At 41.8% G+C, this 63,713-nt stretch overlaps 2 protein-coding genes and 1 long non-coding RNA gene across 3 annotated transcripts in view; 1 reads left to right on the forward strand and 2 right to left on the reverse strand.

Moving 5' to 3' along the window:
• Nucleotides 1–18,672: 18,672 nt before the first annotated feature.
• On the reverse strand, nucleotides 18,673–31,317 carry LOC109870090 (uncharacterized). The gene is made up of 3 exons (XR_002252097.2): nucleotides 31,012–31,317; nucleotides 30,572–30,641; nucleotides 18,673–21,368 (listed from the first exon to the last, which is right to left on the reverse strand). It is a non-coding gene; the product is annotated as an uncharacterized LOC109870090 (long non-coding RNA).
• A 7,755-nt stretch (nucleotides 31,318–39,072) lies between these two features.
• On the forward strand, nucleotides 39,073–52,137 carry gsg1l2b (gsg1-like 2b). The gene is made up of 5 exons (XM_020460319.2): nucleotides 39,073–39,604; nucleotides 40,871–40,918; nucleotides 44,443–44,595; nucleotides 48,394–48,505; nucleotides 48,870–52,137. Exons 1-5 carry the CDS (start codon nucleotides 39,301–39,303, stop codon nucleotides 49,210–49,212), a joined length of 960 nt encoding a protein of 319 aa, XP_020315908.2. The 5' UTR covers nucleotides 39,073–39,300; the 3' UTR covers nucleotides 49,213–52,137.
• Nucleotides 52,138–61,354: 9,217 nt separating this feature from the next.
• Nucleotides 61,355–63,713, reverse strand: part of hs3st3l (heparan sulfate (glucosamine) 3-O-sulfotransferase 3-like) — a 10,349-nt gene continuing 7,990 nt past the window's right edge. The window contains exons 2-3 of the mRNA XM_020460320.2: nucleotides 62,355–62,584; nucleotides 61,355–62,150 (exon numbers count right to left, since the gene is read on the reverse strand). Coding sequence (XP_020315909.1) covers nucleotides 61,762–62,150; nucleotides 62,355–62,584 — 619 coding nt within the window. The 3' untranslated portion in view covers nucleotides 61,355–61,761. The remainder of the gene's footprint in view (nucleotides 62,151–62,354; nucleotides 62,585–63,713) is intronic.

Genomic DNA, 63,713 nt, shown 5'->3' on the forward strand with positions numbered 1-63,713 from the left:
TTTGTTTCCTTATCTCATAAGCAGTCTGGACTCCTCAATCTCTTGTGGACAGATTCTGTGTGTCTGGTATTGATAGAATGAAATGCGTAGGATAACAAGCAGCGGTCTCTCCAGAGATGTTTGATAGGGTTCAAGTCTGGGCTCTGGCTGGGCCACTCAAGGACATTCAGAGACTTGACCTGAAGCCACTCCTACATTGTTTTGGTTGTGTGTTTAGGGTCATTGTCCCATCCTGATCGATCTGGTTCGTCAAGGATCTCTATACTTTGCTCCATTCATCTTTCCCTCTATCCCGACTAGTCTCCCAGTCCCTAAAAAACATCCCCACAGCATGATGCTGCCACCACCATGCTTCACCTTAGGGATGGTGCCAGGTTTCCTCCAGACGTGACGCTTGGCATTGAGGCCAAAAAGTTCAACCTTGGTTTCATCAGACCAGAGAATCTTGTTTCTCATGGTCTGAGTCCTTTAAGTGCCTTTTTGGCTAACTCCAAGTGGGCAGTCATGTGCCTTTTAATAAAGAGTGGCTTCCGTATGGCCACGCTACCATAAAGGCCTGATTGGTGGAGTGCTGTAGAGATGGTTGTCCTTCTGCAAGGTTCTCCCATCTCTACAGAGGAATTCTGGAGCTCTGTCAGAGTGACCATTGGGTTCTTGGTCACCTCCCTGACCAAGACCCTTCTCACAAGATTGCTCAGTTAGCTCTAGGAAGAGTCTTGGTGGTTCCAAACTTCTTCCATTTAAGAATGGAGGCTACTGTGTTCTTGGGGACCTTCGCTGTTGCAGACATTTGTTGGTACCCTTCCCCAGATCTGTGACTCGACACAATCGGGTCTCAGAGCTCTACGGACAATTCCCCAAACTTTATATAGACAGATCATGACCTTTCCAAATCATGTCCAATCAATTTAATTTACCACAGGTGGACTCCAATCAAGTTGTAGAAACATCTCAATGGACACAGGATGCACCTGAGCTCAATTTTGAGTCTCATAGCAGGGTCTGAATAATTATGTAAATAAGGTATTTCTGTTCTATATTTATAACACATTTGCAAAGAAAAACGTAAAAACAGACATTCTACTGCACTGTTGAGATAGTAGAGATAGGAGATAGTAACACAAGCATTTCACTGCACCTGCAATTCTGTGTAAGCAACCAATAAACTTAGATTTGATTTGCTGGAATGTCTACCAATGGCATGTCTATTTTTTGTGAGAAGACATGTATAAAGTATTTATTAAGTTTAAAATAAAAAAGAAGTAACTAATGATTAGCAAATGGTTTATAACCGGGGTCTCCAACCTTTTCTAGCATGAAAAGTACTCAAAAGAAAATGTTACATGTTGCGAGCTTTACAATATTTTTCCCTAGCTTCTCTCCTCTACACTGCAACTCTTCCCCGGGTCCCTGGTGTGCAATATGTTTTTTTTCTGTCAATATACCTGGTAAAAAAGTGGTTAACCAACCGTGCTATTTTGTTAGTTTTTTCACGTTGTTTGAAACTTACTTTGTACATAATGTTGCTGCTACCGTCTCTTATGACCGAAAAGAGCTTCTGGACAGCGATTACTCACCTCGAATTTGATGAACTATTTATTTTTCATTGGCCCTCATCACTGGGTGGGTAGCCTAGTGGTTAGAGCGTTGGACTAGTAACCGGAAGGTTGCAAGTTCAAACCCCCGAGCTGACAGGGTACAAATCTGTCGTTCTGCCCCTGAACAGGCAGTTAACCCACTGTTCCTAGGCCGTCATTGAAAATAAGAATTTGTTCTTAACTGACTTGCCTGGTTAAATAAAGGTAAAATGTAATTAAAATCATGTAATTCGCTGGAGAAAGAAACTGAGACTTTGCAGGAAGAGATTGGGTTGCCTTGTGAGGATCAGGCGATAATCTGGCTTTGCCATCCGTACAGGTAGCCAAAGTTTAACTGCTGTAAAATAAATGGGACAAACTGAAAGCACGTATATCCTGCCAAAGGGACATTAAAAACTGTAATAGTTTGTTTCACCGAGTTGTGGCTGGACGACATCATGAATAACATACAGCTGGCGGGTTATACACTATCGGCAGGATAGAACAGCAGCCTCTGGTAAGACACGGGCAGGGGCCTATGTGTATTTGTAAGCAACAGCTGGTGCACGATATCTAAGGAAGTGTCAAGGTTTTGCTCACCTGAGGTAGATTATGTCATGATAAGCTGTAGACCACACTATCTACCTAGAGATTTTTCATCTGTATTTTTCATAGCTGGCTACATACCACCACAGACCCGATGCTGGCACTAAAACTGCACTCAATGAGCTGCAAACCGCCATAAGCAAACAGGAAAATGCTCATCCAGAAGCAGCGCTCCTAGTGGCCGGGGACATTAATGCAGGGAAACTTAAATCAGTTTACCCCATTTCTATCAGCATGTTAAATGTGCTACCAGAGGTGAAAAAAAAGCTCTCTTGTACAAAGCTCTCCCTCGCCCTCCATTTGGCAAATCTGACCATAATTCTATCCTCCTGATTCCTGCTTACAAGCATAAATGAAAGCAGGAAGCACCAGTGACTCGGCCCATAAAAAAAGTGGTCAGATGACACAGATGCTAGACTACAGGACTGTTTTGCAAGCACAGACTGGAATATGTTCCGGGATTCTTATGATGGCATTGAGAAGTACACCACATCAGTCACTGGCTTCATCAATAAGTGCATTGATGACGTCGTCCCCACAGTGACTGTATGTACATACCCCAACCAAAAGTAATGGATTATATGGTAGAGCTGCCGCTTTCAAGGAGCGGGACTCTAACCTGGAAGATATCCAGCTATACCCTCTGACGAACCATCAAACAAGCAAAGCTTCAATACAGGACTAAGATCGAATCGTACTACACCGGCTCTGACACTTGTCGGATGTGGCAAACTATTACAGACTACAAAGAGATGCACAGCCGAGAGCTGCCCAGTGACACAAGCCTACCAGACGAGCTAAATCACTTCTATGCTCGATACGAGGCAAGAAACTTGCATGAGAGCATCAGCTGTTCCGGACAACTGTGTGATCACGCTCTCCGCAGCCGATGTGAGTAAGACCAGGTCAAAACAGGTCAACATTCACAAGGTCGCAGGGCCAGACGGATTACCAGGACGTGTACTCTGTGCATGCACTGACCAACTGGCAAGTGTCTTCACTGACATTTTCAACATCTCCCTGTCTGAGTCTGTAATACCAACATGTTTCAAGCATGTAGCATTCACGTCTGTAGCCATGAAATGCTTTGAAAGGCTGGTAATGGCTCATATCAACACCATTATCCCAGAAACTCTAGACCCATTCCAAATTGCATACCGCCCGAACAGATCCACAGATGATGCGATCTCTTTTGCACTCCACACTGCCCTTTCCCACCTGGACAAAAGGAATACCTATGTGAAATGCTATTCATTGACTACAGCTCAGCGTTCAACACCATAGTGACGTCAAAGCTCATCATTAAGCTAAGAAACTTGGTACTAAACACCTCCGTCTGCAACTGGATCCTGGATTCCTGACAGGCTGCCCACAGGTGGTAAGGGTAGGTAACAACACATCCGCCACGCTCATCCTCATCACGGGGGCCCCTCAGGGGTGCATGCTCAGTCCCCTCCTGCACTCCCTGTTCACTCATGACCGCACAGTCAGGCACGACTCCAACACCATCATTAAGTTCGATGACACAACAGTGGTAGGCCTGATCACCAACAACGATGAGACAGTCTATAGGGAGGAGGGCAGAGACCGGAGCATGTGGTGCAAGGATAACAACCTCTCCCTCAATGTGATCAAGACAAAGGAGATGATTGCGGACTACAGGAAAAGGAAGATTGAGAATGGGGGCGTGTCCATCGACAGGGGTGTAATGGAGCAGATTGAGAGCTTCAAGTTCCTTGGCGTCCACATCACCAACAAACTAACATGGTCCAAGCACACCAAGACAATTGTGAACAGTGCACGAGAAAACATATTCCCCCTCAGGAGACTGAAAAGATTTGGCATGACTCAGATCCTCAAAAGGTTTTACAGCTGAACCATCGACAGCATCCTGACGGGTTGCATCACTGCCTGGTATGGCAAGTTTAAATGCACTTAGGTTGGAGTCATTAAAACTCGTTTTTCAGCCACTCAACAAACTTTAGTTTTGGCATCAAGAAATTTGTGAAGTCGGTTATGGCATCTACTTTGTGCATGACACAAGTAATTTTTCCAACAATTGTTTACAGACAGATTATTTCACAAATAATTCACTGTATCACAATTCCAGTGGGTCAGACGTTTACATACACTAAGTTGACTGTGCCTTTAAACAGCTTGGAAAACTTCAGAAAGAGATGTCATGGCTTTGGAAGCTTCTGATAGGCTAATTGACATAATTTGAGTCAATTGGAGGTGTACCTGTGAATGTATTTCAAGGCCTACCGTCAAACTCTGTGCCTCTTTGCGTGACATCATGGGAAAATCAAAAGAAATCAGCCAAGTCCTCAGAAAAAAATTGTAGACCTCCACAAGTCTGGTTCATCCTTGGGAGCAATTTCCAAACGCCTGAATGTACCACGTTCATCTGTACAAACAATAGTATGCAAGTATAAACACCATGGGGTCACGCATCAGTCATACCGCTCAGGAAGGAGACACGTTCCGTCTCCTAAAGAAGAACGCACTTTGGTGCGAAAAGTGCAAATCAATCCCAGAACAACAGCAAAGGACTTGTAAAGATGCTGAAGGAAACAGGTACAAAAGTATCTATATCCACAGTCCTATATCGACACAACCTGAAAGGCCGCTCAGCAAGGAAGAAGCCACTGCTCCAAAACCGCCATAAAAATGCCAGACTACAGTTTGCATTTGCACATGGGGACAAAGATTGTACTTTTAGGAGAAATGTCCTCTGGTCAGATGAAACCAATATATAACAACTGTTTGGCCATAATGACCATCGTTATGTTTTGAGGAAAAAAGGGGAGGCTTGCAAGCCAAAGAACACCATCCCAACCGTGAAGCACAGGGGTGGCAGCATCATGTTATGGGGGTGCTTTGCTGCAGGAGGGACTGGTGCACTTCACAAAGTAGATGGCATCATGAGGCAGGAAAATTATGTGGATATATTGAAGCAACATCTCAAAATATCAGTCAGGAAATTAAAGCATGGTCACAAATGGGTCTTCCAAATGGACAATGACCCCAAGCATACTTACAAAGTTGTGGAAAATGGCTTAAGGACAACAATACACGGTATTGGAGTGGTCATCACAAAGCCCTGACCTCAATCCCATAGAAAATGTGTGGGCAGAACTGAAAAAGCATGTGTGAGCAAGGAGGCCTACAAACCTGATTCAGTTACACCAGGTCTGTCAGGAGGTATGGGCCAAAATTCACCCAATTTATTGTGGGAAGCTTGTGGAAGGCTACACGAAAAGTTCGACCCAAGTTAAACAATTTAAAGGCAATGCTACCAAATACGAATTGAGTGTATGTAAACTTCTAACCCACTGGGAATGTGATGAAAGAAGTAAAAGCTGAAATAAATAATTCTCTCAACTATTATTCTGACATTTCACATTCTTAAAATACAGTGATGATCCTAACTGACCTAAAACAGGGAATTTGTACAAGGATTAAAAGTCAGGAATTGTGAAAAACTGAGTTTAAATGTATATGGCTGAGGTGTATGTAAACTTCCGACTTCAACTGTATTACCTCAATTACCTCGACACCGGTACCCCTTGTATATTGTTATTTTACTGCTGCTCTTTAATTATTTGTCATGATTAATTAAAAAATAATTACATTTTTTGTTGTTTAATTATCTCTTACTTTTTTAAAGGTATTTTCATAAAACTGCATTGTTGGTTTAGGGCTTGAAAGTAAGCATTTCACTGTAAGGTTGTAAAGACTTAAAGACCTGTTGTAAAGACTTTCTGTCTACCCACAAGACGGTTATTATTGGCATCGCTAGCTGTTTGCATGCAGAGTGATAGACAAATGTGTGCACCAAACAGACCGACAGGTGAAATATTGCTGGAAATTAATTGGCAGATATTGATGTTACGTTTGGCTTTTTAAGCCAATAGTGGCTAACCAGGGGTAGGATAATGTCTATGTGGCATTGATTGAATAGTAGTCGGGAGCTTTATGACCGTTTGTGATGGAATACATGAAAAAAATGCATTTACTTTCAGAATTGATTGGTGAGATACTCATAGGTGCGCTGCAAGTAACTGGTAGCTCACAATCTACAGATCCTTTTGGAGACGCCTTGTTTATAAAGGTCCTATATTAAACATCTTATGATTGATGTTATGAATCATAATTAAATATTTTTTTTGTTCATAAATGTGTAAATAACTACATTAATAACATTTACAAATGCTGGAGTAATGATTAATAAATAAATAAATAATTTAATAATCCATTATGTTACCTGCTACCTGCGTTCAACAGAAGTCTCTGGTTTGTCCACCAGAGGTCACAATGTCCTTTGTAGTTGTAGTAATAGGCTGCTTTGCCTCCGAGTGTTCGTTAGACCGGGTCCTTCAGAGATACCATACGGGGTGGTCTTTGGTTGAGTTTACTAGACTACAGTACTTAAACAGCTGCAAATTGAATGTTCCGCTGTAGTCTAGAGATTTTCTTCTTCACTCATGTTGAGAGTTTCTATTTCGTAACATTCAGCTCACGCTGTCGGTCACACTGGTCTATATTTAAATTGCAACTATTTCAATGTATTCAGCTCGCGCTGGACATATGCTGGTCTTGTAGTTTTAAAGCATTTCAACGTGTAGCCACCTCTCCACGCTTTCTGGTCTAATGTAAATTTCGTTAGCAACATAATGTCTGTGCTCATGTGGGCGTGGTTACTGACTGGGTAAAACTTTATACGACAACAATTATCTAATTTAGAAGGCTAAAATCACCTTTATCTTTTCACAAATAGTTTCAAATGTAATCATATAAGTTTACAACATTTAGATGTAAATATGATAACTGGGACGTATACATTTGTAGAGTTACAGTTATTTAGTCATACCATCCTTAATAATATCACAAAACACTTTTCACAGGATTTATTGTTTGGATCCCCACCAACCATTCCAGACGTTTGCATTTGAATACGAATGTATCAATGTCCAATCTGTCGATTTTTGACGTTTTGGCAAGAGATTCTCTCTCTACACACATCAGATTCCTTTGTTCAATACTGCAGGTCCAGAGAGAGCGTTTACGACCGGTCATTAAAGTCATAAGACCGGCACAAAAAAAAACTTCCTCTCTGGTGTGGTGGGAGAGAGCTCTGCATTCCTAGTGCACACATGAATCAGCTTAGAGCCATTGCAAAAATGAGGTCCACAAAATTATATTCAAGTAGAAATATGCATGCTATATGTGCATAAAAAGTAGAAGAATATTTGTAGAGTCTGTGTATAACCAACACAAATACAGAATATGCTTTCAGTGCACTAGGAAATCAAATCAACTGTTCGAACTAATATGTGTCCATGCTGTTTTCTGTGCTCCATACAGACTGGTATCTTAGACATGATGTGTGTGTGTGCGCGCATTTTACTGGCAGAGTAATTATGTAAATAAATCCATGTGAAAAAAAAGAGTAGGATTAGTGGGCTTCCAGCATCTGGAAGGAGGGGTTAGGTTAAAAGCGAAGTCACATTTCAGTTGGACCTAATATTACTTTTTTGTAATTCACCAATAAAGTAATATTAATCCTATTTTATCTTAAAAACAAAAAGAGAGACAGAGAAAAAAATTGGAGGAGAGGGAGGGAGAGAAAGACATATATACAGTATATATCTTTTTTTTTACCGGAGACATATAGGTCTCAATCCTTCTCATCTCTTCTCATCGTTTTTCAAAGATTAAGTAAAATTAAGATTAATATTGGTCAATTATACAAAAGGTCCAACTGAAATTTGACTTCCACTTTTAACCCAACCCAATGCGAGGTACAGTATCAGTTAAGTTTGGACAGACATACTCATCCCAGGGTTTTTCTTGATTTGTATTATTTTGTACATTGTAGAGTAATAGTGAAAACATCAAAACTATGAAATAACACATATGGAATCATATACTAACCAAAAAAAGTAGCCTCAATGTCACACCCTGACCATAGTTTGCTTTGTATGTTTCTATGTTTTGGTTGGTCAGGGTGTGCATTCTATGTTGGATGTCTTGTTTGTCTATTTCTATGTCTGGCCTGATATGGTTCTCAATCAGAGGCAGGTGTTAGCCATTGTCTCTGATTGGGAACCATATTTAGGTAGCCTGGGTTTCACTGTGTGTTTGTGGGTGATTGTTCCTGTCTCTGTGTTTTGCACCAGATAGGACTGTTTTAGGTTTTCGCACGTTTGCTGTTTTGTTAGTTCATTCGTGTACCGTTTCTTTATTAAAGTACAATGAATAACAACCACGCTGCATTTTGGTCCGCCTCTACTTCACCTAAAGAAAACCGTTACACTCAAAGTAGCCACCCTTTGCCTTGATGACAGCTTTGCACACTCTTGGCATTCTCTCAACCAGCTCCATGAGGTAGTCAAGTTCATTTGTGAAATGTATTTCCTTCTTAATGCGTTTGAGCCAAATCAGTAGTGTTGTGACAAGGTCGGGCTGGTATACGGAAGATAGCCCTACTTGGTAAAAAAACAAGTCCATATTATGGCAAGAACAGCTCAAATAATCAAAGAGAAACAACAGTCCATCATTACTTTAAGACATGAAGGTCAGTCAATCCAGAACATTTCAAGAAACTTGAAAGTTTCTTCAAGTGCAGGTGCAAAACCCATCAAGCGCTATGATGAAACTGACTCTCATGAGTCAACACACATACAATGCTGTGTATGGGCTATTTGACCAATAAGGAGAGTGATGGAGGGCTGCATCAGATGACCTGGCCTCCACAATCACCAGACCTCAACCCATTTGAGATGGTTTGGGATGAGTTGGACTGCAGAGTGAAGGAAAAGTAGCCAACAAGTGCTCAGCATATGTGGGAACTCCTTCAAGACTATTGGAAAAGCATTCCAGGTGACTACCTCATGAAGCTGGCTGAGAGAATGCCAAGAGTGTGTGAAGCTGTCATCAAGGAAAAGGGTGGCTACTTTGAAGAATCTAATGTTGTAAATGTATTTTGATTTGTTTAACACTTTTATGGTTACCACATAATTCCATGTGTTATTTCATAGTTTTGATGTCTTCATTATTATTCTACAATGTAAAAAAAATAGTAAAAATAAAGAAAAACCCTTGAAATGAGTAGGTTTGTCTAAACTTTTGAATGGTACTCCTATATATACAGTGGGGCAAAAAAGTATTTAGTCAGCCAGCAATTGTGCAAGTTCTCCCACTTAAAAAGATTAGAGGCCTGTAATTTATCATATGAACACTTCAACTATGACAGAAAATGAGAAAAAACAGAAAATCACATTGTAGGAATTTTAATGAATTTATTTGAAAATTATGGTGGAAAATAACTATTTGGTCACCTACAAACAAGCAAGATTTCTGGCTCTCACAGACCTGTAACTTCTTTAAGAGGCTCCTCTGTCCTCCACTTGTTACCTGTATTAATGGCACCTGTTTGAACTTGTTATCAGTATAAAAGACACATGTCCACAACCTCAAACAGTCACACTCCAAGCTCCACTATGGCCAAGACCAAGGAGCTGTCAAAGGACACCAGAAACAAAATTGTAGACCTGCACCAGGCTGGGAAGACTGAATCTGCAATAGGTAAGCAGCTTGGTTTTAAGAAATCAACTGTGGGAGCAATTATTAGGAAATGGAAGACATACAAGACCACTGATAATCTCCCTAGATCTGGGGCTCCACGCAAGATTTCACCCCGTGGGGTAAAAAGGATCACAAGAACGGTGAGCAAAAATCCCAGAACCACACGGGGGGACCTTGTGAATGACCTGCAGAGAGCTGGGACCAAAGTAACAAAGCCTACCATCAGTAACACACTACGCCGCCAGGGACTCAAATCCTGCAGTGCCAGACGTGTCCCCCTGCTTAAGCCAGTACATGTCCAGGCCCGTCTGAAGTTTGCTAGAGAGCATTTGGATGATCCAGAAGAAGATTGGGATTATGTCATATGGTCAGATGAAACCAAAATATAACTTTTTGGTAAAAACTCAACTCGTAGTGTTGAGGCCAAAGAATGCTGAGTTACATCCAAAGAACACCATACCTACTGTGAAGCACGGGCGTGGAAACATCATGCTTTGGGGCTGTTTTTCTGAAAAGGGACCAGGACGACTGATCCGTGTAAAGGAAAGAATGAATGTGGCCATGTATCGTGAGATTGAGTGAAAACCTCCTTCCATCAGCAAGGGCATTGAAGATGAAACGAGGCTGTGTCTTTCAGCATGACAATGATCCCAAACACACTGCTCGGGCAACGAAGGAGTGGCTTCGTAAGAAGCATTTCAAGGTCCTGGAGTGGCCTAGCCAGTCTCCAGATCTCAACCCCATAGAAAATATTGAGGGAGTTGAAAGTCCGTGTTGCCCAGCAGCAGCCCCAAAACATCACTGCTCTAGAGGAGATCTGCATGGAGGAATGGGCCAAAATACCAGCAACAGTGTGTGAAAACCTTGTGAAGACTTACAGAAAACGTTTGACCTCTGTCATTGTTATATACCCTTTGTTGGATATCCCTCTAGTGGTGTGGGGGCTGTGCTTTGGCAAAGTGGGTGGGGTTATATCCGTCTCCTGACCCCTCCTGTCTCAGCCTCCAGTATTTATGCTGCAGTAGTTTATGTGTCGGGGGGCTGGGGTCAGTTTGTTATATCTGGAGTACTTCTCCTGTCCTATTCGGTGTCCTGTGTGAATCTAAGTGTGCGTTCTCTAATTCTCTCCTTCTTTCTCTCTCTCGGAGGACCTGAGCCCTAGGACCATGCCCCAGGACTACCTGACATGATGACTCCTTGCTGTCCCCAGTCCACCTGGCCATGCTGCTGTTCCAGTTTCAACTGACCTGAGCCCTAGGACCATGCCCCAGGACTACCTGACATGATGACTCCTTGCTGTCCCCAGTCCACCTGGCCATGCTGTTGCTCCAGTTTCAACTTCCACCTGACTGTGCTGCTGCTCCAGTTTCAACTGTTCTGCCTTATTATTATTCGACCATGCTGGTCATTTATGAACATTTGAACATCTTGGCCATGTTCTGTTATAATCTCCACCCGGCACAGCCAGAAGAGCAGAAGAGGACTGGCCACCCCACATAGCCTGGTTCCTCTCTAGGTTTCTTCCTAGGTTTTGGCCTTTCTAGGGAGTTTTTCCTAGCCACCGTGCTTCTACACCTGCATTGCTTGCTGTTTGGGGTTTTAGGCTGGGTTTCTGTACAGCACTTTGAGATATCAGCTGATGTACGAAGGGCTATATAAATACATTTGATTTGATTTGATTGGATTTGTTGGCAAAGTATTGAGAAACCTTTGTTATTGACCAAATACTTATTTTCCACCATAATTTGCAAATAAATTCATAAAAAAATCCTACAATGTGATTTAGTTTTTTTTCTTCTCATTTTGTCTGTCATGGTTGAAGTGTTCCTATGATGAAAATTACAGGCCTCTCATCTTTTTAAGTCGGAGAACTTGCACAATTGGTGCCTGACTAAATACTTTTTTGCCCCACTGTATATCAGTGGAGGCTGCTGAGGGGAGGACAACACATAATGGCTGGAACAGGGTAAATGGAATGGAATCAAACCATGTGTTTGATGTACAGTCCATTCGGAAAGTATTCAGACCCCTTGACTTTTTCCACATTGTGTTACGTTACAGCCTTATTCTAAATGGATTAAGGATCGGTGTCCCAACTGGAGGGCGCGCAATTCAAATAAATAATCATAAATATTATGGATATTAAACATTTAAGTACATATAAGTGTCTTATATCGGTTGAAAGCTTAAATTCTTGTTAATCTAACTGCACTGTACAATTTACAGTAGCTATTACAGCGAAAACATGCCATGCGTTTGTTTGAGGACGGCGCCCCACATCAAAATATTTTTCCACCGGCACAGGTTTCATTCATTCACATATAACGAATAAATATTCACGTACTTTTTCAGAATCTTCTTCTGATTTGTCATCCAAAGGGTCCCATCTATAACATGTGTCGTTTTGTTAGATAAAATCCTACTTTATATCCCAAAAAGTCAGTTTAGTTGGCGCCATCGATTTGAGTAATCCACTCGTTCAACTTGCAGAGAAAGGAATCTGAAAGTCTAACCCTAACCTGTGTTTCAACTAGTCAAAATACGTTTCTATTAACTCCTCAGATACCCTAAATTTTAATCAAACTATAATATTTATTTCGGAAAGAAGTATGTTCAATAGGAAACGAATTTTAGCAGGTGCGTAATGTCTTCATGGCGCTCGCAAATATGAATTTCCAAGACTGTGTCCTTCTACTAAAACTGTTATTTCTTATTCGTTTTTGAAGTTATAGGCCTGAGACCTTGAACACAGGCTGCTGGCACCCTGTGGAAGCCATATGAATTGCATCCAGGGAGCTAATTTTCAATATGACCTTTCTCTTGCATTTCTAAGAGGATGGTCTCCCCCCAAAAAAGAAAAAAATCCAGGTGGTTTTTCTTTGGATTTTCTCCTACTATATCTATAGTGTTATACTCTCCTACATTATTCTAAAATTTCTACAAACTTCAACTTGTTTTCTTTCCAATGGTACCAATTATATGCATATCCTGGCTTCAGGGACTGAGCTACAGGCAGTTTACTTTGGGCATGTCATTCAGGCAGGAAGTGGAGAAAAAAAAGGTCCTAGCCCTAAAATATGTTCCTCGTCAATCTACACACAATACCCCATAAGCACGAAGCAAAAACAGGTTTTTAGACATTTTTGCAAATGTAATAATAATAATAAAAAACATAAATAAAAGTATTCAGACCCTGCATCCTGTTTCCATTAATCATCCTTGAGATGTTTCTACAATGTTATTGGAGTACACCTGTAGTATATTCAATTGATTGGACATGATTTGGAAAGGCACACACCTGTTTAAATAAGGTCCCACAGTTGACAGTGCATGTCAGAGCAAAAAGCAAGCCATGAGGTCGAAGGAATTGTCCGTAGAGCTCCGAGACAGGATTGTGACGAGGCACAGATCTGGGGAGGGGTACCAAAAAAATGTCTGCAACATTGAAGGTCCCCAAGAACAAAGTTGCCACCATCATTCTTAAATGGAAGAAGTTTGGAACCACCAAGACTCTACCTAGAGCTGGACGCCCGGCCAAACTGAGCAAAAAGGCCATGGTCAGGGAGGTGACCAAGAACCAGATGGTCACTCTAACAGAGCCCCAGAGTTCCTTTGTGGAGATGGGAGAATCTTCCACAAGGACAACCATCTCTGCAGCACTACCAATCAGGCCTTTATGGTAGAGTGGCCAGACGGAAGCCATTCCTCAGTAAAAGGCATGACAGCCTGCTTAGAGTTTGCCAAAAGGCACCTAAAGACTCTCAGACCATGAGAAACAAGAGTGAACTCTTTGGCCTGAATGCCAAGCATCACGTCTGGAAGAAACCTGGTGGTGGCACCATCATGCTGTGATGATGTTTTTCGGCAGCAGGGACTGGGAAACTAGTCAGGATCGAGGGAAAGATGAAAATAGTAGATCCTGGATGAAAACCTGCGCCAGAGTGCTCAGGACCTCAGGCTGGGGAAAAAGATTCACCTACCAACAGGACAATGACCCTAAGCACACAGCCTAGACAATGCAGAAGTGGCGTCGGGACAAGTTTCTGAATGTCCTTGAGTGGCTTAGAACCCAGACTTGAACGCAATCGAACATCTATGGAGAGACGAGAAAATAGCTGTGCAGCGATGCTCACCATCCAACCTGACAGAGCTTGAGAGGATCTGCAGAGAAGAATGGGAGAACCTCCCTAAATACAGGTTTGCCAAGCTTGTAGTGTCATACCCAAGAAGACTCGAGGCTGTAATCGCTGCCAAAAGGTGCTTCAACAAAGTACAGAGTAAAGGGTCTGAATACTTATGTAAATGTGAAATTTCATTTTATTTATTTTACAAACATTTCAAAAATCTGTTTTTGCTTTGTCATTATGGGGTATTGTGTGTAGATTGATGAGGGGAAAAAACTGTTTCATCAATTTTAGAATAAGGCTGTAACCTAACATGTGTGGAATATGTGGAAAATATGTGGAAAAACATATGTGGAAAAAGAATACTTTCTGAATGCACTGTATTTGATACCACTCCACTAATTCCGCTCCAGCCATTACCACGAGCCCGTCCTCCACAATTAATGTGCCACCAACCTCCTGTGATACAGTATATATACACACACATATGAAAGAGAGGACAAAAGAGAGCGAGAGAAGTGGGTGAAAAGGCTAGAATAAGTAAATCACTCGTTGACAGAATTTCCATATTTGCGTTGCAACCACATATACATTCAGAAAATAAAATCTGCAAAAAAACATCTTGACAGATTTGTTTCTGTATTTATGGGGAAATCAGTCCCCCTTCTCAGAGAAGTGAATGATGTGAGTAATAAGCAATTAACTTGATGACCATGTTGATGTTTTATTACCCAAACATATGAAAATATGCCGTGCAATGCATTTATTTTAATCAATCTGAGCAAATCAAAGTTGACTACAGGCTCCATTCAATCTGTATCATGGAAGTTCAGCATTACAGCATAATTGCATTTTAAAGGCAAAGTTCTCGCGTTAGTGGAGACCTCATTCACGGTAAACACTGCGTATGTCGGCTCAATCAGAAATTAACTTGACATTTCTAACACACAACCTGTAACGGTTCAGTGATACAGATTGAATAGAGCCCTGGATAATCAGGGATGGGCTAAAACCACATTTCATTGCACCTGGGTCTATATATTTTCAAGGTACACCTTATTTAATATGGAAGCATGTGGAGATACTCAATATCACCATTACTGCTATTTAGCATATTGGTAGCAAATAACCGGTCCGCACTAAGGTGTCAAATGTGTTTAACACTGCGAAAGGCACTGGATTATAAGAGGTGACTAGAAGTCATTAATCGAACATGACATCGAAAGGCCCACACAGAATTTTCCTTTAGACCCATTTTAGTTCCAACAGAGTTAACACTATCTCTCCCTAAGGATGACCGTCCATTAGCATGTCACCACTGTAGACGAGCTGACATAATTATTGTAAATATAGAACTGATTTATATAGGATCTTTGTGGATGAGCTCACATCATACATTCATGCATACATAAATCCAGCCCATACACAAGGGAACCTTGCTCTTCAAATCAACCTTCTGCAAGGCCATTGGGTGGTGTGCTGCTTTGCTTAAAAATAAAAAAAAACCAGGCAAGTCAGTTAAGAACAAATTCTTATTTTCAATGACGGCCTAGGAACAGTGGGTTACTGAGCAGAGTTTAAGGAAAACGTGACATTTGACTGTCAACATTTTTATTTAGCAGACATTTGAGAAATCTGTCGAACCCATATGATTAGGGCGTCCACCCACGGTGCTCAGAATGACACAAATCACATTTAGATGACGGTAATTTCTATTAAAAGGGGAAGTTCACACCAAAACAATTCTGGGCCGTATATACAGCACATTCAGAAAGAGTTTAGACCCCTTGACGTTTTCCACATTCAAGTTATGTGAAAGGCTTATTCTAAAATGCATCAAATAGTTGTTTTCCATCATTAATCTACACAAAATAAAGCATAATGACAAATTAAAAACGGGTTTTTAGAAATTTTTGCAAATGTACACAAAAAATGAAATATCACATTTACATAAGTATTCAGATCCGTTACTCAGTACTTTGTTGAAGCACCTTTGGCAGCGATAACAGCCTTGAGTCTTCTTAGGTATGACACTACAAGCTTGGCACACCTGTATTTGGGGAGTTCCTCCCATTCTTCTCAGCAGATCCTCTCAAGCTCTGTCAGGTTGGATGGGGAGCGTCGCTGCACAGCTATTTTCAGGTCTCTCCATAGATGGTCGATCGGGTTCAAGTCCGGGCTCTGGCTGGACCACTCAAGGACATTCAGAGACTGGCCCCGAAGCCACTCCTGCGTTGTCTTAGCTGTGTGCTTAGGATCGTTGTCCTGGTGGAAGGTGAACCTTTGCCACAGTCTGAGGTCCTGAGCGCTCTGTAGCAGGTTTTCATTAAGGATCTCTGTACTTTGCTCCGTTCATCTTTCCCTCGATCCTGACTAGTCTTTTGGCCACTCTAAAGGCCTGATTGGTCCTGTGCCTTTTACTGAGGAGTGGCTTCCGTCTGGCCACTTATCATAAAGGCATGATTGGGAGAGTGCTGCAGAGATGGTTGTCCTTCTGGAAGATTCTCCCATCTCTACATAGGAACTCTGGAGCTCTGTCAGAGTGACCATTGGGTTCTTGGTCACCTCCCTGAACAAGGCCCTTCTCCCCCGATTGCGCAGTTTGGTCAGGCGTAAGTGTTTTGGGGCTAATATTACTTACAGGATATTTATATTACTCTGTAAAAATGAAAATAAATAGCCTACCTAATGACACCCTTCTAACTGTATATCAGAGTATCCTGCCTACACCCCATAATGTACCTACAAGTTTGCCTGATAGTGGTGACATGCTGGTGTTGTGGCATTTTATTGCACAGGGACACTTGAAGTCAATCTTAAATGAATCATTGTTGGTCAGCACACTGGAGAGGTTCAAACCAACTCAATGCACCATAGTACACATGTCAATCTGGAGCACTCCCAGTCCCAGCAGTTGTCACGGCTATACACAGACAAGTTATATTTGCACGATATAGCATAATTAATTCATCATTAGCATTTTGTTTCATTCATGTGGCCGAGCAATACTGTTTCATAACATGTGACAGACCAACACCTCACGAGGCTTCTCCTCTCTAAGCAGAGACCTTGAAACTGAGATCTCGTTAGTTTGTCCTCAAAACCCGGTCGTTCATTCTCAAAACACAGTCTGGGCATACTGCCAAATTTCAACTACTGATAGGTGATTTGTACAGTCAGCCACTTGCATGAACACAGAAATTGGTTTATAAATATACTCCAGTGTTAGGGTGTAACTTAAAACTAAGCAAAAAAAGAAACGGCCCTGTCTTTCAAAGATAATTCATAAAAACCCAAAATACCTTCACAGATCTTCATTGTAAAGGGTTTAAACACTGTTTCCCATGCTTGTTCAATGTACCATAAACAATTAATTAAACAACTTACAGACGGTAGGCAATTAAGGTCACAGTTATGAAAACTTAGGACACTAAAGAGGCCTTTCTACTGGCTCTGAAAAACAGCAAAAGAAAGATGCCCAGGGTCCCTGCTCATCTGCGTGAACGTGCCTTAGGCATGCTGCAAAGAGGCATGAGGACTGCAGATGTGGTCAGGGCAATAAATTGCCATGACCGTACTGTGAGACGCCTAAGACAACGCTACAGGGAGACAGGGACGGACAGCTGATCGTCCTCGCAGTGGCAGACCACGTGTAACATCACCTGCACAGGATCGTTACATCCGAATATAACACCTGCGGGACAGGTACAGGATGGCAACAACTGCCCGAGTTACACCAGGAACGCACAATTCCTCCATCAGTGCTCAGACTGTCCTCAATAGGCTGAGAGGGACTGAGTGCATGTAGACCTGTTGTAAGGCAGGTCCTCACCAGACATCACCGGCAACAACATCGCCTATGGGCACAAACCCACCGTCACAGGACCAGACAAGAATGGCAAAAAGTGCTCTTCACTGACGAGCCGCTGTTTTGTCTCACCAGGAGTGATGGTCGAATTCATGTTTATTGTCGAAGGAATGACCATTACACCGAGGCCTGTAGTCTGGAGCGGAATCGATTTGGAGGTGGAGGGTACGTCATGGTCTGGGGAGGTGTGTCACAGCATCATCGGACTGAGCTTGTTGTCATTGCAGGCAATCTCAACGCTGTGCGTTACAGGGAAAACATCCTTCTCCCTCATGTGGTACCCTTCCTGCAGGCTCAACCTGACATGACTCTCCAGTATGACAATGCCACCAGCCATACTACTCGCTCTGTGCGTGATTTCCTGCAAGGCAGGAATGTCAGTGTTCTGCCATGGCCAGTGAAAAGCCTGCATCTCAATCCCATTGAGCACATCTGGGACCTGTTGGATCAGAGGATGGGGGCTAGGGCCATTCCTCCCAGAAATCTCCGGGAACTTGCAGGTGCCATTGTGGAAGTGTGGGGTAACATCTCACAGAAACAACTGGCAAATCTGGTGCAGTCCATGAGGAGATGCACTGCAGTACTTAATGCAGCTGGTGGCCACACCCGATACTGGCTGTTACTTTTGATTTTGACCCCCCCTTTGTTCAGGGACACATTATTCCGTTTCTGTTAGTCACATGTCTGTGGAGCTTATTCAGTTTATGTCTCAGTTGTTAAATCTTGTTATGTTCATACAAATATTTACACAAGTTTGCTGAAAATAAACCCAGTTGACAGTGAGAGGACGTTTCTTTTTTTGCTGAGTTTAGAACAGCACCTGAATAGAACACATACATTTGTTATAAGACAGGCACAATCATTAAAAATCCCATTACACTGGCTAGGTAAACAGTGGCTAGAACGAGTGGATGAGCAATAGAAATAGAATGTATGGGAAGCACACTTCTCAATCTGGGTCTACATCAACAAGAATTTATATTACCAAACCATGTAAGAAGTATAAAGTCAATAGTGGTAGTAGAGAATAACATGTTACTTGAAATTGCCAGTTTAGCTTTTATACCAATAATATCCTAATTAGCCAGTAAACCCACACACAAGAGGAAGAAAAACAGCCTCACACTTGACCACTAACACTATACAGTCTTCACGTATACAATACCAAGAGAGCTGTCAATAGTACTGCAGCAGGTAGCCATTCGGCTAGTGTTTTTGGGCCAGTTACAGCAAGGTTGCTGGTCAAATCCCCGAGCCAATAAAGGTGAAAAAAAATCTGTTTATACCATAACCCCACAGCCACCAGGAGGCACTTTGTTCACAACGTTGACATCAGCAAACTGCTCGCCTATATGACACCATACACGTGGTCTATAGTTGGACATACTGCTAAATTCTCAAACATTATGTTGGAGGTGGCTTATGGTTGAGAAATTAACATTCAATTATCTGGAAACAGCTCGGTGGACATTCCTGCAGTCAGCATGCCAATTGCACACTCCCTCAAAACTTGAGACATCTGTGGCATTGTGTTGTGTGACAAAACTGCAGATTTTAGAGGGGCCAGCATTTTATTGTCCCCAGCACAAGGTGCACCTGTGTAATGATCGTGCTGTTTAATCAGCGTCTTGATATGCCACACCTGTCAGGTGGATGGATTATCTTGGCGAGAAATGCTCACCAACAGGGATGTAAACAAATTTGTGCACACAATTTGAGAGAAAGAAGCTTTTTGTGCGTATGGAACATTTCTGGGATCTTTTATTTCAACTCATAAAACATGGGACCAAATAGACTGGTTTCTTATCGGATCACCCTGGAGTGGATGCTGAGGGGAGAACATCTAGGTCGAGGCCAACGACAGGTACTCCCAGCCTCTGTGGTGGCAGCAATTACATCCAACTACCCTGACCCCAACAGCAGCTACATTGGATTCCAGGAAGTTGAGCAGGCTCATAGAGTCTTATACAAATAACATTTAAGAAACACATTTTGTAGTTAAAAGAGTTAAATAATTGTATGTTATTATTTTAAACAACAATTACACAGTTTCTATGCCATTCACAGTCACTCAGCATTAGTTAGACCAGGTTTTTACAAACATGTTCCCGGAGAGCAACCAACCATCTTGTAGGTTTATACTCCAACAGCTGAGCTTGAGAAGGGTCGGATTAAAAACCTATAGGACCGTGGGGTTATGTAAAACACGGGGAAGATCCCAATTGCATACTCTTCGTGTCCTCTCTCTTTCACAAAACACATTGGATGAGAAGCTGACTCATTACTCCATGTGCTGGCTCACGCCTGGGAGGCAACACAGTTCCAAAACTTCACCAGGGGTAAAACATACCTTCCCGGGTGCCCGGGCCAAATTCATTGAATCCCCTCATTGAATAGAACGGGTGTTCCCATTCAAGACAATGATGGTATAATTGGTGGACTGCAGGCCATTGCAAAAGTACCCATATGAGCAAAGTCGGAAGTAAAAGCGTAAAGTAAAATCAGGAAGTGTACCCATCAATCTGTACTGTGATTTGTTGAATCAACCCAACTGACATTACAAAAAGTACATTCCATTGCATGAGTCACATCAGGTAGCATCATTTGAATGAACATTCTACAATACCATGGAAATTATTGCATCACGCACAGCAAGCGGTACCGATGAGCCAAGTCTGGAACCAACAGGACCCTGAACAGCTTCAACCCCCAAGCCAGAAGACTGCTAACTAGTTAACAAAAATAGCTACCCAGAATATTTGCATTGCTCTTTTTGCACCAACTTTTTTGACCCATCACATACGCTGCTATTACCGTTTATTTTCTGTCACTTTATTCTTAGTTATATGTACATATCTACCTCAATTACTTCATACCCCTGCACATCAACTCAGTACTGGTACCCCATGTATATAGCCAAGTTAGTATTACTTATTGTGTATTTATTATTACTTGTATTAAAACGTGTTATTACTTTTCTATTATTTCTCTATTTTCTCACTCAGCATTGTTGGGACTGGCCCGTAAGTAAGCATTTCACTGTAGGTCTCCACCTGTTGATTACAAAGCAAGTGACAAATACAATTGTATTTGATGACACCACCAGGCAGCCAATGCAAGAGGACCAATGAGCTGACCAGTCAAATTGCCATGGTTAGCAGTTCTAAACCTGTTCTAAATCGTTCTGATTCTTATGCCCATGAGTTTACCTGAATGAATACACCCCCTGAGGTGGAGAATGGTGCTGTTCCAGGTGGTCTATATAGGAGTCACAATGCACAAAGCTACCAATGATTGCATAACATGTTATTGATGGCATTCCACCACATCAGACTGCCATCAATAGGCTAACTAAAGTTAGTTGCAAAGTTAGGCTGAAAAGTTTTCCCATCATTGCTCCAGTTGAAAAACCAACCAAGGAGGAGCTAGTGGCAAGGTAGGTCTGGTGTGTCAACGTTGAAGTCTGGGTCTTTGTTTATCTTCCCGCCGCTTGACAGCCTGCTGGATCAATCGGGATCTAAAGTTGAATGTCTCCTCTTCAGACACTCTTCTGTACCCAGTCCTTTGCCTGTTTGGAATGCTCCACACGGCTTCTCGGATCTCCTGAAAGATGTGTAACAGAATAACAAAACAAAAATGTGTCCTAATTAGTCTTTCCTTGCATCCTCCTGAAAATGTTTTGTAGGAGGTATGAGTAGAGGAAAATTGGTTCCCCTCTTTGAAAAGGATACAAAGCTAGAAGATGTGAGAAATTGAAGAAAGATCAAATCCAAGACAGTATGGTTCATTGTCCTATCCTCATGTATTTTCCACCACCCCTCTCCTTCTTCCATTCCATCCCAGGCAGGTAGAAACAGAAAAAGGGATTGGTGATGTTAACTGGTATAAAACAGTCAGTCGTGTCAATGAGCTGAGCTGATATTACAAATGTTTTAATTTAAATCATGGTTGGGCTAGTTTATTGTCATTACAACTCATGCACAAGATAGGGCCAGAGCCATATATTTATCTATATACAGTGCATTCAGAAAGTATTCAGAGCCCTAGACTTTTTCACATTTTGTTACGTTACAGCCTTATTTTAAAATGGATGAAATAAACACACAATAACCCATAATGACAAAGTGAAAAATAAATTGCACATACATAAAACCTAAAAAAACATATTTACATAAGTATTCAGACCCTTTACGATGAGACTCGAAATTGAGCTCCGGTGCATCCGGTTTCCATTGATCATCCTTGAGATGTTTCTACAACTTGACTGGAGTCCACCTGTGGTAAATTCAATTGATTGGACATGATTTGGAAAGGCACACACCTGTCTATATAAGGTCCCACAGTTGGCAGTGCATGTCAGAGCAAAAACCAAGCCATGAGGTCGAAGGAATTGTCTGTCGAGCTCCGAGACAGGATTGTATCGAGGCACAGATCTGGGGAAGGGTACGAAACATTTTCTGCAGCATTGAAGGTCCCCCAAAACACAGTTGCCTCCATCATTCTTAAATAGAAGAAGTTTGAAACCACCAAGACATCCTAGAGCTGGCCGCCCGGACAGACTGAGCAATCGTCGGAGAAGTGCCTTGGTCGGGGAGGTGACCAAGAACTCGATGGTCACTCTGACACAGCTCCAGAGATCCTCTGAAGGAGAACTTTCCAGAAGGACAACCATCTCTGCAGCCCTACACCAATCAGGCCTTTATGGTAGAGTGGCCAGACGGAAGCGTCACATCTGGAGGAAACCAGGCACCATCCCTATGGTGAAGCATGGAGGTGGCAGCATCATGCTGTGGGGATGTTTTTCAGCGGCAGGGACTGGGAGACAATTCAGGATCGAGGGAAAGATGAAAAGTACAGAGAGATACTTGATGAAAACCAGCTCCAGAGTGCTCAGGACCTCAGACTGGGATGAAGGTTCACCTTCCAAACAGGACAACGACCGAAAGAACACATCCAAGAAAATGCAGGAGTGGCTACGGGACCAGTCTCTGAATGTCCTTGAGTGGCTCAGCCAGAACGATCGGGTGGAGAGACCTGAACATAGTTGTTCAGCGACACTCAACATCCAACCTGACAGAGCTTGAGAGGATCTGTAGAGAAGAATGTGAGAAACTCCCCAAATACAGTTGTGCCACTCAATACTATGAAATAACACATTTGGAATCATGCAGTAACTAAAACAGTGTTAAACAAATCAAAATATATTTTAGATTCTTCAAAGTAGCCACTCTTTGCCTTGATGACAGCTTTGCACTCTTGGCATTCTCTAAACCAGCTTCATGAGGAATGCTTTTCCAACGGTCTTGAAGGAGTTCCCACATATGCTGAGTGCTGCTTTTCCACTCTGCGATCCAACTCAATCCAAACCATCACTATTGGGTTGAGGTCGGGTGATTGTGGAGGCCAGGTCATCTGATGCAGCACTCCATCACCCTCCATCTTAGTCAAATAGCCTTTGGAGGTGTGTTTTGGGTCATTGTCCTGTTGAAAAACAAATGATAAGCGCAAACAAGATGGGATGGCGTATCGCTGCATAATGCTGTGTTAGCCATGATGGTTAAGTGTGCCTTCAATTCTAAATAAGTCACAGACAGTGTCACCAGAAAAGCACCCCCAAACCTCCTCCTCCATGCTTCACAGGGGGAACCACACATGCAGAGACCATCCGTTCACCTACTCTGCATCTCACAAAGACACGGCGGTTGGAACCAAAAATCTCAAATTTGGACTCATCAAACCAAAGGACAGATTTCCACCAGTCTAATGTCCATTGCTTGCGTTTCTTGACCCAAGCAAGTCTCTTCTTATTATTGGTGTCATTTTTGTAGTGGTTTCTTTGCAGAAATTCTGCCATGAAGGCCTGATTCACACCTCTGAACAGTTGATGTTGAGATGTGTCTGTTACATGTGAAGCATTTATTTGGGCTGCAATCTGAGGTGCAGTTAACTCTAATGAACTTATCCTCTGCAGCAGAGGTAACTCTGGGTCTTCATTTCCTGTGACGGTCCTCATGAGAGCCAGTTTCCTCATACAGCTTGATGGTTTTTGCGACTGCCCTTGAAGAAACTTTCAAAGTTCTTGAAATTTTCCAGAATGACTGACCTTCATGTCTTAAAGTATTGATGGACTGTCATTTCTCTCTGCTTATTTGAGTTGTTCTTGCCATAATATGGACTTGGTCTTTTACCAAATAGGGCTTCCTTCTGTATACCACCCCTACCTTGTCATAACACAACTTTGTCTCAAACGCATTAAGAAGGAAAGAATTTCCACAAATTGACTTTTAACAAGGCACACCTGTTAATTTAAATGCATTCCAGGTGAAGCTAGTTGAGAGAATGCCAAGCTTGTGCAAAGCTGTCATCAAGGTAAAGGGTGGCTACCTTGAAAAATCTCAAATAAAAAAATATAATTTGATTTGTTTAACTCTTTTTTGGTTACTACATGATTTCATGTGTTATTTCATAGTTTTGATGTAGAAAATACAATGTAGAAAATAGTAAAAATAAAGAAACCCTGGAATGAGTACGTGTGTCCAAACTTTGGACTGGTACTATATAGATATATATATATATATATATATATATATATATAAAATAAGTATTTGGTCACCTACAAACAAGCAAGATTTCTGGCTCTCACAGACCTGTAACTTCTTCTTTAAGAGACTCCTCTGTCCTCCACTCATTACCTGTATTAATGGCATCTGTTTGAACTTGTTATCAGTATAACAGACACCTGTCTACAACCCCACAGTCACACTCCAAACTCCACTATGGCCAAGACCAAAGAGCTGTCAAAGGACACCAGAAACAAAATTGTAGACCTGCACCAGGCTGCGAAGACTGAATCTGCAATAGGTAAGCAGCTTGGTTTTAAGAAATCATCTGTGGGAGCAATTATTAGGAAATGGAAGACATACAAGACCACTGATAATCTCCCTAGATCTGGGGCTCCACGCAAGATTTCACCCCGTGGGGTAAAAAGGATCACAAGAACGGTGAGCAAAAATCCCAGAACCACACGGGGGGACCTTGTGAATGACCTGCAGAGAGCTGGGACCAAAGTAACAAAGCCTACCATCAGTAACACACTACGCCGCCAGGGACTCAAATCCTGCAGTGCCAGATGTGTCCCCCTGCTTAAGCCAGTACATGTCCAGGCCAGTCTGAAGTTTGCTAGAGAGCATTTGGATGATCCAGAAGAAGATTGGGAGAATGTCATATGGTCAGATGAAACCAAAATATAACTTTTTGGTAAAAACTCAACTCGTCGTGTTTGGAGGACAAAGAATGCTGAGTTGCATCCAAAGAACTCCATACCTACTGTGAAGCAGGGGGTGAAAACATCATGCTTTGGGGCTGTTTTTCTGCAAAGGGACCAAATCAAATCAAATTGTATTTGTCACATACACATGGTTAGCAGATGTTAATGCGAGTGTAGCGAAATGCTTGTGCTTCTAGTTCCGACAATGCAGTAATAACCAACAAGTAATCTAACTAACAATTCCAAAACTACTGTCTTATACACAGTGTAAGGGGATAAAGAATATGTACATAAGGATATATGAATGAGTGATGGTACAGAGCAGCATAGGCAAGATACAGTAGATGATATCGAGTACAGTATATACATATGAGATGAGTATGTAAACAAAGTATAGTATAGTATAGTATAGTTAAAGTGGCTAGTGATACATGTATTACATAAGGATGCAGTCGATGATATAGAGTACAGTATATACGTATGCATATGAGATGAATAATGTAGGGTAAGTAACATTATATAAGGTAGCATTGTTTAAAGTGGCTAGTGATATATTTACATAATTTCCCATCAATTCCCATTATTAAAGTGGCTGGAGTTGAGTCAGTGTCAGTGTCAGTGTGTTGGCAGCAGCCACTCAATGTTAGTGGTGGCTGTTTAACAGTCTGATGGCCTTGAGATAGAAGCTGTTTTTCGGTCTCTCGGTCCCAGCTTTGATGCACCTGTACTGACCTCGCCTTCTGGATGATAGCGGGGTGAACAGGCAGTGGCTCTGGTGGTTGATGTCCTTGATGATCTTTATGGCCTTCCTGTAACATCGGTGGTGTAGGTGTCCTGGAGGGCAGGTAGATTGCCCCCGGTGATGCGTTGTGCAGACCTCACTACCCTCTGGAGAGCCTTACGGTTGAGGGCGGAGCAGTTGCCGTACCAGGCGGTGATACAGCCCGCCAGGATGCTCTCGATTGTGCATCTGTAGAAGTTTGTGAGTGCTTTTGGTGACAAGCCGAATTTCTTCAGCCTCCTGAGGTTGAAGAGGCGCTGCTGCGCCTTCTTCACGATGCTGTCTGTGTGAGTGGACCAATTCAGTTTGTCTGTGATGTGTATGCCGAGGAACTTAAAACTTGCTACCCTCTCCGCTACCCTCTCCACTACTGTTCCATCGATGTGGATAGGGGGGTGTTCCCTCTGCTGTTTCCTGAAGTCCACAATCATCTCCTTAGTTTTGTTGACGTTGAGTGTGAGGTTATTTTCCTGACACCACACTCCCGAGGGCCCTCACCTCCTCCCTGTAGGCCGTCTCGTCGTTGTTGGTAATCAAGCCTACCACTGTTGTGTCGTCCGCAAACGTGATGATTGAGTTGGAGGCGTGCGTGGCCACGCAGTCGTGGGTGAACAGGGAGTACAGGAGAGGGCTCAGAACGCACCCTTGTGGGGCCCCAGTGTTGAGGATCAGCGGGGAGGAGATGTTGCCTACCCTCACCACCTGGGGGCGGCCCGTCAGGAAGTCCAGTACCCAGTTGCACAGGGCGGGGTCGAGACCCAGGGTCTCGAGCTGGATGACGAGCTTGGAGGGTACTATGGTGTTGAATGCCGAGCTGTAGTCGATGAACAGCATTCTCACATAGGTATTCCTCTTGTCCAGATGGGTTAGGGCAGTGTGCAGTGTGGTTGAGATTGCATCGTCTGTGGACCTATTTGGGCGGTAAGCAAATTGGAGTGGGTCTAGGGTGTCAGGTAGGGTGGAGGTGATATGGTCCTTGACTAGTCTCTCAAAGCACTTCATGATGACGGATGTGAGTGCTACGGGGCGGTAGTCGTTTAGCTCAGTTACCTTAGCTTTCTTGGGAACAGGAACAATGGTGGCCCTCTTGAAGCATGTGGGAACAGCAGACTGGTATAGGGATTGATTGAATATGTCCGTAAACACACCGGCCAGCTGGCGCGGCTGGGGATGCCGTCTGGGCCTGCAGCCTTGCGAGGGTTAACACGTTTAATTGTCTTACTCACCTCGGCTGCAGTGAAGGAGAGACCGCATGTTTTCGTTGCAGGCCGTGTCAGTGGCACCGTATTGTCCTCAAAGCGGGCAAAAAAGTTATTTAGTCTGCCTGGGAGCAAGACATCCTGGTCCGTGACTGGGCTGGATTTCTTCCTGTAGTCCGTGATTGCCGAGCTGTAGTCGATGAACAGCAAGACTGATCCATGTAAAGGAAAGAATGAATGGGGCCATGTATCGTGAGATTTTGAGTGAAAACCTACTTTCATCAGCAAGGGCATTGAAGATGAAACGTGGCTGGGTCTTTCAGCATGACAATGATCCCAAACACACCACCCGGGCAACGAAGGAGTGGCTTTGTAAGAAGCATTTCAAGGTCCTGGAGTGGCCTAGCCAGTCTCCAGATCTCAACCCCATAGAAAATCTTTGGAGGGAGTTGAAAGTCCATGTTGCCCAGCAACAGCCCCAAAACATAACTGCTCTAGAGGAGATCTGCATGGAGGAATGGGCAAAATACCAGCAACAAGTGTGTGAAAACCTTGTGAAGACTTACAGAAAACCTTTGACCTCTGTCATTGCCAACAAAGGGTATATAACAAGTATTGAGAAAAAAGTATTGAGATAAAAGTTTATTGACCAAATACTTATTTTCCACCATAATTTGCAAATAAATTCATTAAAAATCCTACAATGTGATTTTCTGGATTTTTTTCCTCATTTTGTCTGTCATAGTTGAAGTGTACCTATGATGGAAATTACAGGCCTCTCTTCTTTTTAAGTTTGAGAACTTGCACAATTGGCTGACAAAATAATTTTGTCCCACTGTATATATTAATATACATGAATAAATATATATTATAACGTTATGGTTTCAACCAATTAAGTATGTTTTCAAGATGCATATCATACTGCCCACAGCTCATTGCAAAGTGGCATGTGATGTGCTGATGAAGCCTGCCTTCTGTTGTCTTTTGAGATGCTGCAGCAGTAACAGCTCTCATGGTGTCTGACTGATTTTCTGCTCAAAGGCTCTGTATGTATATACTGTATGGGTGTGATACACAATGAATATACTGTAGCCTACACACGAGTCAATTTAATTCCAGTAAATTATGTAAATATAACCTATAGACCGATAAGCATGACCAGTCAAATATATTTATATCGACTGGTATTACCATCAATGAATAAACTAAAAAGCATTGTTTAGCAATTTTCTTCTTCTCCTGGACAATTGGCAGGTGCCAAGTCTAAAGTTACCGGAAAACCCTGGTACAGAGTGACCTTGGATGGGGTTTCTCTTTAGATAGACAGTGATTCAAACAGCCATCCAGCTCTATTTTATTTTTTTTATTTTTTTATTTTACCTTTATTTAACTAGGCAAGTCAGTTAAGAACAAATTCTTATTTTCAATGACGGCCTAGGAACAGTGGGTTAACTGCCTGTTCAAGGGCAGAACGACTGATTTTGTACCTTGTCAGCTCGGGGATTTGAACTTGCAACCTTTCGGTTACTAGTCCAATGCTCTAACCACTAGGCTACACTGCCATCCCATTGCTGCATATTGAGAATGCCAGTCAAACAGAGCCGAGCGATGTGCTCTCTGTGTGTTCGGGTCAGATACAGGGCTGTTACGGTGACCATATTAACGCCACACCGGAGGTCATGAGTCATGACTGCAGTCAAATTCCACGTACCATTTAGTCACGGTAGTCAGGGTGCCGGAGGGTGCCAAGCTCTGATAATGCTGATGGTCATTAGTAGCCTACCAAACTCCCGCTAATTACTCTGACAACAGTGCAAATGTAATCGAAAATATAAACACTTCATGAGAGCCCATGAGCTGATGTTGCGCATCCTTTCTATAGACTATGCATTTGCGTGACAAAACTGAGTGATGGCCTCTATTAACAAGAGGAGGATCCCATCAACTTTCTATTGGTTAGGCCTACTGTCACACCCTGATCTGTTTCACCGGTCCTTGCGATTGTCTCCACACCCCTCCAGGTGTCGCCCATCTTCCTCATTATCCCCTGTGTATTTATACCGGTGTTCTCTGTTTGTTGCCAGTTGGTCTTGTCTACTAGCATTTTTCTCAGCTCCTGCTTTTCCCCAGTCTCTTTTTCTCACCCTCCTGGTTTTGACGCTTGCCTGTCTGGACTCTGAGCCCACCTGCCTGACCCTGCCTGTCGTCCTCTACCTTTGCCCCTACTCGGGATTACCGACCTCTGCCTGACCTGACCCTGCCTGCCGTCCTGTAGCTTTGCCCCACCACTCTGGATTATCGACCCGGCCTGCCTTGACCTGTCGTTTGCCTGCCCCTGTTGCTGTAATCAACATTGTTATTTCAACACAGTTTGCATTTGGGTCTTACCTGAAACATTATACCTCCTATATTTATTTCTCAACTTTCCTAATATTAAGCACATTGCTTCTCTTAAAAAACAGGAGTATAGCCTACCTGGCTGGCATGAAAATGAACTACAGAAAAGTGTCCTCCATTTGAATTTAACTGCATAGATGACATGTATTTTTTCCGCTGCCCATTTCCAAACAGGTGCATGATAATTGTCCATTCAAATCAAAACAAATTTCACACATATATTATTTAGTATATGTAAAGACAGGATTAAATCAAGAATAGTGTGATGTGTAATTATATCAGCCTATCACTTGTAAATGATGTAATTTGCAAATGATGCCCAGCTTAAGGCAAACAGCGCAGTGCTCATGCCTTTCATGCCACTTTCATCATTAGTCACATCATGCAGCCTTAGAATGTATTCAAAATGAAACCATATAGCCCAACATTTGATCACAACATAGTTACATAAATAACTCTAAATTAAGCATGTGGGAGTACCTGTTTATTTGTTAACTGCTTAACACAGAATAACTGCATGTGCACACTCCCTCAAATCATCTGGAGAAAATATGCTTTCTATTTTATTCTGCTATGTTCAATTGTATTCTTCATACTAGAAAATAATATAAGATAATGCCATGGCATTCTAAGCAAATCTGGTCTGCTAAATGAACTAGTGTAGCCCACAGCCATATGGTATAGCCAGATCAGGGCCTAACATAAGGACAACTCAGTATGCTATTCTGTTCTTCTGAAATAACTAAATTTTCTTCATATCATGTTTCTGTAGACCTGTCTAAAATAAATAACGGATTTATTGTGATAGTGTTGGCTAGATTACATGGATTTATTAGACTTGTATATGTTGTGTATGTTCCAAAGGTCTGCATCAGTGGCTTGTAGGCTATGCGTAAAAGCCAGGAGATGCCAAATGTGTTTATGTTAATTAACCAGTCCCTCCAGGATTTCTCGAAAAAAAATTGTGATTTCTGCGGACAAAAATGCTTGATTTTGCGGCAGCTTTTCTGAAATTCTGCGATACACTTTGCAATGTTATTTTCACGTTAATTTCATATAAAGTAATAAAAAGTCATCTGTGCTCAGTTTAAGGACGATTTTAAGCAGAATACATAATACAAAAACAATTAGAAACATCTAATGTGCTATATAATCGACTCACATCTCTCCATCAGGCTTGGGGCTTGCTATCAACACGAGATGCAACTTCCATTCCCACTCACACGGTCTCTCTAAAAAAAACAAATATATTCAAAGCTGATCAATCGCTTTCCATTTGAGGATCGATAATTATTTTGAATAAGTTGTCTTCAAAATACTTCATTGTCATTTTTTTCTGAAAGGGTCGTAAGGGAGATTTTTTTTTAACTTTAAAATAGTGTATTGTGGTTGATATGTACTTTTAAAACAGTATTAGCATTTTTAAAAATCTAGAAAGATTGTTCTTTCGTGAGCCGCCGTATTAAGTTTTACAGAGTTTGAAACAGCAAAGCTGACAAATTGCACTCTGTGCTTTTGAGACAGACTTGGGAGAGCAGAGTGCCGACCACCCTACTAAAGCCAAGGTTAGCGGAGTAAAAGTTTGAATAAAACGCCCCTCACCTTCATTCTTTCAGAGCTTGCCACAGTCTTCGCTGCTACCACTTCAGTCATGGTGATCTGCCGCTGCTGTGGGAACTGTTCTGACATTCTCATATGCTTTGCTGATTCGAAGTGACTTATCGACTTTCTCTCGTTTCCCAAAAAAATAAACAATTGTTTCGCACATTATTTTTGTTGGCAAATTAGATTTATTTCTATTCATTGTACTGCCTGTCAGCTATCAACAATCACCCATCATCTTTGCACGTGAAACCGCTGACAGGCCAGGGGGAGGTGTGGTTGGATTGGGCCATTTTCCACCGTAACCGTGCAGTAATTGGTCAAAATTAGAAACCCGCATTCGATTGGACTCTTTTATTCGCTAAAAGTGCGAAGATTGATCAACATTGTGAGCGCTCGCATAATATGAACTGATTGGTTGATTTTGCATTGAATTATGCGATCGCAGAATCGCAGAATCCTGGAGGAACTGATTAACGATCAATTACCGTGACAACGGCAGCAATTTTCTTGAGAATCACTGGCTGACAAAATCTCATGACCGCCACAGCCCTAGGACTCATGACCAAATTATTGGCACGATTGATAAAGATGAGCAAAAAAGACTATATCAAATAAATAATACAAATACTGAGCAACGAAAAAAATTGGGAACTTAAATAATGTTATACTAATACAATGGCTCAGAGAAAATATTTTGTTTGTACCCTCCCCTTGCAAGGATAATGGCACTGAGCCTTTATCTAAAATGTTTTATGAGATTGGAGAACACATTGGGAGGGATCTTAGAACATTCCTCCACACAAAATCTTTCCAGATCCTCAAAATCCTTGGTCTGAGCTTATGGACTGCGTTTTCCAATTTATACCATAGGTTTTCAATGGGGTTCACGTCCGGGGACTGAGATGGCCATTGCAAAATGTTGATTTTGAGGTCAATTCACTATTTCTTTGTCGATTTTAGATGTGTGCTTGTGATTATTGTCTTGGAAGAGACAAGTATGTTTTTGGCTAAAATGTAATGGTACTGGGTATAGTTCATGATGCCGTTGACCTTAATTAACAAGAGCCCAGGAACAATGGAAGCAAAATAGCCCCATAACATCAAAGGTGTGGGGTTCTTTTCTACATATGCATCCTTCTTTCAACGCCAAACCCACCACTGGTGGCCAAAGAGCTTTATTTTCATGTCCTCTTACCATAGCACTGATTCCAATCCAAGTGTCAATGCTGTTTAGCAACCTCCAGGGGTTAACATTTGTTGGATGACATGAAAATAGAGCTCACTACGCACCCCATTGAATTGAAGAGGGCAGTTCATAAGAGAGATGCAGACGAAGGATATCAAGGATCTGGAAACATTCTGCATGAAGGACTGGTCTTAAATCCCTCCAAATGTGTTCTCCAATCTCATAAAACATTTTAGAAATAAGCTCATGTAACCGGCGTGAAATGGCTAGCTAGTTAGCAGGGTGCGCGCTAATAGCATTTCAATCGGTGACGTCACTCAATCTGAGAAGTAGTTGTCCCCCTTCTTCTGCAAGGGCCACGGCTTTTGTGGAGCGATAGGTAATTGTGCTTCGTGGGGGTCAGTTGTTGTGTGCAGAGGGTCCCTGGTTCGAGCACCGGTTGGGGCGAGGAGAGGGACGGAAGCTATACTGTTACACTCAGTGCCGTTGTCCTCGCAAGGGGAGGGTGCCGGAGTATTGAACACCGGGGTGCCAATCTTTTTGAAAAGATGACTTGTTAAACAAAATCTCTTTCTCTGAGCAATTGTATTCGTATACATTTTTGGAGCACACAATATAGCTCAGTGTTTGTATTATTTATTTAATAACGTTTTTTTTTGCTCATCTTTAGCAAGGGTGCCAATAATTTGGGATGAGACTGGAGATCAAACTGAAGACAGAACCTGAAGACATTCACAGGTTTCTTTATCTACATAGCCCAACCACAGACTCATGTTCACATATTTAATCGTTTCTACTTAGCCGTACATACTCTACGAATCCAATGGAGTGTTTTGACCCACATGCCCGAGTTTTGACCCACATGCCCCATCTAACCACCTGACCTCTGTATTTATTGAAGTATCAAATGGAATAGTAGTAGCTTTTTAAAATCACATATCAAATGTGCAGACATTCCTCAATCCCTTACATTGGTTTTTCTGTCCAGCGCCTGAACAAGTTGGATGTTGGATGTAGAGGTCGACCGATTATGATTTTTTTGACGCTGATACCGATTATTGGAGGACCCCAAAAAAAGCCAATGCCGATTAATCAGCCGATTTTTGTTTGTTTATTTGTAATATTGACAAATACAACAACACTGAATGAACACTTATTTTAACTGAATATAATACATAATTAAAAATCTATTTAGCCTCAAATAAATAATGAAACATATTCAATTTGGTTTAAATAATGCAAAAACAAAGTGTTGGAGAAGTAAAAGTGCAATATGTGCCATGTAAAAAAGCTAACGTTTGAGCTTCTTGCTCAGAACATGAGAACATACGAAAGTTGGTGATTCCTTTTAACACGAGACTTCAATATGCCAAGGTAAGAGGTTTCAGGTTGTAGTTAATATAGTATTTATAGGACTATTTCTCTCTATACCATTTGTATTTAGCTGCTGGCAAAACGCACGAAAGTGCTGTTTCATTGAATGCTTATGAGCCTGCTGCTGCCTACCATCGCTCAGTCAGACTGCTCTATCAAATCATAGACTTAATTATAACATAGCACACAGAAATACAAGCCTTTGGTCATTAATATGGTCGAATCCAGAAACTATCATTTCGAAAACAAAACGTTTATTATTTCAGTGAAATACGGAACCGTTCGGTATTTTATCTAACGGGTGGCATCCCTAATCCCTAAGTTACATTGCACAACCTTCAATGTTATGTCATAATTACGTAAAATTCTGGCAAATTAGTTCACAATGAGCCAGGCTGCCCAAACTGTTGCATATACCCTGACTCTGCATGCAAGAGAAGTGACACAATGTCACCTGGTTAATATTGCCTGCTAACCTGGATTTATTTTGGCTAAATATGCAGGTTTAAAAATATATACTTTTGTGTATTGATTTGAATAAAGGCATTGGTGTTTATGGTTAGGTACAGTCGTCCTACGATTGTGCATTTTTGCAAATGCGCTTTTGTTAAATCATCCCCCAGCATTGCATCGATTATATACAACGCAGGACACGCTAGATAAACTAGTAATATCATCAACCATGTGTAGTTATAACTAGTGATTATGATTGATTGATTGTTTTTGATAAGATAAGTTTAATGCTAGCTAGCAACTTACCTTGGCTTACTGCATTCGCGTAACAGGCAGTCTCCTCGTGGAGTGCAACGAGAGACAGGTGGTTATAGCGTTGGACCAGTTAACTGTAAGGTTGCAAAATTGGATCCCCCGATCTGACAAGGTGAAAATCTGTCGTTCTGCCCCTGAACAAGGCAGTTAACCCACCGTTCCTAGGCCGTCATTGAAAATAAGAATGTGTTCTTAACTGACTTGCCTAGTTAAATAAAGGTATTAAAAAAAATATATATATATATTTTTTTTATCGGCAAAATCGGCACCCAAAAATACCAATTTCCGATTCTTATGAAAACTTGAAACCGGCCCTAATTAAACGGCCATTCCAATTAATCAGTCGACCTCTAGTTGGATGTGGGTATAGTATTTTTCCTTTCTCATTGATTATACCTGCTGTGCTGTAGGAGGTTAACTAACTAACTGACTCACTGGATTCAACCTGGCTGTGAGGCTCCTGGGGAAATAAGCATCAAAGATGTGTCAGATCCATAGACTGACTGACTGGAGCCTAATTATCTCAAAACACCTGTAGAGATGAAGAGGAACTGGTAGGCTCCACATACACACCCGGCGGGAGGAATCTGTTATTTGTGGCAGTGAGCGTGTAGGTCACAGACCAGAGGTTACAAATGAGCGGAAAGAGAGGGAACGAAAGATGGAGAGAGAAATAGCAGGGGAGAGAGGCCAAATGGACACATTACTGTCATTATTTGAGGTAATGAATCTGCTTTTGATGTGACTGAGAGTGCATGAGTGTGAGTGTGTGGAACCCCCTGGTTTCTGCAAAACATCAATTGGGACACAAGGTTTGGGTTGACATATAAATACTCTCCTAGATTTATGAAAGTGATCCTAAGAAATGAAAGTGATTATTGCACTAGTTAATCAGCAAGCATGGTGGAATTTCCTTAGAGTGCCATGCTATTTGGCTGAAGTTAATAAGTGAATGACATTCCTCACACTTACTAATAGTAAAGGAGGAGGAAAGACGTGATGCTACGCTGATGAGGTAACATTATAGACACTGCCATACACAAAAAAAAAATTGGGCGTGCAAAATTATTCAGCCCCCTTAAGTTAATACTTTGTAGCGCCACCTTTTGCTGCGATTACAGCTGTAAGTCGCTTGGGGTATGTCTCTATCAGTTTTGCACATCGAGAGACTGAATTTTTTTCCCATTCCTCCTTGCAAAACAGCTCGAGCTCAGTGAGGTTGGATGGAACAGCAGTTTTCAGTTCTTTCCACAGATTCTCGATTGGATTCAGGTCTGGACTTTGACTTGGCCATTCTAACACCTGGATATGTTTATTTTTGAACCATTCCATTGTAGATTTTGCTTTATGTTTTGTATCATTGTCTTGTTGGAAGACAAATCTCCGTCCCAGTCTCAGGTCTTTTGCAGACTCCATCAGGTTTTCTTCCAGAATGGTCCTGTATTTGGCTCCATCCATCTTCCCATCAATTTTAACCATCTTCCCTGTCCCTGATGAAGAAAAGCAGGCCCAAACCATGATGCTGCCACCACCATGTTTGACAGTGAGGATGGTGTGTTGCTTTTACGCCAAACATAACGTTTTGCATTGTTGCCAAAAAGTTACATTTTCGTTTCATCTGACCAGAGCACCTTCTTCCACATGTTTGGTGTGTCTCCCAGGTGGCTTGTGGCAAACTTTAAACAACACTTTTTATGGATATCTTTAAGAAATGGCTTTCTTCTTGCCACTCTTCCATAAAGGCCAGATTTGTGCAATATACGACTGATTGTTGTCCTATGGACAGAGTCTCCCACCTCAGCTGTAGATCTCTGCAATTCATCCAGAGTGATCATGGGCCTCTTGGCTGCATCTCTGATCAGTCTTCTCCTTGTATGAGCTGAAAGTTTAGAGGGACGGCCAGGTCTTGGTAGATTTGCAGTGGTCTGATACTCCTTCCATTTCAATATTATCGCTTGCACAGTGCTCCTTGGGATGTTTAAAGCTTGGGAAATCTTTTTGTATCCAAATCCGGCTTTAAACTTCTTCATAACAGTATCTCGGACCTGCCTGGTGTGTTCCTTGTTCTTCATGATGCTCTCTGCGCTTTTAACGGACCTCTGAGACTATCACAGTGCAGGTGCATTTATACGGAGACTTGATTATACGGAGACTTGACTTGATTACACACAGGTGGATTGTATTTATCATCATTATTCATTTAGGTCAACATTGGATCATTCAGAGATCCTCACTGAACTTCTGGAGAGAGTTTGCTGCACTGAAAGTAAAGGGGCTGAATAATTTTGCACGCCCAATTTTTCAGTTTTTGATTTGTTAAAAAAGTTTGAAATATCCAATAAATGTCGTTCCACTTCATGATTGTTTCCCACTTGTTGTTGATTCTTCACAAAAAAATACAGTTTTATATCTTTATGTTTGAAGCCTGAAATGTGGCAAAAGGTCGCAAAGTTCAAGGGGGCCGAATACTTTCGCAAGGCACTGTATAGACACTGCCATACACACCTGCTACGCTGACGAGGTAACATTATAGACACTGCCATACACACCTGCTACGCTGACGAGGTAACATTATAGACACTGCCATACACACCTGCTACGCTGACGAGGTAACATTATAGACACTGCCATAGATACCTGCTACGCTGACGAGGTAACATTATAGACCCTACCATAGATACCTGCTACGCTGACGAGGTAACATTACAGACACTACCATAGATACCTGCTACGCTGATGAGGTAACATTATAGACACTACCATAGATACCTGCTACGCTGATGAGGTAACATTGTAGACACTACCATTGATACCTGCTATGCTGACGAGGTAACATTATAATCATGACCAAATAAATGCCTGCTATGCTAATGAGTTAACATTATAAATGCTACCCTATAAATACCAGCTATGCTGTTGCGGTAACGTTACTACCTTATACATACCTGCTGTGCTGATGAGTGAGATAGGAAGCGATGTGAATTATGTAAGAGACATTACTTAGCTGTATTCATCGACCTGGCCAAGGCTTCGACTCTGTCAATCACCACATTCTTATTGGCAGACTCAACAGCCTTGGTTTCTCAAATGATTGCCTCGCCTGGTTCACCAACTACTTCTCTGATAGAGCTCAGTGTGTCAAATCGGAGGGCCTGTTGTCTGGACCTCTGGCAGTCTCTATGGGGGTGCCACAGGGTTCAATTCTCGGGCCGACTCTCTTCTCTGTATACATCAATGATGTCACTCTTGCTGCTGGTGATTCTCTAATCCACCTCTATGCAGACGACACCATTCTGTATACTTCTGGCCCTTCTTTGGACAAGGTGTTAACTAACCTCCAGACGAGCTTCAATGCCATACAACTCTCCTTCCGTGGCCTCCAACTGCTCTTAAAAGCAAATAAAACTAAATGCATGCTATTCAACCAATCATTGCCCGCCCCTGCCCGCCCATCCAGCATCACTACTCTGGACGGCTCTGACTTAGAATATGTGGATAACTACAAATACCTAGGTGTCTGGCTAGACTGTAAACTCTCCTTCCAGACTCACATTAAGTATCTCCAATCAAAAATTAAATCTAGAATCGTCTTCCTATTTTGCAGACAAAGCTTCCTTCACTCATGCTGCCAAACATACCCTCGTAAAACTGACTATCCTACAGATCCTTGACTTCGGCGATGTCATCTATAAAATAGCCTCCAACACTCTACTCAGCAAACTGGATGTAGTGCCATCCCTTTTGTCACCAAAGCCCCATATACTACCCACCACTGCGACCTGTACGCTCTCGTTGGCTGGCCCTCGCTTCATACTCGTAGCCAAACCCACTGGCTACAGGTTATCTACAAGTCTCTGATAGGTAAAGCCCCGCCCTATCTCAGCTCGCTGGTCACCATAGCAGCACCCACTCGTAGCACGCCTCCAGGAGGTATATCTCACTGGTCACCCCCAAAGCCAATTCCTCCTTTGGTCGCCTTTCCTTCCAGTTCTCTGCTGCCACTGACTGGAACGAACTGCAAAAATCACTGAAGCTGGAGATTCCCACCTCCCTCACTAGCTTTAAGAACCAGCTGTCAGAGCAGCTCACAGATCACTGCACCTGTTCATAGCCCATCTGTATACAGCCCATCTATCTACCTCATTCCCATACTGTATTTATTTATTTTGCTCCTTTTGCACCACCGTATCTCTACTTGCACATCCATCTTTTGCACATCTACCATTCCAGTGTTTAATTGCCATATTGTAATTACTTCGCCACCATGGCCTATTTATTGCCTTAACTCCCTTATTTGACCTTATTTGCACTCACTGTACATAGACTTTGTTTTCTTTTTTCTTATTGACTATGTTTTGTTCATTCCATGTGTAACTCTGTGTTGCTGTATGTGTCGAACAGCTATGCTTTATCTTGCCCAGGTCGCAGTTGCAAATGAGAACTTGTTATCAACTAGCTTACCTGGTTAAATAAAGGTGAAATTAAAAATTAAAAAATGTAAAAGGTGTTCGTTCACTAGATGAATAAAAAGTGAAGAGCCAGTTATCGAACTTTGTAAACTACATTACATTACTCAACTACATTACACTACTCATTGAATGGCCTCTCGTGTGTGTGTGTGTGTGCGCGTGTGTGTGGTTGACTGCACAGACGGACTCAACTAGGATACAGAAGGACAGGTAGGAGCTGGCAACCTTCCCCCCTTCAACAGAGGATGAGAGACAGGGAGAGATACACTAGAAAGGAGGGGGAGGATGGGTAGCTACAGCGTGAGAGTATCAGACTCTCAAAAGAGCATATCTGAGGATTGGCTCCACATGCAGGAGTATCGCGCAGCTGTAATTGCCCGCTGATATATTATCGGAAAGCCGGATAACTGGAGTGTTAGCTGAGGAGAAGTCGCCAAATATTGTGTTGAACGTTGGGGTTAAGTGCGTCTCCCATTCCCGTTTGCCATTATGGGAGGGATGGATCGGCAGCGGAGGGTATCCCTGGCTCTTACCTTGAACTTCCTCGCGCTGATTCTAGCCGTGTCTGCGTTGACAACCAGCTACTGGTGCGAGGGGACACGGAAAGTTGCAAAACCTTTCTGTACCGGACCGGTCACCACGAAACAGTCGTTCTGTATCAGGTTCAACAGCTCGAACATCAACGACAGCAGACTGGTCCAGTACATCTGGGAGTCCGGCGAGGACAAGTACATTATGAGGAAGTTCCACACCGGGATCTGGTTTTCGTGCGAGGAGAACGTCAATATGACAGGTAAGAAAGAGATGGTGCTTTCACTTCAACTGGAAACTCGGGGTAAAAAACAAGGTCAAATCATAACGTCAGTGATCTTCACTTCCGGACGGAGTTTCCAACTTCCAACGGTCAAAATGTTTTTTTTTTCCAGTTGGATCTAGTTTTTTCCCACGTTTCCAGTTGTCTTGAACCAGGTAAGAGAAGCTAAGAGAATATAACTTTTTCGCACGCCGCGATGTGACCCACCTGCACGCATGTATAGACATGAAGGAAATAGCCTAGTTTATAAATGGAAGGTTATAATTGGGTTCCCAGAATCATGGACTATGCAAATGTGTAGGCTATGCCTATGTATTTGTTATTGTCTTTTGAGATAAATTAAATAGTTGTTATGTGAGCTGTATTAGGTAATATGTTTTTCATTTGACTGTTTACTTTAAAGTTGAAATCTGAAATTCAAAAAATAATGTTTCGTTAAATAGCAGAGGGATGGGGTTGGGGTTGGGGAAATTGAACCACTCTCAAATTCATAGACAGAGCTATGGAAGCAAGGGCTGACCATCCATGGTATCAACAACATGTTTCGAGAATGTTTGTTTACATTTAAATTACAAACGGAGTAAATCAAATCTGTTTATAATTTGAGTTCTGATGGGGTACGACAGTTGAGCTAAACTCATGAGGCATGTTTAAATTATATTTTTTTCAAGAATCAATGCGTAGGCCTATATTTTTTTTAAATGAAACAATCGCAGCTTGGTTAATTGATGTCCGACACAGTGACATAGCTGCGTGCATTGCATGTGAAGGGTTTTTGTAGCTATTGATAGAATCACAGTGTCCATCTCTGAAATTACCCGTTCCTTCAAAAATATTGGATAGCCTAAGTGAAAGATTACCTTCAACGAGAGCAAGAATGTCAAGCGTGAGAAATCACATCGACAGTTGTAACATATACATATTTTAGAACGGATAGCTGATTTTTACCGTCTCGTAAATATGCCATAAAATAGTCTGCACGACAGTGTGAGAATAGGACGGAAATTCAATATGTTTGGTGTCAATCTTGTGTCACTGGGGTGGCCAACACTCATCTCGAAGAGCTGCTGAGTCTGCTACGAATGCAGGCCTTTTCACACCTGAAAAATGTCCTGCAGAGTCGTAGAATCAGGTGTGTTTCAACAGGGATGGTGCAAAAGACTGCACGGGTTTAGCCACCTTCGAAATATGATGACTGAGTGTTTGACTGTATTGTTTTTGATTGTGTGGAATATTCTATTTCAGGTGAAATCTGCAGAAGTTTCATTTATGTCACACCCTCACATGAAAGAGGTAGGTTTTGTGTAGTAACATGTTATTACATTGTAATTGATGTGTTATTAACACAATTTGCTATGCATCTGTGAATGGCTAAATTGGTGTTGTATTTTGATCGAGATTCAAGTCATCTCTTTTATAACAGGAATTGCAAGTGCAGCTCAAAAGGTGAAAATTGAACCCAGTCACTTAATAATCATGGAGTAGGTTCACATGCAGGGCTCAACTGAGATGTAAGTTATCCTTAAGGCTTATTTGTATATGTCAATTGAAAAGTGCAAACCTAACAGCATTTAAGAAGAGTAGAAACACTGCGTTGTCCTGGGGAGCTACTGGGATTGCAGGCTTTTGTTCCTGCCCAGCATTAACACACCTGAGAAGCAGTTGATCAGTATTATATGGTGTGTTATGCATGCTGGGGTCACTCATTCAAATTCAGCAGAGTTTGGACTTCTATAGGTCTTCAACAGGATGAGAGGATGGATAGAAAGAGAGAGGATGAATAGATAGCATCTCACTCTGCCAAACAGACATCCATCCTTCATTCTTTTCACCTCCTCTGTGTTGGCACACTAATTCACTACACACAAACACACACAAACACACACAAACATACAACCTGTCCGTGCCTAATTCAGTGCCACACGAAAGACTGTTGAATAGCTTCCTAACAGGACAAGACCAGACACACGCACTGAATGGAATTAAATATTCCTGTGACACTGACAGAATGAAAGAATGAGAATGACAGACACCCGAAACTGATTGTGGTTTAGTTGTAACTTCACCTATTTACCTGTTTAGTCTGAGAGATGTGATTAAACATTTCCAATTGTGAACTCAATTGAGTCAAATGTCACTGTCTCTGTGCCCAAAATGGGCATTATTATGACTTACTTCCATAGGGCCCTTGTTGGTTTCACGATTTGATTTCATCCAATAAGTCCATACCTTTCTGTGTGCTTTTGTGATGGAGGATATGTTGGTTAGGGAATTGCAGTTATTGAAATAGCTAAAGGGATACTCTCAGCTAGACAAACAAAAAAAACGAAATGTGAAAGAGACACATATGTGAGACTCATTTGCATAAATCACAGACTACCTTCAATCTTTTTAATATGCATCTTGATCCTGCCGTGAAATTAAAATGAACACCTTTGATTAATTATTGAAATCCCATGATGACCCCAGGAAAAGTAGCTGCTGCTTTTGCAGTGGCTGATGGGGATCCTAATAAATACCAATACCATTGAAGAATTTGGTCGGAACAAGTAAAAATGATTGCCCTTTCACTGAGAGAAGAATAGATTAAATTATTAACCGAGTTCTAGGCCTACTTTTAACTTAAAAATTGTAACTGTGGTTGGCAGCACTTAACATTCTACAGGTCTTATAGCAATGTAGCTAACAGTGTTATAATCTATGTAATTACACTGTAATTGGTTAGTAATAACCTGGATTTATTATTTATTATAAGTTGCCCCTTATTACTATATGACTACACAGTAATATAACTGTAGTAACAACATAGTAACAGCATAGTAGCTCAAATCAATCAAATCCAATTTTATTTGTCACATGCTTCATTAACAACAGGTGTAGACTAACCGTGAAATGCTAACTTACGGTACCTTTTCACTTACGGATCTTTTTCCAACAATGCAGAGATAAAGATAAAACATGATTACCTATTTAGCAGTCTTGTATAGCAGTCTTGTATAGCAGTCTTGTATAGCAGTCTCATGGCTTGGGGGAAGCTGTTCGGGGTCCTGTTTGTTCCATACTTGGTGCACTGTTACCGCTTGTCGTGAAGTAGCAGAGAGAACAGTCTAAGGCTTGGGTGGCTGGAATCTTTGACAATTTTTTGGGCCTTCCTCTGACACTGCCTGGTAAGAAGGTCCTGGATGGCAGGGAGCTCTGCCCAAGTGATGTACTGGGCCGTACTCAACACCCTCTGTAGCACTTTGCGGTCGGGTGCCTTGCAGTTGCCGTACCAAGTGGGCCCATTCCAAATCTTTTCAGCCTTCTGGGGTGGAAGAGGTGCTGTCGTGCCCTCCTCACAACTGCGTGAGTGTGTGTGGACCATGTTAATTCCTTAGTGATGTGGACAACGAGTAACTTGAAGCTCTAGATCCGCTCCACTACAGCCCCACCGATGTGGATATGTCAATTGAAAAGTGCAAACCTAACAGCATTTAAGAAGAGTAGAAACACTGTGTTGTCCTGGCGATCCTACTGGGATTTTAGGCTTCTGTTCCTTTGTTTCCTGTAGTCCACGATCAGCTCCTTTGCCTTGCTGACATTGAGGGAGAGGTTGTTGTCCTGGCACCACACTGCCAGGGCTATGACTTCCTCCCCATATGTTGCCTCATTGTCGTCGTTGATCAGTCCTATCACTGATGTGTCGTCAACTAAATAATGGTGGTGGAGTTATGCATGGCCATGCAGTTGTGGGTGAACAGGGAGTACAGGAGGGGACTAAACAAACACCCCTGAGCGGCACCCGTGTTGGTGGTCAGCGTGGCGTATGTGTTTTTTCCATACTATCACCTAGGCAGCCCGTCAGGAAGTCCAGGATCCAGTTGCAGAGGGAGGTGTTCAGTCCCAAGGTCTTGAGCTTGGAGGGGACTATGGTGTTGAATGCTGATCTGTAGTCAATGAACAGCATTCTTACATAGGTATTCCTTTAGTCCAGGTGGGTGATGGCAGTGTAGCGTGCAATAGAGATTGTGTCATCTGTGCATTTGTTGGGGCAGTATGCAAATTGGAGTAAGTCCAGGGTGTCTGGGATGATGGTGTTGATTGGCGTTCTTGGGCAGGGTGGTATGCTTGAAATAAGTTGGTATTACAGACCAAGCCAGGGATAGGTTGAAATTGTCAGTGAATGCTCTGGTCAGCGCATGCTCTGAGTATGCTTCCTGGTATTCTGTCTGGCCCCACGGCCTTACGAATGTTAACCTGTTTAAAGATCTTACTAACATCGGCTATGAAGAGCGAGATCACACAGTCGTCCGGAACAGCTGGTGCTCTCATGCATGGTTCAGTGTTGCTTGCCTCGAAGCAAGCATAGAAGGCATTTAGCTCGTCTGGTCGGCTTGCATCGCTGGGCATAGTAATACCTATGTAACTACCGTTTGCAACTATGTTGTTACTACTGTGTAGTTACATAGTAATATGGGCAACTTAATGTTAAGTTTTACCCTGGTCATATCAAGGACCATTCACCCACCATCCGTAGCCCATATCAAGGATCATTCACCCACCATCCATAGCCCAGGCAGTGTGTGTGTGTGTGTGTGTGTGTGTGTGTGTGTGTGTGTGTGTGTGTGTGTGTGTGTGTGTGTGTGTGTGAGCGAGCATGGTGTGTGGCGTGTGTGTCTGTCTTAGACAGATGCATCTTCTCTGTGACAGTGAAGGTTAATGATATGGGTGAAGGGGTCACTTGTCCAACTCCCTCACCTAACCCCCCCACCCTCTTGCAATCCCCCTCTCCCCCACTCCCAACCCCTCCCTTCTCTCCCCCCCCCCCCTCCCTGTAGGAGTGCTGTGGCTGTGTATCGTGTCAGAATGTCTGTATATTCTCCTCCTGGCCACCGGAGGCATCCTCATGTCCATAGAGGCGTGTCACTTAGGAAACGTCATCGACGGCCTCAAACTCAACGCCTTCGCTGCCATATTCACTGTCCTGTCAGGTAACAACACACTTTACATGCTTTTTTTTTGTTTGAATGTGTGCATGTGCTTCTTGCAATTGAGTCAGTCCCTTTTCTCCTCTCCTCACTGCTTTCGGTTAGGGTTAGAACAATGGTTTGTTTGTTAGTTTGCGTCTCAACCTTTTGTTCCTAACTGGGACAATAGAAACCCTGCAGATCAACACGGTCTTCACACTGACAGCTTTAGGCAGCTAAAACAGCTCACTGCTATCTATGGGGCTGCAGACTGGGCTACTCTTCCTATGAGGCTGTTTCCACCCAAGGAGCCTTTGTCTTTTTCAGACAGCTGGTCTAGTTTTGTCTGGATTAGTATTGATCTGGTCCTAGTGGATGGATGTTGGCTATTAGAGGAGCACTTGCCTTCTGCAGACACAAGACTTCAGTGTTCTGTTGGATAAGTGATGGTCTAGAGTAGACTCTGGAACCATGGCGCTGGTTTGCCTGCTCCTGGTCTATGCTCAAACACTCGTCAATCCAGGAGTAGGCTTAATCTGGATCCGGGAAACCAGTCCATAATGTCTGAGTCGATGTTAGCTATCGTATCTGTCATCCAAACCTCAGTCTTGCATCCAGGTAATTTGCGATCGTTTGGTTTGCAGAAAAGGACCAAGAGTGAATAATGAAATGTCAGGAAACTTTTTATTTTATGTCTCCCTTTAATGGCCACCTCAAATCAACCACTGATTTAACATACATTTCAAAACACAATTCAATTCAATTCTCCTCGTCACAGGGGAGTTATCCTGTCCTGCTTACAAACAACAAATGTAATCAATAAAAGGGTTTACTGTTGTTCCTCTTTTTAATGTGTTAATATAGTTTATAGAGGGGCTTACACAGTTTACCTAGATCAGCATCTTGTTGTAATGATTTCCAGAAGAATGCTAGAGGCCAGACAAACCATTATTACACTTTTTTTATAATGGGGGTGTATGGAGAAGGAAAGGGGGATACCTAGTCAGTTGTACAATTTAATGCATCTTCCGCATTTAGCCCAACCCCTCTGAATCAGAGAGGTGCGGGGGGCTGCCTTAATCGACATCATCGGCGCCCGGGGAACAGTGGGTTAACTGCCTTGCTCAACAGATTCTTACCTTGTCAGCTCAGGGATTCGATCCAGCAACCTTTCGGTTATTGACCTAATGCTCCTTCAGGCTAGACTGGGAGAGAGGGAGTATGGAGGAAGAGAGAGGGGGGGTGAAAGGAGATAGAGAGAGTGGGTTATGTAGGGGGAGGGAGAGTGCAGAGAGAGAGAAAGAGAGAGGTCTTTGTCTTAGCACAAACAGCCCATATGGGTGATTAACTTTATACTTTACCATTACCAAGAAGAGAACAATTACTCCAAATTTTCAGCTTGGTTCACCCACCACTCTGGGAAATAAGCCTAGCCTAGTTTTAGGGAGGATATATAAAGTTGTGTACTAGTAGAGGTGCTGCCTGAAGGAAGTTCTGATTGTGATTGACGGAAGACACATTGAGTACGTTTACATGCACACTAATAATTAGATATTAAACGGATTATGGCAGTAGGCCTAGTATGCAATAGTTATGTAAACACTTCCCAGCTAGCACATTTGGTTCCTTGGAAGTTGTGAGAACATATGTTTTTGGTTTCACATGGGTTGTGCGAACAAAGGCATACGTTTCCTGACCGGTAAAATGGAACGTTTTTTAAAACGTTCTGAGAACAAAAGCGAACATTTCAATATGACTTTTAATAACAATGCTAGCTTATTATTGGTAAACTTATTGTAATCATGCTAACACAGTTCTTTTTTACGGTGACACAGCGTCAGTGAGATTCAAACCTATGATCTTCTGTTCTCTAACATGGAATTAATACACCAGACACAGAGACAGTGACCGAGAGAGAGAGAGACCTCAGGACGCACATTCCCTGGAAACCCATGGAGGGACAGTGGGTAATCCCAGGAAGAAGGATCACTCCAGCCCTGTGCCGCGGATAGTAAAAGCTTTAGGCTATATTCTCCATGCCATTGGGGTTGACTGAGTGGGTGGATATGTGGAAAGAATCTTGATCTCTTGATTGGGTGACTGAGCTGTGCTTGGGAGAAAGAGATAAAGATTGGCAGAGGGGTGGTTGCCAGCTCATTTCCCGCCAGATTCTTCCCATCGGACCCAGGATTCAAACTGCCAACCCTTTGGTTGCTGGCTCGCCTCTCTAACCGTTAGGCTACATGCCACCGTTTATTAACAATGATTGGCAGAGCGACTGGAGATTTTGGCAGAGAGAGGGAAAGAGAGCAGAATTACAATTGCATGACTCCAAATTAGCCAACAGGCCAGTTAAGTGGTCATTCTGCCAATCCCATACACTGGCACAACTCTTCTCTGCTTAACCAAGTGCTCTAATCCAGTGGTTTCTAACTCTCGTCTAGGAGAGCTGCTACAGGGGCAGTAAGGTTTTGTTCCAGCCCAGCACTAACATGCATGATTCAACTATCAACTCATCATCAAGGACTTTAGGATGAGGATTAGTGTAGCTGAATCGGGTGTGTTTGTGCTGGGATGGAAGAAATGTCTGCACACCCTGTAGCGCTCAAGGACTACGGTAGGTTCCATTATAGCTCAACATTGTCTCCCTGTGGTGAAAACTGGAACTTCACACACTTCTTTATAACGCTCTATTCTACAGCGCTGGACTAGTTTACAGTTTTCCCAATCGTGTTCAAGATATTTTGGGATCTGTGCTCAAACGTATCTATAGCAAAACAGCAATGATCAAATGCTTAAATACATTTACATAACTTCTGATAATATTCTTGCCTATTTATCTTGCTGGCAGGTCTTAGACCATCTTTTGCTAAACTTTAAATACAAATGTCATCAGTGAATACCGTTTTCACTGATATACACATTGTTTTCATCAGAAGAGAAATGTGTGCCGCTGTCTTCACTATTTCCGGCAATCAGTAAATACTACTACACACAATTCTAAATCACCCCATCATGTTCATACCGTGTACAATATAGAGAAATATCTAGGCAATGGGGACTGTCAAAATGTTGTTGTTTTTTAATACTGCAGATATTCAGAGAATAGGAGTAACTTTGGGTTACTCCTAAGTCGTCATCTCCAATGTTGTGACCTTCCATTTTAGAGCTTTGCTTTGGTGTGGATTGAGGCCTATACTGTACATTCATATCCGATATGTTCCTCCATTTGTATTCACCGTTCCTTATTTCTATTGTGGATTGTGTTTCTGTGTGCCAATGAAAAGTCTACAAAACTGTGAGGAAACCAGCCTATGTATTGAATACATGAATTTGGATTGTGGTGATACAGATGAACGAATCCTGCACACAGTGTGCTTTTTATTGATTTTTCATCAGGAATAACATTTGATCTGTGTTAAATTGTTTGGTGAAATATGCATGAAAGGAGAGTAATTGCCCATAATTCTGCACCATTGGATAGATGTACTCCCAATTTTGATCATCATGATTTAATGACTGCAAAGAATATGTATTGATCTACTGGAACTTTCTGTTTTGTCTGCTTGGACTCAAGAGACAAGTATGGTTGCGTTTATCTTTTTGCAGACAGTGGTGTTCTGTTTATGAATATATTAGCAATTTTTACATTATAATATAGTTTAGATGAATGTTTTTATGTTTTGAGAAGGCAACTCCATTTTGAAAACGCATTTACAGAGTTCTGTGTCTTGTGGACTCTGTTTTGAAAATCGACAACATTGCTCCAAGAAATGCATGTACGCGATTGAGATGTTGTTGTTTTTTTACTTGACTTTCCAGGTCTACTCGGCATGGTGGCCCACATGATGTTCACTACAGCCTTCCAGCTGACAGTCAGTGTGGGGCCAGAGGACTGGAAGCCTCAGACATGGGACTACAGCTGGTCATACATGTAAGCACGCACACACACACACTCACGCACGCACGCACACACACATGCACCCCCCCCCCCCCCCCCCCACACACACACACACACAGAGAAAGGGCTTTAAATCACTTTAAAAAATGTCATTTGGAGTTTTTGATTTTTATTTAATCTCCCACTCTACCAGTCCACTTCTACACACCTGCCAATAAAGATGTGGCTTTGACGTGTAAATGTTTATCTGTTAATCTCCTTATTATTATTATTTTCTCTCTCTCTCTCTCTCTCTCTCTCTCTCTCTCTCTCTCTCTCTCTCTCTCACTCTCTCTCTGTCTCTCTCTCTCTCTCTCTCTCTGTCTCTCTCTCTCTCTCTCTCTCTCTCTCTCTCTAGCCTGGCGTGGAGCTCGTTCACAGCTTGCATGGCCTCCTCAGTAACCATCATCAACCGCTACACCAAGACCATCCTGGAATTCAAACACAAACGCAGAAACATCGAGAAGAACCTGAAGATCAAGCAGAAGCTTCTGGAGCTGGACTCTGGACCAGGGGTTGGGGTGGGACACGTTGGACATGTGGAACAGGTGTGGGACATGTACATCAGCTCAGTACCCAGCTCAGGCTGCACAGCAGAGGAATTGCTGGACTTGTCCAGTAATGGAAGGAAGCTGTCCAATGCTTCAGTGTTTCTGGACCTGAATGACCTGCCGGATCCACAAAGAGAGGAGTACTGCTGAGGAGGGAACTATAGGAGACTGATCAAGGCACGCACAAGTACGCATATACACACAAACAAAAACACATACACACAAATGACTGCCACCCAATTTACAAACCAAATAGCAACTGTGACTTCGTGTTAGAGGAAATCCAACTGCAAGTTTCCCTGATGTTCCAAGCCGAGGTAGAGATGGAGGAGGATGAGAGAAATGGATAGCAGAGGATGCAGTAATAAATGGTAGAAATGGAAAGGCAGAGAGGAGAAATGGATAGAGGAGAGATGGATAAAGGATGATTTAAGGAAAAAATATATATAAATGTGTGTGTATATATATATATATATATAAATGTGTGTGTGTATGTATATATATATATATATATATATAAATGTGTGTGTGTGTATATGTATATATATATGTATGTATGTATATATGTGTATATGTAGTGCCTTCAGAAACTATTCATACCCCTTGACTTTTTGTGTTACAGCCGGAAAACATTTTGTTCAACCATCTACACACAATACACCATAATGACAAAGTGAAAACATGCATTAAGAAATGTTTGCAAATGAATTGAAAATGAAATACAGAAATATCTCATTTACGTAAGTATTTATACCCCTGAGTCAATATTTTGTAGGATCACCTTTGGCAGCGATTACAGCTGTGATTCTTTCTGGGTAGGTCTCTAAGCGCTTTCAATACCTGGATTGGGATAAATGTGCCAATTTATTATCGTTAAAATTCTTCAAGCGCTGTCAAATTGGTTGTTGATCATTGCTATGCAACCATTTTCATGTCTTGCCATCGAGTTTCAAGTAGATTCAAGTCAAAACTGTAACTCGGCCACTCAGGAACATTCACTGTACTCTTGGTAAGCATCTCCAGTGTAGATTTGGCCTTGTGTTTAGGTTATTGTCTTGCTGAAAGGTGAATTAATCTCCCAGTATCTGGAGGAAAGCAGACTGAACCAGCTTTTCCTCTAGGATTTTGCCTGTGCTTAGCTCCAGTACGGTTTCTTTTTTATACAGAAAAACTCCCCAGTCCTTAACGATTACAAGCATGCCCATAACATGAAGCAGCCACCACTATGCTTGAAAATATGGAGAGTGGTACTCAGTAATGTGTTGTATTGGATTTGCCACAAACATAACACTTTGTATTTAGGATAAAAAGTGAATTGCTTTAGTGCCTTGTTGCAAACAGGATGCATGTTTTGGAATGTTTGTATTCTGTACAGACTTCCTTCTTTTCACTCTGTCAATTAGGTCAGTATTATGGAGTAACTACAATGTTGTTGATCCATGCTAAGTTTTCTCCTATCACAGCCATTAAACTCTGTAACTGTTTTAAAGTCACCATTGGCCTCATGGTGAAATCCCTGAGTGGTTTCCTTCCTCTCCGGAAACTGAGATAGGAAGGATACCTGTATCTTTGTAGTGACTGGTTGTATTGATGCACCATCAAAAGTGTAATTAATAACTTCACCATGCTCAAAGGGATATTCAATTTTACCCATCTACCAATAGGTGACCTTCTTTGCCAGGCATTGGAAAACCTCCCTGGACTTTGTGGTTGAATCTGTGTTTGAAATTCCCTGCTCGACTCGGGGACCTAAAATATAGTTCATTGTATGTGTGGGGTACAGAGATGTGGTAGTCATAAAAAAATGATGATAAACACTATTATTGCACACGGTGAGTCCATGCAACTTATGATGTGACTTATTAAGCAAATGTCTACTTATTTAGGCTTTCCATAACAAAAGGGTTGAATGCTTATTGACTCAAGACATTTCAGCTTTTCATTTTTTATTAATTGGTAAAAATGTTGAAATACATAGTTCCACTTTGACATTATGGGGTATTGTGTGTAGACGAGTGACAAACATCCAAATGTAATCCTTCTAAATTCAGCTCTATGTCAATGGGTGTGAATACTTTCTGAAGGCACTGTATATATACAGTATGTATATATGTGGATAGAGACATAGGGGATGATAAAGAGTAGAAATAGATAAAGGATGAGGTAGAGAGAATTCCCAGGCCATGCTGAGTGCCTTTGATTCCAGCTCCTGTCTTGTGATCCACTTCAAACAGCATGCAGAGCACTGAGTGGGAGACTGTTACAAAGTTACAAAGGCCAACTTCTATTCCTGTTGTTCTCGCTCTAATGAGACACGGGAGATTCCATTATGTAGATGTGCAAACCGCCAAAACTCAGCCGTTATTATTTCCTCCTCTTTCTTTCCATGTGCCGATAGATGTATTGCTTTTTTTGGCTGATTCCTAGGAAATGAAAAGATGTACTTGACAATTGTAGTGAAATACCGAAGGCAACAGATAGAGATTCCCCATCAATGTACACATTATAGACTTGGAAGTTGAATAAACCAGCATCAAATAATTGTATTTCAAAACGGTATTGAAGATAATGATGATTTATACTTTAATAGTCAGTATGACTTACCTACAGTGACTTAAAGTTCATTTCATCATTTATTTCTGTATATAATGTGTATTACGTTTTCTCATTTATTAACATTCAAATACAATTGTTTAATTTAACTGTTGAATTAAGCTACTCTATTAAAGATATTTGATATTTTCCTGCCATGTTAAATTTGTTCTTCCTTGTTCTCAAGGCAGAGATCGTTATGCTCCTTTAGTGTGTGTTGGTGTCAGATTTGTAACATATTTGTGTAAAGTGCTATTTTGGTAACTTCATGTGTGTGATTAACTGCAATGATTCATTTAAATTATAGGAATTCTATGTTAAGATGTACAGAATATTATACATTTATATCAAAGATATAAGGGCAAATTATGAAGCATTAAATAAAGTACCTTGTTTATTGCCAAATGTAATTGTTTATATTGTTATGTACTAATAAGGTTCAGCGTTGATAACAGAAATAAAAGAATACATTTTTATACTAAATCTGTAAGCCTACCTTGTTTAATTGACTGATAACTTTAGCGTAGAAGTCAGATATAAAATATTCATTTTTATTTGTTTCTTTTAGAGTGTACTTTTCTGAACTCCGAACTGTGTAGTTAAATTGACAAAGGAATGGTCCGATACATTATGTGAGAAGGACCGTACGGTGTTGGGGATTTGATGATTGGCGAAAGATTGCCAAATGGATATTGCCAAGATATCCATTGCAGGCCAGTGGTTACTCATTTCTGTCACTATGGCGGTCTGCCTTATTGCTGACTGAGCTCAATGGGTCCCACCAGCTTGTAGTCCTCAAAACCAGAAATGAGTTACCGCTGGTCAGTTCGTACATTCCTATGGGGGAAATGAATGGCTAAAGAAAGGGATTTGAATCATGTCTGAGGCTTAGAAGATCTTCTATGTTTTGTTCTATGAGATATCAGTCAGTTAACATGACCTTTATGACCTTTATGACCTTTATGACCTTTATGACCTTTATGAATTATGAGACCTTTATCTGCTTTAAGTGCTTGTTTTGATTACATAAATGCTTCCAAATTCACAAAAGTGACATTCGCTGATAAAGATTATCGCATAGAACGAAACATATAAGATCTGCCAAGCCTGTGTTTACCACAGACCTTATTTTCAGCTTTTTATTCCCCCCCCCCCCCCCCCCCCTCCAAAAAAAAAACAGTTTATTTCCCCAAAGGCTTTGACAAATGAGCCATGGCGGGGTTAGTGCCTACAAAAAGACGCAATTACTATTGCTCTCTATTCAGCTCAATTTCTGAAGCTTTGTTCCACTCTCACTCTCTCTCTCACCCTGTCCCTCTCTCACTCTTCATTTTATACACACAACCACCGCATCTATTACAGTACAATAGTGTTGACAAAAGTACAAAGATACAATGTGACATTTGCTTCAAAATAAGTTTTATTGTCATTTAATGTTTTCAAACTAGTGCAAATACATGCAAATAGGAGACGGGTCCTACAGCAGCCCGTTGGACCCAAAAAGCTTCTGCTGAAGAAAACACCAAATGATACCAAAATATTGGTTTAAAGGTAGACTCAGTGATATGACGTAGATGCAGAAAGTAAACAGCATAGTGGGTCGATTTCCGCAACAACTAAGAGCATTGAAGCCAAGCCTCAGGGTCAGTAGCTTCAGCCCAACATCACACACACACACACAAACACACATACACACGTATTTATTTTGTCTCCATATTATGTCTATCTCCAATAAGCTACCAAGGAAAGGGCTAAGAATACTGCATATTAATATGCAATGCATTCAGAACGCATTCAGACCCCTTGACTTCCTCATTGTGTTACGTTACATCATTGCATAGTTTTTTCCCCTCGTCTACACACAATACCCCATAATGACGAAGCAAAAACAAGGTTTAAGAAATTAAAAAAACTGAAATGGCACATTTACATAAGTATTCAGGCCCTTTACTCAGTACTTTGTTGAAGCACCTTTGGCGTGATTACAGCCTCGTCTTCTTGGGTATGATGCTACAAGCTTGGCACACCTGTATTTGGAGAGTTTCTCCCATTCTTTTCTGCAGATCCTCTCAAGTTGTGTCAGGTTGCATGGGGAGCGTCGCTGCACAGCTATTTTCAGGTCTCTCCAGAGATGTTTGATCGGGTTCAAGTCCCAGCTCTGGCTGGGCCACTCAAGGACATTCAAAGACTTGTCCTAAAGTTACTCCTATGCTGTCTTGGCTGTGTGCTTAAGGTCGTTGTCCTGTTGTAAGGTGAACCTTTGCCCCAGTCTGTGAAGTCCTGAGTGCTCTGGAGGAGGGTTTCATCAAGGATCTCTCTGTACTTTGCTCCGTCCATCTTTCCCTCGATCCTGACTAGTCTCCCAGTCCCTGCCCCTGAAAAACATCCCCACAGCATGATGCTGCCACTACCATGCTCCACTGTAGGAATGGTGGCAGGTTTCCTCCAGACGTGACACTTGGCATTCAGGCCAAAAGGTTCCATCTTAGATTCATCAGACCAGAGAATCTTGTTTCTCATTGTCCGAGAGACCTTTATGTGCTTTTTGGCAAACACCAAGCGGGCTGTTATGTGCCTTTTACTGAGGATTGGCTTCCGTCTGCCAACTCTACCATAAAGGCCTGATTGGTGGAGTGCTGCAGAGATGGTTGTCCTTCTGGAAGGTTCTCCCATCTCCACAGAGGAACTCTGGAGCTATGTCAGAGTGACCATCGGGTTCTTGGTCGCCTCCCTGACCAACGCACTTCTCCCCTGATTGCTCAGTTTGGCCGGACAGCCAACTCTAGGAAGAGTCTTTCCATATCATGTCCAATCAATTGAATATACCACAGGTGGTCTCCAATCAAGTTGTAAAAACATCTCAAGGATGATCAATGGAAACAGGATGCACCTGAGATCAATATAAAGTCTCATAGCAAAGGGTCTGAATACTTATGTAAATAAGGTCATTCTGTTTTTTTATTTGAATACATTTGCAAAAATGTCTAAACCTGTTTTAGCTTTGTCATTAAGAGTTATTGTGTGTAGATTGATGAAGAAAAACAAATATTGAATACATTTTAGAATAAGGCTGTAAGTCAAGGGTCTGAATACTTTCTGAATGCACTGTATGTCGTTTTAGAAATAAGGCTAATGAAATCAATAAATTGGATAACATTCATATTCTGGCCATCTCTGAAACTCACTTAGCTAATTCCTTTGATGATACAGCAGTAGCAATACAGGGATATAACATCTACAGAAAAGACACGAATGGCAATGGGAGAGGTGTTGCTGTATATGTTCAGAGCCATATTCCTGTAAAGCTTAGAGAGGATCTCATGACAAATGTGGTTGAAGTGTTATGATTGCAAGTTCACCTGCCTCATCTAAAGTCTCTTCTTTCAGGGTGCTACTATTGGCCAACAAGTGCTAACAGTCAGTATTTGGATAATATGCGTCCAATGCTTGATAGTGTGTGTAATGTTAGAGGTCTATTTTCTGGGTGACCTGAACATTGACTGGTTAGCAACTAGCTGTCCTCTCAAGAGGAAGCCTCTAACTGTGACTGATGCCTGTAATATGACCCAGGATATCACTCAACCAACTAGAGTGTAAACCAATAAAGTTGGATCTGTGGCATCCGCTTGTATCGATCATATCTTCACTAATACTGCAGAGCTTTGCTCCAAAGCAAAGTTCCCATTGGCTGTAGTGACCATACTATTGTGTCAATAACAAGGAAAGCCAAAGTGCCAAAGGTTGGGCCTAAAGTAATTTATAAGAGATCACACAAAATGTTTTCCCAGGACTCTTTTGTGGAAGTTGTAAAAAATGTATGTTGTCTTATGTGTACGAGGAAGTGAATTAAAATGCAGCACTGGACTTATTTGTACAATTATTTAGGCCAATTGTTGACAAGCATGCACCTGTTATTAAGAATCCCCATGGATTGATGATGAATTGAACAATTGTATGGTTCAAAGAAATTATGCAAAAGAGGTGACAAACAAGTTAGACTGATTTGTTGACATATTGGTCATTGAGGAATGTGAATAAACTTAACCAAAAGAAGAATAAAAAATATTACCAAACAAAGATAATTGACATAAAATGCAATGGAAAAATATTTTGGAGTACCTTCAATGATATCATGGGCAGAAAACCCAATTCATCTCCATTGTTCATTGAAGTTGATGGGTCAACTTTTCGATATTGCCAATCATTTCAATTACTATTTCACTAGTAAAGTGGAAAAACTCAGAAGTGAAAAAACAACATTGAACATTGAACCATCATATTTTTTAATAAAAGATCTAATAATTAAAGAGAAGGTTTGATGTTTGGAATTTGGTCAAGTTAGTGTGGGAGAGGTGGAGAAACTGTTGTTATCCATCAATAATGATAAGCCACCAGGTATAGACAAACTTGATGGGAAACTATTGAGAATAGTAGCAAACTATATTGCTATCCCTATTTGCTATACATTTAACCAAAGCCTAAAGGAGTGTGTCCACAGGTATGGAAGGAAGCTAAAGTAATTCCACTACCTAAAAATAGTAAAGCACCCTTCGCTGGCTCCAACAGCCATCCAATCAGTTTGCTGCCAGTTCTTAGTAAACTGATGGAGAGGATTGTGTTTGACCAAAAACAATGCTATTTTTCAGGGAGCAAGTTAACTACTGACTTTCAGCATACATATAGAGAAGGGCACACAACTTGTCCTGCACTGACTCAGATGACTGATGATTGGTTCAAATGGATAATAAGATGATAGTTGTATTGGTAGATTTCAGTGCAGCCTTTGATGTTATTGATCATAAATTGTAGTCACCTGCCATCACATGGTTGGAGAGATATTTCTCCAATCGAACCCAGAGAGTGTTGTTTAACATCCAAAGCTTCTTTAACATCCGATATGCACAGTGCGGTGTACCTTATGGTTGGAGAGTTATTTCTCCAATCGAACCAAGAGAGTTTTTACCATTTTTATTTTACCTTTATTTTACTAGGCAAGTCAGTTAAGAACTAATTCTTATTTTCAATGACAGCCTAGGAACAGTGGGTTAACTGCCTGTTCAGGGGCAGAACGACAGATTTGTACCTTGTCAGCTCGGGGATTCGAACTTGCAACCTTTCGGTTACTAGTCCAACACTCTAACCACTAGGCTACCCTGCCTACATCCGATATGCACAGTGCGATATGCACAGTGCGGTGTACCTTAGGGTTGGAGAGTTATTTCTCCAATCGAACCGAGAGAGTGTTGTTTAACATCCGATATGCACAGTGCGGTGTACGTTAGGGTTGGAGAGATATTTCTCCAATCGAACCCAGAGAGTGTTGTTTAACATCCAAAGCTTCTTTAACATCCGATATGCACAGTGCGGTGTACCTTAGGGTAGTTGCTGTTACATTTCTTTACTTTTACAAATTATTTGCCACTGTTCTTACACAAAGTCAGTGAGCTCACTGAAATTCTAAATAGGGAGTTACAGTTCAATCAGAATGGGTGATTAATAATAAACTGGTCTTAAACATATCTACAACTAATAGCATTGTATTTGGTTCAAACTTTCTCTAAAGACCTAAACGTCAACTGGAGTTGTACATAAAGGGTGTGACCATTGAGCAAGTTCAGGAAGCTAAACTCAGGAAGCTAAACTCAGGAAGCTAAACTCAGGAAGCTAAACTCAGGAAGCTAAACTCAGGAAGCTAAACTCCTAGGTATAACATTGGCTGGTCAATTATCATGGGCAAAGTCATATTGACAAAGCTGTTGTGGTGATGGTGAGGAGTATGTCTGTTATAAAATGATGTGGACCAGTTTTCCAGGCTCTGGTCTTGTTCCATCTTGATTACTGTCCGGTAATATGGTTAAGTGCAGCAGAGAAAGACCTAGCAAAGCTGCAGCTGGCTCAAAACAGAGCAGCACACCTTGCCTTTAACTGCACATGCAGAACTAACATCAGCAACATGCATGCCAGTGTTTCCTGGTTGAGGATTAATGAGAGATGAACTGCTTCTCTTTTAGTTTTTATGATGAATATTGCTGTGATGAAAACTCCAGATTGTCTGCATATCAAATAACATTCAACTCATACAGTACGTACCCCACAAAACAAACCACCAGGGGTTTCTTCACAGTCCTTGAGTCCAAAAGGAATTCACGGCAACACACTATTTTCTACAGAGCCACTATCGCATGAAACTCTGTTCCATCTCCAATTACTCAAGCAAACAGCAAAATGACCTTTAACAAATGGATTAAATAACAACTCATGGAAAGGCGGGGACTCGGAGGGGACACACACAAACACACGCACACACAGACACGCTAACATTTTGACGTTTTGAATTGTTAGTATAATTTTGGGATGTTTCTATGTGAATTTTGTTGGGTCGCCCAAAAAGTTACATATTGCAGCTTTCAATTTGTGTGGCTGTCCTTGTCAAACAGTGTGTCACAGTGTGTCATTGTTTTGTTACTCGTCATGATTTGTGTTATTTGTGGACCCCAGGAGAAGTAGCTGCTGCTTCTGCAACAGTGTAAAGTGCCCTGGCTACCACTGTGAACAGTGTAAAGTGCCCTGGCTACCACTGTGAACAGTGTAAAGTGCCCTGGCTACCACTGTGAACAGTGTAAAGTGCCCTGGCTACCACTGTGAACAGTGTAAAGTGCCCTGGCTACCACTGTGAACAGTGTAAAGCAAACCCATGCACATGCATGGGCTCCCGAGTGACGCAGCGGTCTAAGGCACTGCATCGCAGTGCTAGAGGCGTCACTACAGACCCTGGTTTGATTCCAGGCTGTATCACAACCGGCCGTGATTGGGAGTCCCATAGGGTGGCGCACAATTGGCTCAGCATTGTCTGGGTTCGGGTTTGGCCTGGGTAGGTCATCATTGTAAATAAGAATTTATTCTTAACTGACTTGCCTAGTAAAATAAAGGTTAAATAAAAAAATGTAATAAATAAATAAGCATGTGCAGATACTGTGTGCAACTGTGTGAGAGCGAAGTCTTGCATGTTGCTTATCTCATAATCCGCCGTGCTGCTTGTGACAACGTCATTTCACTGAGTGTACCTTTAAGATGTCATATTCATCCATGGTTATATTTTGGTTGTTCGGTTAGGACGAAGATGCCCATAGATGCTGATCTAAGGTCAGTTCAGTGTTTCCTCCTCTTACAGTTAAGGTTAGGATTTAGGGAGCGTAAACTGATCCTAGATCTGTGCCTGTGGGTAACCTCTACTTGGAAAGGGAAGATACATTTGAGTTCCTCCTGATCCACTTATGCACATTCATTATTCAACAATACAAAACCACTCAGTCAAGTCTGAGCACTTAGAAAGGATGCTTCTCATACTTCCCCTCAATGCTTTCTAAATAAGAGGCTCATCCTCCTGCTCCTGTTTTCCGTAATACTTGGGGATGATATTCGATATGTACTGATTGCCTACAACTCTTTTAATCCGTGACCTAAAGTACTGAGTAGCTAAGGTGTGTTTTAAAAAAAGAAAGAGGAGGGTCATACTCCATGAGGCATGGTAAGACATCCGTTTAGTTTTGTTTAGTGTTTCACTACTTTGCAGAAGCATCCACAGGACGTTGTTACTACTTACTCTACAGCACACATCTGGCCTACACTGCAGACTACACATCCCATCGCCATGTCCTTCACTCCTGGTGGGACACAGTGGGGTCGGGAGGTTAAGCAGGAGCACTATCTAAGACGGGAACGCCAGGTGTTTTTAAACTTACAATCCTTAATTGAAACGATAACAAAGTGGTCGCCCAGCCTGTGTTTAGGTAAAAAGCTGAGGGATGGGTCTGGAGAAATGTAACCACTCTCAAATTCATTAGACAGAGCTACAGTAGGCTGCCCTACAAAGTCAAAACACAGTAACTGCGCCAACGATGAAGATGAGAAAAATGGCTTTAAAGTTTTTTGTTAGCCAGCCAAATATGATAAGCAGTGATTCACTTGAGACGGATCCTATTTTCACTGTTTGCAATGTAAGAACTCTAAAAACAAAAGTGGACTAGTTGTCCAAAAGAAGTAATCCGTGTTAATTTGACTCGACTCCTTTGTAATTCTCCTGCCCCCTAATTAAGGTCATGTGGAAACGTGCCTGATATTCTTAGTTGATTTGTGTTGGGCAAAGCCTGGGGTTATGGTCTGCACTACATTGTACGCTAGCGACAGACCAATGCTTGGCTGTTGCTGTGGTGAGAGAGAGAAGAGCGCTTGAATCTCTCACATAACTCGAGTGAGATTCACTGGAATGAAATCTTCTGAGAACTACACCAGGAGTAGGCCTATACTTTAGCCACAGTAAAACAAGAGAGAGAGAAGCTTTTGGCACGAGCGCATCGGCCATCACCGGCGAGTGAGCTGCACATCATTGGCCGAGTCAGTGAAACTGGAAAACTTTTTCCTCCTGATATTGTACAATACAGTATGTGCGTCTCCACACACTTAGGCTATTGACGGATTCCAGACGAGGTCGTTTGAATTGATCTCAGATTCTCTGTTTGTCAAAGCAGCCTGTCATTTCAATCCTTTGTGCGGTTTTACAAAAGATTCAGTCATGTAAAACGACGTAGAATGTGTTTATAAAAGGCCACATGTTTCCCAGAGCCTAGGCTACAGAAAGAAAATCCACGTGTGTGCAACTTCTGCAAGCGCCTCTACTAACTTTTTGTTTCCGGCACCTCCCGATTTACAAACCAAGCACTGTAGATAAGTGATAATGCACTGCCACATCATCTTATTATGTAGTGATTTGTATGCGTATCAACCATGACCACTGACTTGACCTATGACCCCTAAAATGCAGATACTGCACTCTGCCTTTGTATGACCTTAAACAACTAAGGCAAAGTGCAGTATCTACAATCTAAATGTCTTTATCCAACTTTTCTTGTTTTTCTGTTTGATGGAAACAGTTTGAGATTGAGCTCTAACTACATCCCAACTGTATTTAATGGTGTAATGTAGTTATGTTTGCATGTTTTGTACATTCTATTGTGATAACCCTTAAGGTTAGGACTATTTCCACTCGCAGAATGGTGATACTTCCAAAACATTTTTGACTTTGTGCAGTATATACAACCTGAATATGTTTATCCAACTCATTGTTTTTCTGTTTGACTTTGTATGGTCATTTATTTGAGTTCGGGGTCACAAATCAGTGGTCATGGTTGTAATGCATTAAAAAATGACTTCATAATAAGATAATGCATTATCACTTGCATTATCACTTGCCTACCTACAACATATTTGGCTGGACAGCAAATAAACTTTAAAGCCATTTTTCTCAGTTTCACTGTTTGCATAGTTACTGCTCTTTACCGTTATATGGCAGAGCAGGTAACTGCAGTCCAAATATAGTGGATCAAAGCCAAAGTGCAGTAAATTCTGTTTTCCTGGGTTTTGACTTGGATTTTGCAGTTACTGCAAATTTCTCACTCCCATTTTCTCTAAAAATTGAACATAATTGAACACAGTATCAAACAGATACTACAAAGCCTGATTTCTGTCTTAACTCAATTTTGACCAAATATGTACTTACTGCGTTTTGCCTTTGTAGGCAAATTATAGATTTAACCATGTTTTGAGGCTATGCTGTGTTTGTTTATATTTACATAGTTTACAAACATTGGAGTAAAACAAGCTTGTATTTTGGGTTCTGATAGGACATGACAGTTGAACTAAGCTCATGAGGCATGTTTTATTCTTCAAGACTCAATGGGTATATATCATTCATTTACAACTCCAAAAATGGATGTAGCAACTAAAGATTCCAGCTTCAAGTGCCACTTTCTTTTTGTTGAACATCTATTAGATGCTGAAAGGGAACTAGCACAGAGATGGTCTTTCAGCACTGTCACCAATATGGAATGTCTGATATTTGTTTCCCTCGTTACCCAGAGGTCTATCAACATTGGATGTAGTTCCTAGCACAGAGCCACTTCTGTATCAAGAGTATGAGGTTATTTCATTACTCTTTGCCCCAAGTCACAGTAACAGGTACAGAGTGCCAACTGAAGCCGACGGACAAACACCCCTCGGTGTCTTTGTTGCTATGGATTCATGTTTCACCTTGTTAACTCTGCTGAGTCCTCATTGCCATCCAAAGTCCTGGCCAGCCATCTGATAGAACCGCTGGTTGTGCGGCCTGTAGAACTCCCTCAGTCTCCGGATCACTTCAGGGTCGATGGGGGCGTGTGTTCGGCCTTTAGTCTTCCCCAGGCAGTGGGGCTTGCTGCTTCCCTCCGGCTTCTTCAGGCAGGGGAAACCTTTAGTCTTATTGAAGTAGAAGTGCTTGTCCGTCACAATCCTCTGGAGGCCCAGGAAGTCCTGGACCTTTCCTAGTTCTCCTGCCGGGTCGGAGATGAGGCCCTCCCCACTGACCAGGTGGATCTGGGCCCGGGGGAACCAGGCCAGCCAGCGCTCCAGGTGTTGGGCGTACAGTCCGATCCACAGAGGGCTCCATAGAGAGTCAATCTCACCTGGGATCAAGAAAAGACACAGTTACCTGTTTTAGACCTTGAAAGGGGGGACTGAAGACAGGACTAAAGAATATAGTCTTTGTGTGGGTACTGAATTAGGAAAAACTATATTTTTGTGTCATTCATTGATCCATCCAACCATGCTATCATTCATTCATTCATTCATAGGCCTATACAATTAAAATGCATCACTATGATTCTGACCATTGGTGCGGTTCTTGAAGGCGAGGGTCTCGAAGGCAGGGATGTGGGGGGTCTTGGAGATGATCTGGGTGTAGTCAGAGATGGCCCGGGTCACAGGGTCTCGGACCACCACAATCAGCTTCACGTCACGCGACATGGAGTGCACACGCCCCGGGGTCTCCACGGTAACAAAGTAACGCGGTGTCTTCTCCATGACAACCTGGCCGTCCAAGGCCTTGGGCATCATACTCCTGGGGGATGGAGGGAGAGAAAGGGATACATTATAGAAAGGGAGAAAGGAAAAAAGAAATAGATATGTTTAGTGTTTAAATGGTGTAACGATTAGGATTAAAACCATCTGGAAAATGATTCTGATTGGATAAACAACCATCTGGAAAATGATTCTGATTGGGCTAAACAACCATCTGGAAAATGATTCTGATTGGGCTAAACAACCATCTGGAAAATGATTCTGATTGGGCTAAACAACCATCTGGAAAATGATTCTGATTGGGCTAAACAACAATCGAAAAGGCTTTACTTGTCTCTTCCTGGCTACAGTTGATGGTCAGGCCTCAAGGCTGTTCTTATATGCATCAGTAATGGAGGCTATCATTACACATGTACAGGCTACATCAATCATAGAGGGGTACTGAGATGCACACACACACAGGGCTATACAGTGCCTTCAGAAAATATTCACACCCCTTGACTTTTTCCACGTTTTATTGTGCTAAAGCCTGAATTTCATATGGATTTAATTGAGGTGTGTCAATGGCCTACACAAAATACCCCATGATGTCAAAGTGAAATGATGTTTTTTGACATTTTTACAAATGAATAACAAATGAAAAGCTGAAATGTCTTGAGTCAACAAGTATTCAACCCCTCTCTTATGGCAAGCCTAAATAAGTTCAGGAGTATAACATTTGCTTAACAAGTCGCATAATAAATTGCATGGACTCACTCTGTGTGCAATAATAGTTTAAAACAATTATTGAATGACCATGTCATCTCTGTACCCCACAGATCCAATTATATGTAAGGCTCCTCAGTCCAGCAGTGAATTTCAAGTACAGATTCAACCACAAAGACAAGGGAGGTTTTCCAATGCCTCATAAAGAAGGGCACCTATTGGTAGATAAATACACATTTAAAAAAGCAGACAAAGAATATCCCATTGAGCATGGTGAAGTTATTAATTACACTTTGGCAGGTGTATCAATACACCCAGTCACTACAATGATACAGGCGTCATTTCAAACTCAGTTGCTGGAGAGGAAGGAAACCGCTCAGAGATTTCACCAGCCCAATGGTGACTTTAAAACAGTTTAATGGCTGTGATAGAAGAAGACTGAGGATGGATCAACAACAATGTAG

The sequence above is a fragment of the Oncorhynchus kisutch genome, linkage group LG25, assembly GCF_002021735.2.
Source record: "Oncorhynchus kisutch isolate 150728-3 linkage group LG25, Okis_V2, whole genome shotgun sequence".
Lineage (NCBI taxonomy): Eukaryota > Metazoa > Chordata > Actinopteri > Salmoniformes > Salmonidae > Oncorhynchus > Oncorhynchus kisutch.

Bases quoted from the DNA above. Each gene is read 5' to 3' on its own strand.
- gsg1l2b (XM_020460319.2), top strand. From the start codon at position 39,301: ATGGGAGGGATGGATCGGCAGCGGAGGGTATCCCTGGCTCTTACCTTG. The intron at 40,919-44,442 runs GTAGGTTTTGTG...CCCTCCCTGTAG, and splicing joins CACACCCTCACATGAAAGAG to GAGTGCTGTGGCTGTGTATC. The intron at 48,506-48,869 runs GTAAGCACGCAC...CTCTCTCTCTAG, and splicing joins GACTACAGCTGGTCATACAT to CCTGGCGTGGAGCTCGTTCA.